General features: G+C 38.0%; 2 protein-coding genes across 4 annotated transcripts in view; both read left to right on the top strand.

Annotated features, from left to right (window-relative positions):
- Positions 1-15,825: 15,825 nt before the first annotated feature.
- On the top strand, positions 15,826-46,029 carry LOC127650204 (uncharacterized protein KIAA0232-like). The gene is made up of 8 exons (XM_052135470.1): positions 15,826-16,011; positions 24,836-25,375; positions 32,359-32,499; positions 36,953-37,022; positions 37,121-37,208; positions 38,652-41,967; positions 42,896-43,004; positions 43,193-46,029. The coding sequence occupies exons 2-8, from the start codon at positions 25,145-25,147 to the stop codon at positions 43,207-43,209; spliced, it is 3,972 nt and encodes a 1,323-aa protein (XP_051991430.1). The 5' UTR covers positions 15,826-16,011; positions 24,836-25,144; the 3' UTR covers positions 43,210-46,029.
- A 4,789-nt stretch (positions 46,030-50,818) lies between these two features.
- Positions 50,819-72,089, top strand: part of LOC127651256 (TBC1 domain family member 14-like) — a 36,670-nt gene continuing 15,399 nt past the window's right edge. For 2 of the 3 annotated variants that reach the window (XR_007971559.1, XM_052137007.1), the window contains exons 1-8: positions 50,819-51,050; positions 51,343-51,457; positions 52,107-52,128; positions 56,864-57,578; positions 58,532-58,643; positions 71,214-71,329; positions 71,525-71,607; positions 71,817-71,934. Coding sequence is in view for 2 of the 3 variants with exons in the window: in XM_052137007.1 (XP_051992967.1) it covers positions 51,368-51,457; positions 52,107-52,128; positions 56,864-57,578; positions 58,532-58,643; positions 71,214-71,329; positions 71,525-71,607; positions 71,817-71,934 (1,256 nt within the window). In the remaining variant the exon portion in view is untranslated. The remainder of the gene's footprint in view (positions 51,051-51,342; positions 51,458-52,106; positions 52,129-56,863; positions 57,579-58,531; positions 58,644-71,213; positions 71,330-71,524; positions 71,608-71,816; positions 71,935-72,089) is intronic. The other variant, XM_052137019.1, reaches the window with a different exon arrangement.

Raw genomic sequence — 72,089 nt, forward strand, 5'->3', positions numbered from 1 at the left:
GAATGTGAATGCAGAGGCCTGTGCCTCAGCTGTCTTAATATCTGACATTTCAATGCCACCCAGGTATTTGGCTTTTTTTCTCCTTCATTTAATTTTTGTTCAGAAACCATGCATAGAACAGTGTTTTAATATGTTATGCTTATTTATTGTCTTTTATTGTGATTTTGTTTTAAATGTTTAGCATCCTTCGGTCTCAAAAAAGAAAAAACTATGTTTTTGTTTAATTTGAATCCTATTCTGTAGTGAAATAGATGTAGTTTGGAAAATACAATTTGCCTCATTGCTTTTGTATTGTTCCTCTGCTTTTAAGATCCAAATAGAATGTAACATGACTAAGTTTACAATATCATGGCTTGTATTATTGGTATATGCTTTAATTTTTAAATAAAAATAACTTTCTGTTAATCAGGACTGTGGAGTGTTTGGAGATTGATTGACATGGTGACATGTGCTAAAGTCTAATAAAGATGCTTTACCAGATATTTGCCACAGTGATTGTTGTAAACAACATCAAACAATAGTAATATTTAATACTGACCCTGATTACATGTATTATTTATGAAGCAATGTATTTCCAGAAAGATAATTAAGGCAGCAATTCATTTCTCTGGAATGTTATAATTTTCCTCTCAATTCACGTTGTGTGGTTAAAAATCGTTAGATAGTAAATAATAACATACAGTGATATGAAAAAGTATTTTCCCCATTAATGATTTCTTCCATTTTTGTGTATTTTTCATACTAAATTGTTTTAGATCTTCAAACAAGATATAACATCAAACAAAGGCAATCTGAGTAAACACAAAATACAGTTTTCAAATATAAAGCAAAAAAGTTATCCAACACCTATATCACCCATGTGAAAAACGAACAGCCCCCTTAAATATAATAGCTGGTTGTGCCACCTTTAGCAGCAACAACTGCAACCAAATGCTTCCGATAACTGGAGTTCAGTCTTTCATAACACTGTGGGGGAATTTTGGCCGACTCTTCTTTGCAGAACTGCAAGTTCAGCCACATTCTAGGGTTTTTGAGCATGATCTGTCCATTTAAGTTCCTGCCACAGCATCTCAATCGGGTTCAAATTAGGACTTTGTCTCCAAAACATTAATTTAGCTTATTTTGAGCCATTCAGAAGTGGACTTACTCCTATTCTTTGGATGATTGCCTTGCTGCATAATCCAGCTGCGCTTGAGCTTCAACTCACAAACTGATGATTGGACATTCTCCTTCAGGATGTTCTACTAGAGAGCAGAATTCATGCAAGTCGCTCTGGCCCTGAAGCAGCAAAGCATCCCCACACTATCACAGTATCACCGCCATGCTTGACCTTAGTTATGACGACCTTAATATTCTTGTTGTGGAATTCTATGTTTGATTAACGTCAAATGTAACTGGACTCCTGTCTTCCAAACAGTTCCACTTTTGACTCATCAGTCCACCGAACATTCTCCCAAAGGTTTTGAGGATCATCAAGGTGTGTTTTTACAAAATTCAGATGAGACTTAATATTCTTCTGGATTAAAGTGTTTTTCACCTCACCACTCCATGGATGCCATTTTTGGCCAGTGTCTTTCTGATAGTGGAGTCATGAACAATTACCTTTTTTAATGCGGGAGAGGCCTGCAGGTCCTTGAATGTTGGCCTTGACATTTTTGTGACTTCCTGGAGTCATCACTGTGCTCTTGGAGGAATTTTGGAAGGTCAGCCACTTCTGGGAGTGTTCACTACTGTGCCAAGTTTTCTCCATTTGGTGGTAATGGCTCTCACTGTGGTTCTTTTGAGTCCCAGAGCCTTTGAAATAGCTTTGTAACCCTTCCCAGACTTATGTATTTCCATCACCTTTTTCCTAATCATTTCTTGAATTTCATTCGTCCTTGGTACAGTGTGCTACTGGGTGAGACCTTTTAGCCAACTCCGTGCTGCTGAAAATTTTCGATTTAGGTGTTGATTTTATTGAACAGGGCTGGCAGTAATCAGGCCTGGGTGTGACTAGTCCAGCTAAACCACATTATGAATGCAGTTTCATAGATTTGGAGATTTATTGATAGATAAGATGGCACCGCAGATGGCTGCTTTGGTGTGGAGCTGTCTAGTGTTTTTGTTACTTATGTTTGTTTCTCATGTTTTTTGTCACTGTCCAAATCAATTTCACCAGGGATGAACTGCTGAATACTGCTAATTTAAAAGCACTCTTCATCAACTGTAAGCCTTTCTATTCACCACAGGAGTTTTCCTTGTTCATTCTGGTGAGTGTTGATATCCCACCACAAGCATGCGTGAATGCAGCATTGCAACAGCTGGCTGATCACATCACAGACATGGAGCAACAACACCCGGACTCACTTATTATTATTATGGAAGATTTTACTAAAGCTAACCTCACCCATGAACTGCCAAATACAAACAACACATTGCATACCCCACCAGAGACAGACATATACTGGATCACTGTTACACCACTGTAAAGGATGCATATCACTCTGTCCCACATGCATCTTTAGGACTCTCTGATCACTGTCATCTTCTCTCGACCTACAAGCAAATACTAAAATCAGCAAAGCCTGTAGGAAGGACTGTAAAGAAATGGACCAATGAAGCAGAGTTGTAACGATCCTGCATCTGTGTGGAAAGGCCTGAAAAGTATCACCAAGTACAATACACCTTCCCCTCACTCTGTAGAAAGTCAAATAATGGCTGATGAACTGAATGTGTTTTACTGCAGGTTTGAAAAGCCCAGTCTCACACCCCTCCCCCGCTCTGATCTTCACTTCACACACACACACACACCAAAACCTCCTGTAACCCTCCACCTCCCCCCTCCTGCTACTCAATCTGCACTTATGATCTGTGAGGAGGATGTGTGCTGGGTCTTTCGGAAACAAAAGACTAGGAAATATTCAGGCCCAGATGGTGTTTGACCTGCCTATCTGAAAGTCTGCGCTGACCAACTGACCCCCATCTTCACACAGATCTTCAATGGAGCAGTGTGAATTTCCCTGCTGCTTCAAACACTCCACCATCGTTCCAGTCCCCCCAAAAAAAAAATCACAGGACTTTAGAACTACAGACCTGTCGCTCTCACATCTGTGGCCATAAAGTCTTTTGAGACAGTGGTTTTGGCCTACCTGAATTACATCACTGGACCCTTGCTGGGCCCCCTTCAGTTTGCTTACTGAGCAAGCAGTTCTGTGGATGATGCGGTCAATATGGGACTGCATTACATCCTGCAACACCTCGACAGACCTGGGACTTATGCAAGGATCCAATTTGTGGACTTTAGTTCAGCCTTTAATACCATCATGCCTGATCTTCTCTCAACCAAACTGACCCAGGTCTCCGTGCCCACCCCAATCTGTCCATGGATCACCAGCTTTCTGACAGATAGGCAGCAGCTAGTGAGATTGGGGAAACTCACATCCGGGACCCTCACTATTAGCACTGGTGCTCCGCAGGGATGCGTTCTCTCTCCATTGCTCTTCTCCCTGTACCCAATTGATTGCACTGCAAAAGACCCCACTGTCAAGCTCCTGAAGTTAGCAGATGGCACCATGGTCATCGGCCTCATCCACGCGGGGAGGCATCTGTAAACAGATGGGAGGATGATCACACTGACCTGAACATGCTCAAAACAGTGGAGATGATAGTGGACTTCAGGAGAAATCCCCCTGCACCCCCCACCATCCTAAACAGCACTATGGCAGCAGTGGAGTCATTCAGGTTCTTAGGCTCTACATGTCTCTCAGGACATGAAGTAGGACACACACATAGACAACACTGTGAAGAAGGCTCAGCAGAGGTTGTACTTCCTTTGCCAGCTGAGGAAGTTCAACATGCTTCAGGAGCTACTGACACAGTTCTACTCGGCCATCACTGAGTCTGTCCTGTGTAAATCTATTACTGTCCGGTTTGGTTCAGCCATCAAATCAGACAGAAGGAAACTACAACGGACAGTCAGGACTGCTGAGAGGATTATTGGTGCCTCCCTGCCCACCTTCCTAGATCTGTTCATCTCCAGAGTGAAGAAACGTGCAGGTTGAATCACTCTGGACCCCACACACCCTGCCCACTCCCTCTTTGAACTGTTGCCCTCTGGCTAACGCTACAGAGCACTGAGCGCCAGGACATCCAGGCACAAGTACAGTTTTTACCCTCAGGCCATTTTACTTCTTCACAGCCCTGTATCTGCATAATTAGCACATCAGTGCAATCACAATTCTAAACATTCTAATACTGGAAAAGCGCTCTTTGGAGATTTTAGTATAATCCTCTGAGCAAGATTTTTCCTGATAGTGTATAACAAGTGTAGAACAGGGCAAGCATTACTACTTAATCATAAGGCAAAAAATTCTGGTGATTTTGAGGGGGGAATATTTCTGATTGAATAGCAGCCAGGTAAATTTAAGACCATAATTTTTTTGAGCATGTGGTGTTAATAACAGATGAGCACAACAATTCACCTGAACACTGAATATGATCATGAATACCTTGTTCGAATTATATTAAATTCTTGATAGAATTATATTAAATGTACGCTTAACTACACTGTTAATGCACTGTTTAATATATTGTCTCATTTAACCCCCTAATGTTTTTTATACCATACTGCCACATGCCTCTTTTCACCTCTGAATAATGTTTTTTCTTGAATGGTTATTTGTCTGTAAAATATTTGATTAGAAATGTGTCAGGTGACATTGTCAGAAATGGTTGGAGAAACAGGAATAGGCAAATGTTATCCTGACAAATATGATGCAACAATAATGCGACTCTCAGCTCTCTGCTGCCAGATACTCGTCTATTTCTGTAATAGCATCCCCCAACCAGAAAGAGGGGCTAGGGCCACATCACAGACCTTCTAATTATACCCATTAACAAGTTTCACAAGTACTCAGATCCCATTTCAAATGCAAAGTGTTTCCAGACTTAGCAACACTTATGTTTTGACAGGCACTAGATGATACACATTCCTTGTTTTATGTGACCATAATGTGCATAATATTTTTCTACCCAAAAACAGAAGCCAGTCAGATGTAGAGAGAAACAGAATGTAAAATCTGTTTAGCTGTCAGTCAAATGTATGCAGGTCCACAATGATAATGGCTAGGCCTATTTATTTATTTTTTACTTTATAATTTCATTTAATATTTTGGTGAAAGGCAAGTGGAATGTAAACATTTCTGTGGCAAACAGTCTTATAAGTCTTCCATTACCGACACTAAAGAAAGAGATGCACACAGATGTCCTTAGAGGACGCAAATAAACACTGAATACTATTTTCATGTATTTTGTTATCAATTTTATTTGTCTTCATGTCTGTGACAAGTGCATGACAAAGCCAATAGTTTTTGTTAGAATAACAAATTTCTGAGACAACCATGCTAGTGAGAAATCATCACTAGGGGGATCTTGTCATTCTTATCAAAGTCTGACTCATGTCATGCCGTTAAAAACGTACAGCCCAATGAAAAGTGCTGCTTTGTACAGCTTTTGGGCTGTTTGGAGATACTTACTGGGTAAGTCAGTAGGACCCATAGTTTTGTATATTAATGAAACGTTGGATCTCAACATAAAAGTCCAGAGAATCGTGGAAACCAAGCCCATCTCGCACATTTTAATATTAACAGATTTAAAACTTCCCTTGCCCAGAAATTTTCACGAGTCTTTAATCTGAAGTCTGAGTCAAGTTTGGAGTCTTTCGCAATTTTTAAATGACTTTTCAAGAGTGGGGATTATGTGGTAAGATTGTTTGAATTCTATCTTCATATAGGATAACAATTTACACTAAGTTACAACACAAGTAGCTTAAAGAGGATAGTTCTGATGGTGGCACCTGCTTGAGCAAAACATGCTTTAAAGTAGCCTAACACTAGACATTTTTAAATTATTAGATAAACGATTTGCTTTGTTAGTTTTTAGAATTTATTTTAAAATTGAGCTATTTATGATTATTATTTATTCCTTAAATTTTTTGGCATAATCAAACAAAATCTTTAAATCTTTGATGCATTCCTTATAAGAATATCACTGGTTCATATGGAATTACGATTGTGTCAATAATAATGAATGTAACTTTCAATACAAGTTAAGATCAATCGACAGCGTTTGTGGCGTAATGTTGACTCCCACAAAAAGATTATTTTGATTCGTCCCTTCTTTTCTACAAATAGCGAAGCTATTAGTTTAACTACATTTAAGCGAGGTGGTAGCTTCGCTAGTTTTAAAATCAAGTAGCTTTTCAGTAGCAAAGCTATATTTTTGATTAGGTAGCTGTGTAATTTTGAAAAACGCTACACCATACATAACAATTGTGTTTACCACAGCCAGTTTTGAATCAGAAATAAAGATGTCAGACTCACAAATGTATCGCTCATTTTAGTCGTTTCTTTACAATGAATTTGTCACAAGCTTTTTGAATCGGTTCGCGACTATATGTGAATGACTCACACGCGTGTTGCTGAATTGTTTGGTTCACGCTCTCAGTTGCCAACATTTTAAAATACGGAAAATAAAGTAACACTGGTTGCATTGGATATACAATCAATGGAAACTAAACCTGCACATGCGTCCTATCATTTGCTAGTGATGAAGAAGGTCTTTATTAAGTTCAACACGCGTACAGCTTGAATGGCACTGCAGGTAAAGATTTTACCACCAAAAGAGTATCAAAACATTTTAGGGCACATTAAAAAGTACCATGGCATTACCACGTGTTTTGGAATTTTACCATTACCTGGGAGCACCATGTATATACAGTGGTATACAAATAAAGTAGTCATTTATTGAAGTAACATGGTATTCTTTGAAGTACTTTGAAGCACCATATCAATACATAATAGTACATAAATATGGTAATTGTAAGTACCATGTTACATCTGATACCATCAGAAATCAAATTGTTATTGCCCAGATGTGCTTAAACACACAAGAAATTTGGCCTCTGATCAGAAGCCTCAGATATACAACTATAGAATTACAGGATATGATGAATAGTATATGTACAGAGTTTTATACAGGAATGTGCCATATGAAATTTAAAAATAGTGATTTTTCATTTTGAACACATGGGTTTGTACCGGTAGAATGCATAAAGATGAATTTACATCCATATTATTCGCACCAAAGCCATGGTAATCAGGTATATGCAGATACTGCTGTATTGGCTATACCATGGCTTTGATAAACATTATGTGAATAAGTATTTTTAGATGCATTGTCTATGACAGTATGCTCTGCGCATCTCTTGCTTTGTTATTGAATGATAATATTAAATCACATTAATTCACCTCTGTAAATTCGTGAAATTGAGCCGCAAAGCTCCACCATCCAGTAGGTGGCGGAAATGCACCTTACGTTGAAAAAGAAGAATGACAGTACTTCTGACCTTACAGGATTGAAAGGTCTCCACCTTGGAAATGGAAGCGTTATCGGTGGTCAGTGGAGTCAGAAGAAAGATTTCATCTATCAAACGAAATTTTCTTCGTGGAAACTGTACAATTTATGATTTGAGGGTGGTTGATTCATAGCATTTCTAGTTTTACAAAAGTTCTTTCCTCCCAAAAAAACAAAAAAAAATCCAGAATTTTTATGTAAAATAATGCAGTTTATATAATACACTAGAAAAATCATTACAGTGTTTTTAAAGTTCATGGCTTTTAAAGGTGCTATATGTAATATATTTACTGTACTAAAGCATACAATTATCATAATATGTAATCAGAGATTTAGGAAACATGCTAAATTGAAATAATGGCTTCTCCGAAAACAATGCTACAGCCTGAATATTCCAGATTTTAAACAAGTTAGTGGACAAATGCAGCATGTTGCAGCCATGGAAGCCAGCAATACATCTACACCCATGGCCAAAAGTATTGGTAGTGACATACATTTTGTGTTTCGCAAAGTTTTCTGCTTCAGTTGTTGTGGTGTTGATTCACATTCACATGCATTTGATTTGAGTGATCAAATGCATTTTAAATAATTGCAAAAAAGCTTAATTGGCCAAAAAAATAACTATATCACAAAAACCCAAATTTCACTGTTTTTTTGGCCCTGACACAAATTTACCAGTTAACATTATTTCACTAATCCTATCAGCAGCACCTGGGAAAGTGTGAATGAGTACCAGTCACTCACTATCATTCTGATTGGATTATAAGAGCAGACTGATTGTTATAAAAGGAGGGAAGTGCTTCCAATCATTGTGTTTTTGTTAGCAATGTTACCTCTAAAGAAAGACGTGCAGCCATCATCGCTTTGCATCAAAATGCACACTGAGGCGAAGACTTTTGGACAATGGCCAGGTGTCAAGAATGGCAGCAAAGAATCCACTTCTCTCCAAGAGACTGCAAGGCAACCCACTGACCTCTGCCTGCATTATCTTGGTCACAGGATGGTCTGCTCTCTTAAAACAATAAGCCAATGCCAAATAAAACCTTCACCAGCCTTATAACAAAAGACACTGCATCTATTTGCACTTCCACAATTAATAATTGACTTCAAAAACACTTAATCATTAATCTTACAGTTCATACAAAATCATACAAAAAGTTTCAATGTTGCCCACAAATATTACTCAGTTTACTAATTTAAACCATGAATTGTATTACACATAGATAACTAAACTTGACATTACATCCATGCTGTTGTCCACTCAGTCCACTGCTGTTCACTCTGCTGACTTACGACTGTGCAGCAATGCACAGCTCGAACCACATCATTAAGTTCACCGATGACACGACCGTGGTGGGTCTCATCAGCAAGAACGACGAGTCAGCATACAGAGAGGATGTGCAGCGGCTAACGGACTGGGTAGAGCCAACAACCTGTCTCTGAATGTCGACAAAACAAAAGAGATGTTTTTTGACTTTAGGAGAGCACAGAGTGACCACTCTCCGCTGAACATCGACAGCTCCTCTGTGGAGAACGTCAAGAGCACCAAATTCCTTGGTGTTCTTATAAGAGTCAGATCATCATCAAAGGGAGATAGATAGAGGGGTGGTGGTGTAGTGGTCTGAGCACATAACTGGTAATCTGGTAATCAGAAGGATGCTGGTTCGAGCCCCACAGCCACCACCATTGTGTCCTTGAGCAAGGCACTTAACTCCAGGTTGCTCCAGGGGGATTGTCCCTGTAATAAGTAACTCGCTTTGGATAAAAGCGTCTGCCAAATGCATAAATATAAATATAAATAGATACAACCAAGCAGATGTTTCTCCATGATGGAATGACATGTCCACTGAACAAGCCAAAAAAGCCTTGATGGATTTGATGAACTGAACATGTGTGCTAACCTCAACCAGACACAGGCAGGGACAAACCCAATTATCCACTTGCTACATGTATCTGGTGATACTAGGTGTTCTGCAGATGCATACAAAGCGACAAATGGACTTGGCACCGTGAACACCTAATAGTGACCACGCAGAAACTATGAGTCACCACTTGTAAAAAGGCAGGAAAACTGCAAAAAATAGATAGATTTGGCCCTTGAAGGTCTCTGCATATTTCTGTCTTTTCTGAGCACTGAAGTAAAGCAATTATTGTTAATAATTTGCACTTTATGAATTCATCCTGTTATTAATTTAATCTGACTCCAATTATATATGAATCTGACTCCAATTTTATAATGAACTCTAATTTAGATTAAGGCTCTAATTACTTACTGATCATTCTTTTATTTTTAATCTTTTAAGTTGTTGATTACTCTGAATCCTCTTCTGTTCATTTACCTTTTGATCAATTTCTAATAAGATTCAAACTTATATTCTTTAAGTGGCTTCCTCCTACATTAAAGCTTCAGTTATGATATAAATGATTCTTAAAATGGTATTCTCCTGCTCGGTTCCTCCAGAGCGGTTTCTCCTATTTTACAGACCCAGTATTGATATAAATGATTTTGAAGGAATACAGAATAAATCTGTATTTAAAACACAAGTTACAGAAACAAGTCAAAGAACATACCTGGCAGTTGAGAACACTACATGCAATTGCAAAGCATGGGAAATCTGAATGCAGATTCCTATTATTAAAGTTACACATTGAGGTGTGAGATCATCTGAGCTCTGGGCCAGCTTTCCTTAAATATCCAGACAGAATACACATTGTGTACCAAATGGTATTATCCTTTGAACAATGAGAATTTGGGGGTGAATGGGTTCTTGGCTTCCTGGTGTTAAACGTTCAAGTATTGACCTCCAGTATTATTCAGTATTTGGCAAAGACCTTATAACTTTGTTGTCATTACGTTTTACAAACCTGGAAAAAATTTGTATACATCAGATATGGTCTTTTGTTACATACAGATCTTAGGTGAGTTTGAGGTGATTCTGAGCTGAAAGGGAATGGATGAGAAGGAGAGGGGAGAGAATGGGACAGATGTGGAAGGGCATCAATGAGGTGTGAATAGGCAATCTTCGCTCAGTGGGGTGTGGTGCCTCTGGAAGAGATGCTAATTGTGAGAAAGTTCATATGTTGATTTTCTCAAAGATCATACATTTGCTCTTTGCCTTTGAAATGCAAACACATTGCATAACTTCTTAAGAGATGTAAAAACCCCATCTCCTAGACTCTGTAAGGCTGCCTTACAGAGTCTAGGAGATGGGGTTTTTACATCTCTTAAGAAGTTATGGGAGAGAGACTTGAATTTAGTACTTGAGGATGAAGAATGAGGTAGGATTTAAAAAAAAAAAAATGCCAAGTCTATGTCTAGGGTTGCAAGGGTGCACTTAATTCAATTTAAGATACTGCATAATTTTATTGGACTCCCACTAGATAGCATAGGCTTGGTCTTAAAGACACACACACTTGCTGGCGATGCCAATCAGAGGATGGGGACATAGCCCACATTTTTTGGTATTGAATAAAGATTCAAGAGTTTTGGTCGAGGGTTCAGAGTTATGTCTGTGAGATCCTGAGCACTCAGATTTCACTCTGCCACAGACTTTGTATTTTGGGTATTGGGGTGGATGTTAATGTAGGCAATAAACACTTTAAAAACTGTGTCCTTACCAGTGTGATTATCGGCAGGAAAGTGATCCTTGGGGGATGGAAGTCGGCTGGTGCACACTCATTTCATGAGTGGTGCACCGAATTGGGAAGAGTTGCAGCCTTTGAAAATATTTTGATGAAAGTTGTTTCTGTGTTTTCATGTGCTGATTGTGATGATTTGAGTTTGGAATCAATAAAAATGGTTAATGACAAAAAAGAAACAAGTTATTCATTAACTATAACTCATTATTACTGTGACTATTATATTTTACTACACATAGTTCACTCCAAAAGGGTTGTTTAGTTAACTATATAATTGTTACACATTTAGCTTTATGCTAATACATTGATAGACATATATAGGAAGCAATTTTTGTGCAGAGATCCACATGAGCATATTTTCGTGTCTTTAATTCTTTACGTTTATTTATTTAATGCACCACTGCTGCAACCATCAAAGCTCTGCATGTTCACTGTCGGACCTCAAATCATATGCTGAGATCAATGTTCCTGTTATAATGCATAATCCATAGGTTTATTTTTGAGTTGATGTGGAGGGTATTGTCAGGATTCATTCTGCAGAAACTGACACTACTTTAATAAATAGTTAAGCTGTAAAAAGTTTCATCAAACTGTTGGATAATTTTTTTCCCAAATGTCAAATTCGTGTGCAAGCATTCAAAAGCAGTTGTGTGTCAGACAGTACATGAATATAGATTTTTCAGTACCGGTACTGCAGAAAGAATCATTACTTTTTTTCTTCCTTTTAAAGAATCAACTTGGTACAGACGTACTGGCACTATTGACAATCATCAGTCTGTTATTAATAATTGTATATTATGTTATAATAGTCTGTAAAAATAATAAGCATATGCAATCCATAATTGACCAGTTAAAAATGATCAAGAGCACGCAAGGCCATTTCTAGGCTTAGCTAGGGAGAGATTGCTATGGCAGAGAGGAGCGCAACTCAACGTGCAAGCCACCCTAAGTGTCCGATGATGAAATCGCTCAAGGACACAGGAGAGGCAATAACTTGGCCAGGCCAAAATAATCTGATACATGCATCATACTGAATGTTTCTACACTGAATATAAATGTTATGGCCCTTAATCATTTGTGTACAAATCAACACATTAGTAGGGGTACAATAAATCCAATGCAGTGTCAATGCAGCATGTGTTCGAACATCACTATAAAAATCCAAGTCAGACTGGGCCAAGGAATCACTTTATTGCAAGGATGTTACCAATCAAAGGGCTGCCATGATGCTCAGGCAGTCTTCTGCCTCAATTATGGCATTGTTTGCCTCTCTGCCTCCTTTATCTAAAACAAGAATTCACAACAAAAACATAGGAGCACCAACTGATTTTTTTGTTGAACGTTTTAACAAATGCTGTAAATCACAACAGATTACCTTTTTATAAAAAAATTTGCGCTCTAAGTCCTCATGGTGGAGTAGTCAAGTGCTGAAAACACACACACACACACACACACAAATTACATTTGCATGGTATTGTTTATAGAATCAATTAGTCCTCGATTTTAATTCGAGGACGTTTTAAAAACTTACCATGTGTATTAAGGGTCAAATGTCTACTTTGTTCAGGCCCTTCAAAGATTTTAGAATGCTGTATGGCTTTCATCAGTAACCTGAAGTATTCTGTGGAAGGTCATCCATCTACAGCCCCCTCAGGTGCACCCTCGTTCTCAACAAAGACTATATCTAATTTTGCACCAAGGTCGAATCTGTGACATTTGAAGCCTTGAATACTCCCCTGAAAAATTCTGTCCCTGCACACATTTATTTGATTGCTGGTGGGACAGCTAGTGAAATCCACTTTGTTAACAAGCTTCCTCAAAATGGCCTGCTACCGAATTCTGCCATATTCAGCCATAATTTTTTGTAAATGTGTTGTGGCAGTGTTACGAAAGCAAATATGTTATAAACCTACACTGAAGAATCATTGTCCTCAAGTTCTACAGTGGGAATAGACAAAGAAGACTGGTTGGGAGGTCTTATAATTCAATCAGAATGATAGAGTGATTTCACCTGACTAGTACTCGTTCACACTTTCCCAGGTGCTGCTGATATGATTCGTGAAATAGTGTTAGCTGGTAAATTTGTGTCAGGGCCAAAAAAACAGTGAAATTTGGGTTTTTGTGATAAATGTAATTTTTTTGGCCAATGAAGCTTTTTGCAATTATTTTAAATGCATTTGATCACTCTGCACAGTAATCTAGAATCAATGTGAATCAACACCACAACAACTGAAGCAGAAAACTTAGCGAAACACAAAATGTATGTCACTGCCAATACTTTTGGCCACGGCTGTAGGTTAGTGAGGGGAGGTGAGGGAGCAGACGTGTGTGTAAGTGAAAGAGCATTTGAGTGTGGGGGTGAGGGTGCAGACCTGTGTGGAGGTGAGGGAGAATAGGACTGTGGGGTGAGAGAGCAGATGTGCATGGAGGTGAGGGAGCAGCAAAGTTGGTCATCTGCAGCTGAGATGGTACCTGAGGGATGGGTGATGGAAGGTAAATGCTGGTTTATAATGCCCAAACAAACTTTAACAATTGTTGGGTTTATTCATATCCGTGTTAGCATTTCTGGTTTTATTTTTCAGACTGTACATGTTGAATCATTTTTGGGGGGTTGTGGAATGTTTGAACACTCTGGTAAGATTTATGTTACTGACCAAATCCAACAAACCATGGTGTAATCTGATTTGATTACAAGTCTTTGCCATGACGATGTGGTAAACAACCCTACAAACTGTATTGAAATTACTGCACAGATATAACTGCCTTGCCTTGGGAACCTAAAAGGGGCTGTCAAACTATCTATTTTTTGGGGGGGATGAGTGAATGTTAAAAGTACATATCTGTATTTGATCCATGTATCTATTTATCTATCTGATTTGTTCGTGAAAGTTTGTACGCAGATCACAAGCACAAATATGTGCATACTGAGGTCCACTGTTTTCACATCCCACTCAGGTGGCCAAAGTGTCCACCCAACAGAAATACGTTTAGCTCTGGAAGAATATTCTTGCAAAAGAAAAGAAGAAAAAAAAAGAGAAAAACCTTAGAAGTTTTCAAAACACTGTACCTATTCCTCAGGTGGGGCAGTCCACTGAATATAAAGAGTTGAGAAACCCATTATCTAATGGTCCTCGACATGTTATGGTCCTGACAGAGTGCTGACTCTTAACATAGCAAGAGGTAAAGGTCAAACTGATTGCTACAGATATCTACTTTTTATACAACCAAACAACAGACACCAAGTAATACTTTTTTTTTTTAACTGCCTAATTCATTTTGCACATTCACTGGCTGAAGGAAGTCTGGACTCATCAGGTGCTGGAAGCACAAAAACACTGACTTGCCATATTGGCCTCTCACATTTCCAGGCTAACCTAGAACAACATAAATTTAACATACTAAATACAGGTTAAAATCATTGCCAACATTGGACAGGTCTTGGAAGCAGCCCAAAAATCCCTTGTTTGATGCTTTATAAAAAGAACATGTAGAACATGTACAGTACCACAGTTAATACTATGTTTAAGGATATTTGTGACAAAAAACAAAGGATGTTAGTTTTTTATTGTGAAAACTATTGGAACATGGCATCAGCCAAATGTTAATACCTGCCCTGCAGTTTAAGCAGCTGGGTGGGTTGAATATACTATCTAGTTTTGTAACATCAAAGTTTACCTTCACTTCGGGATCGGCAAAATAAATGCATTGTGGACAACAAAATGTTGGTGTATCCTGACTGCTGCAACTCTTGCCGCACATGCGAAATGGCACTTAAAATGCCATCAAATGTAAATAATGCCTGCTGATCTCCGTCTCCACCTTGTCCATTTTGACAGGTCAGATGAATATGCATAATGTGCGCTTATCATAATAAGAAGGCACTGAATAGAGCTCTACAATTAAGTTTTTACTAGTAAGAATTGCTATTGTAGAGCTCAGCAATTGCATTCTTACTCGTAAAAATGTTGTTAGAGAGCTCTGTAATTGGAATTAATTCTTGTAAGAATGTAATTTAACTAAAGAGCTCTGCAATTAAACATGTCTTTAATTTGATTTTTACTCATACAAATTCAATTAGAGAGCTCTGAAATTGGAATTCTATCTAATTAAAATGCAATGATGAGTAACGTTGGGAACATTAAAAGATCATTTGGCTTTCCATACGAGTAACGCTGGGAATATTTAAAGATAGATATTCGGCTTGCCATAGTTACCATGATGTTACACCGTAAACTCTAAAAGGACCGTAAAAATGGCTATATATAAAACAGCTGTACAGCTCAAATAATATTCAAGTTTTAAAAGATTACTTAATGTAAGTGCTTTTGTAAAAGTATAAGCTTCACATTTCTACTTTTAAATCCTTCAAAGATTGGCCCCACTAACTTCCATTGTAAGTGCCTCAAGATATTTGCTTCTTTTTTATTTAGAGAGAGAGAAGGATATCAAGAGTGGTAATCAACATTATGCCACAAATGCTGTCGATTGAGCTAAAATTGTTTTAAACCCTGAATAGTCCTTTTAATATCTTTACGTTTCCTTCAAAGGTCCACAGAGATCAGTACATTTCTAATGACTATAACTGTATTAGCTCTATTGGATCAGCAAGAACTTCCTTGATATGATGCAAGCTTGCGCGGAGGGATATCAGCCATTGTAACACATTTGTAATATGTCTTGTTGCCTGGAGACAAGTAAAATGGTGTCGGTAGTCGACTTAAAATTCGTTCCCTGCCGGCCATGTTGGCTCAAACCGAGCTATCATTATTATGTTAGAAGGCAGATGACGAAGGCCCACCTTGATCCAAAATGTCGTCAGGCGCGTCCTAACAGAAGTTAAGGACGTAACACACTTTACCCCGCGCCTGATATCTGTGACGCTGTTGTGGCGGACCTCAGAGCTCGAGCTCAGAACGGCAGCGGGAGAGAAGTCATCGCTTCTCCTGCTGCATTTAATCACACTGCGTAGGTTTACAGCAGGTAAGATTATGCATGTACAACTGCGTTTCAATATGTTGAGTGCTGTTAATGTTAGCAATGCTCCCCCGTTCGGAATTGCACTGGAAGCTGATGTTTTTGGTCGTCTTGTCAAACCTGACAAGCGTCTGTAGCGAGGCAAATCAGCCGCGCCTCCTCTCCGACGTAGCTACAACTGTGCACTAGCCTAACGCTACCTATTACTATTTTGGTTAACTAACGTCACTTTTCCCATTTTACGCATAATTGCTGTTGAATCGAAAGGACGAAACAAGGGCCTTGGACCGTTTCACAACGGTTGATGGAAAGCAGAAACACTTTAGTTGCCTGTAGTGTTCGAGGAAGTGAAAAACCGGGACTAGTGTTTCATTCTCTATGGCTTAAAATGGTGTCCGTGTGAGTGGTCATCATCTGTTTACACCGCATCTGCGTCAGATTGACAATAATGACATTTATTTTTTCAGAACATAACTCGTTGCTGAATATTAAATGGTAGGTTATTGTGCATTTGCAAGGAAGTAGCTTGCCAATTATCATTGTGCAACTTAGACTGGTTGTTGTTATGGAGCTGAGCAGCCGCTTAGTTAAACGGCGGCTTGCACATGGTTATATGCTGGACTTTTATAAGTAACGTTGAGTTGAACAACACATTCATGATGGCTGATTCATGCTGAGTAAGAGGAAAGCGGTTTGTTCACTGCGTTCAGTTTTTATAAGGTGGCCTGTAGACGGTCTGTATTAATCCAAAATATCTATATTAATCATTCATTTGCCCGTTAAACCTACCCTCAAACGGTATACAATTAAAAACGTGACAACTGGTTGTTTCTTGAAAAGTAACAGAAACCCGAAGGTTTCTGGTCACTTGCTTGTCAGGTGATAGTTAGCCATTAGCTTATCAGCTGGCCTCCTGTCATTCCGCAATTCTCCTGTCATTGTTGAACAATAATTGCATTGCATGGTATTTTTTACGCTGTTTTATTATATTATTTTATTTTAATTTTTTATTTAATTGAGTACATGGCTCTATCTAATTACAAGGTTGTTCTTGTAGCATTATTCTGAAAGTGATTTAACTTGAGTTATATGAAGGGGCAAGCGTCAAGGGCATTGAATATCACACTTACCTACTGTAGATATAATTTTGCATGCGCGTATGCACTTTGATCTATTACAGTAATACAAAAGAGTCTGATTTGAAATCATTTAATTTGTAGGTAGCCAATCTAATCAGCTACAACCCCTTAAAAGAAGCAGTCCCTCATGTAATAACTTTTGCAGCAGGAAGCTTAAATTATCATTATATTAATGTAAAAATTCGTAACTTTGTGCGTAGTTGTATTTTATTTTTTTAAATCTAACCAAAAATGTACTTCTGACAAGTGACAGTCCTTCAATGAAAGCATTGTTCAGTGCATGGTGACACTCAGGACTCACTGTACAATAATGTATTGTACTGGTAACCTATTAAGTGTGACGATCTGAGTTTTCATTTCAGTTTCACTTAAAATAGGAGTTGTGTCCTCTCTAACACAACAAATGTATTATTTTAGACTGTTTGTTTGTTAATGCTAATCTTCATTTGCATTTTTATAACAAGCCTTACATTTTTACAACAAGCCTTACATTTTTGAATGACTAGAAAAGTACCTTTTGGACAGAGTTTTTAGAAATATCTCCATTTTGTTTTGGGAGGTGGCTTTTTATTGTTGTTTCTTATTAAAATGTCCACTTTCACTCACGGCTAGAATAACCAAGCCTTCTTTTCAGGCCTATTGGTAAAATTAAATCATGAAGTTCCTCTGCGGTCTTGTCTTGGGCACTGATTAATCTTAGTCCTTGGTCAGGTTGCATTGAAATTGATGGTACATTTGTATTTTTTTTTTTTTTTTTAATTTGTCTTGTAGATTTTGCCTTATTCTGGGTCTTTGGAAGTTGCCCTTAGAGATTAGTTTACATTGGCCAGCTGTGCTGTGCTTTATGAACCTTGTTTTAAAGTCATTTGTGTGGCATATCACCATTCAGCATTGCCTGCAAGTGTCAAGTAGTGCCTGTTTTTGAAACATCTTGTGCAGGGGTCACCAAACTATGGCCCGTGGGCCCTACAAAATGTTTTGACCGGCCCTCAGAACCATGTGTGAATGAACCAATATAAGAACTGGATGGTAGCCTAGATTTGTTCGGCAATGAAATGCATGAATCAAACAAGAGGAGGCCAGTCTTTTGTTCAATTCCACCATCTCGTTCAACATGAGAATAGGCCTGATGAGTTATGAATTAAATTATATAAACAACTTATTACAATAGCATACTGACTTTATTGAAACTCATAATAATTTTTTAGGCTACTCTGCAGTGCCGAAGTCTCTTAGTAGAATTGTAGATGCAAATTTTAATAAATGAGTGTTAGCCTGAATAATTCTGAATTTCCTCATTCAAAGCATAAAAATGGCACCATCAATTACGCAAAAGCGTAATTTTCAGAAACGGTCCATGCACGAACCAATGAAAGACTTGAGTCACTGAGATTAATCAAATCATCACCAATACTGAATAGTAGTGATGTCACGGTACCAAAATTTCAGTATTCGGTACCAATACCATTGAAATTTCACAGTACTCGATACCATTTTCGGTACCAAACACAAAAACAGGTTACTAAACAACACTCTTTTATTAACAAAGTTAACAAAACATTAGCAGCAGAACTAAGAACAAAAATATGCCATTGAGCAACACTTCAATTTAAATATATTATTTTTTAATTATAACAAAACTGAACAATGTATGCTTAAATAGGGCCCTATAAAATCTGTTTTATTTTTTCCCAAATTCCGTTTTTTCCGTTTTAATTTTTGAAAATTCCGTTTTTTCCGTTTTAATTTTTGCGAATTCAGTTTTTTTACCCTTTACTGTTATTTCAGTCGTAAAAAGTGTGCTTTTAATGTTAATGATTAAAATGTACACAAATAAAACAGGAATGACCTTAAATTTATTGAGGTAACAAACATCACATTTACTCAGTACTTTTACTGCATGATGCAACATAACACTGCACTCTAAGTACTAACACAATATTAATGGTTATGAACCAATGGTTATAAATAAAAGTGCTCCATTAGCTTTTTCTTTCAAGTAAAAAAAATAGAACCTCTCAATTTCAGAATTATAAAGTATTTCATAAAGAATCATCTTTTCCATACAGTACATTAAAGTGCATCAAAAACAAGGCAAAATACAGCAAGTACTCCCTGAGTTATACAATTAAAGTTGACTTTGTCATCATGTAACAGACAAAAACTTTTGATGAAAAGTAAAGTTGTAGGACTAGTTAATCCTTGTGAGCTAACTTTCTTCATTTAAGCTTCCCACCTATCAGAAACATCACCATTGAAATACATGTTGACAAAACTTGCAAAACAATAGTTCACCTGACATGTAAAAGTCACGAGGGAACTGCTCGGCTCTGTACTCAGGGCTTAGCGTCGTGTTTCTCAACTTTTTCGCCGAAAGCGGAGCTGTGGAGAGCCGCTTCGCCATTTTTTCATTGTTTTGATGGGGGAGGGTGAGAGGGAGGGGGAGCTGAAATGACGGAGTGGGAGGGGTTGTGTCGCCCAGATTTGCGTCCCCCGGTGTGCATTTCCCCCAGACGTACGTTCTTCTCCCACACAAAACAGAATTTCATTTCAAATGTAGAAATTCCGCGTTTACACCAGATTCCGCGTTAATTTGCCAATTCCGCGATTCCGTCCGCGATTCCGTGATCGCGGAAATTATAGGGCCCTACTTAAAGTATTTTTGAACACTTATATAAGATTTGCTTCAACTTTTAATTTAAGTTTTTACCAAGTACAAAAAAAAGCCTAAATAAACAAGCATACAATAGAATTAATAAAAAACAATTTCCAAACTAATGTGCAAAATGTTCTCATATTAATAAAGCTGCATATTGCCAATTTTCTTCACGATAATAAATGCACAGTGACGTATATTATGATTAAATAAGTCGTGAGCCATCGCGTTCTAATTTAGCTGCATTAAGCGTCTGCGCTCGAGGGATGAGCGTCCCCGAGGCAGAGACTCTCTCAGCCAGGTGCAGTTTCAATCTCTCCCACTTTAGATCGGGACATTCGCGCAACTCATTGAAGAGGTGCTTCCCACACAGAGAAATGCCAGTTTTTGAATTTATAGTTAATAACATGAGCTGATTCTGTATTATTTGAACTTTAATAAAGCTATAACACATTAAAATAACTGCATTTAAGATGTAACGCATGTTTCCTTTAAAGAGCTCCGGCTCCGTTTACTCCACGACGAGAGTGCTTCTGAATTTATTATAATTCATATTTTTTTATAATTCCCTAATACTTTGGGATCTACATAAAATGAAGATGTGAAAGTTTAGAGTGAATCTGGACCGTGATCTGTGTAATTCTTCTCCTCCATCAGGTGTGAACTGCAGCGCTGCTCTGGGGCTTCATCGTTACAGTTTAATATGATTTCATGTTACGTTAAATGAGATCAAATGACTATTCAACAATGAAACTTTTTCTCATAATTTATTTTATTTTTGACATTGTCGATAATGTCGACTAACCGTTTCAGCCCTAAAGCAAATGATAATATGCTTTTAAACTCACCTGCTATATTTGCTTGAATAAATCCAGGTGTCTGTCTTTCAGATGCTTTGTTAAGTTTGATGTGTTTCCTCCTTTCTTCAGAAAATTGTGAAAGCAGCGTTTTCAAATAGGTTTTTGCTGGTTTCCCTTTTCACTAGCCTCAAATCCAAAGAATTTCCAAACCTGGCTTTGTCCACTTTTTCTTTTCGACAAGATTCAGTTGAGACTCCTCAGCAGCTTTGCTTGTCGCCATCTTTTGCTTGGTTTTTGCATCTTTTGCATTTTTGCTTGTTGTGAGCGTTCGAAAGTTCCTGACTCTGCATGGGAACCGGGTAGACTCTGTATTTTTCACAACACTACTGGACTAGAGTACTTAAATGTTCTTTGAGCCAATGGATGGATGCACTGATGTAAGAGATGTAATGCACATTTCACACAGATGTAAAGTTCTTTTCTTGTTAGACTACAATAGAAAAATTTAACAGTAAACAGGTGGTACTACAAGCTTGCATTTCTCAGGAATCTTCCTTTATTATATTAAGTGGGCATGCGATTAATTGCGTAAATGTTTTTAACGCGTTAAATCGACAGCCCTAATTAAAACACAATAATAAAAGGAAACAAAAAGTGCAATTACAATAATTGTAACAAAATTAAGACAGATTTGTGTCTTTTGCTTTCCAGCTCACCACTTGTACTTGTCACTCAATTTACAATTACAGCGACAATTACAGCGTGTGCTTGTTTAGAGCGGACACTACAGAATTGCTGAAATGCATTCTTGTAGGAACTTTATAATGGGGCTGAAGCATGTTAATCAGATGCTTAAACCCTTTTTTCTTGATGACTGAGTATGGTTACATATTTGCAGTCGGGCTGGGCGATGTAGCCAAAATTGTTATCATGATAATCTTTTTCATATTGTTCGATATTTATCACGATATACATTTACACATTGCACTTTCTTTTTTTTTTTTATTTCAAAGTTGACTGTTTAGAATAGTTTTTTTCTTGTTTTCTTCAGTCAAAATAGTCTCTACGAAACTGCACAAGGGGTCCAGAGACAGCCAAAGCAGTGGGGTCTGTGGGATCTTTTACTAATTTGACCATCTTTTACCGTTTATCAATTGAAAATGAATGTTAAAAGATCATCTGTTTGTTCTGAAGCATAGTGACATCAGTCCAGTATTTGTTGGAATATTTTTAAATAAAAATTAAATCTTTTTTATATTTCTTTAGATTCAGATACCCAAGTATGGGGGCATAGAAGCCCTTGTGACTGTGGAATGATGCAGAATGTGGGTTCAGGGGTGTCCCGAGAGAAAATGTAGAAAATGTTTTCTTTTTTATTTAAAAAACATTTGTATATTTTCATTAAAAAGAGAGACTAATCTACCAAATAGTAATTTTAGTCTTTCTTATCCATTCCAGACATCTAATTAATTTTCACAAAATTAGAACAGAAATCGATTTGTTTATTATTAAAGGCTCGTAACATGCTGATTAATAAAGATACATTTAGAAGGGAAAAACGTTATGGTCTAAAAGGTGCTTTGAAACCACGTTAACTCATGCGGCGCTTCATGTTTACACACATGCAGGGAAAAGAGGCAACGCATGCGGAGCGGGACAGGGTAGAATTGAAGCATGTGTGGTGTTAGAGAACAATATTCAAGATTACAGCGCAGAAAATTAGAGCTGTTGTCCACATCACTGTTGTTCTGTCGCACTCTTTACTAGAGACGATGAGAGGGCGCAACCATTGCCATGAAGTCTTGCAGTGCGGATGGAATCAATCTGGTGTCCAACATAATTGTTAGCAAGGCAGCTAGCATTAGCAAGTTCATCCAATCTGACCCTACATTACCACTGGCACATTGTGAGCAAAGCTGAGAGCGTTTTCAATTCATTCCTATGAAAGCCGAGCATCATGCTCGCAAGCTGGATCGTAGGATTGGCAGCGGTGCGGAGCAAGCTCTCTCCTAGCGCTGTGAGTGCCTTTGAGCGGGTTTTGTCCGGCCCAGTGGAAACACAGCTTGAGAAAGCCGAACTGCTTGTGTTATAGCGACATGCATTAAATATCGAAAATTCCTCAAAAGCTTATTGCCGATATCATGGATTTTCATTATTTTGATAAATAATTATATTGTTTTATCGCCCAGCCCTAATTTGCAGCCATAAATACTCCTATGGCATTTGTAATTGCTTTAGCTCTGTCGGAGCTTGCAGCAAGAGGCTGCTTGAATGCAGTTGCGAGACTAACTTGCACAGGCTGTTTATGCTTTGCTTCGCTAAGCTCAAGAGACACATGTGGATGATGTTGCCGCAAATGAGTCGTCATGTTAGATGTGCTTCTTGAGACCTATCTGTCTTAAGTGAAACCAACAGCCGATACACAGCCTTTTTGTTTCAGTAACAATGCACATTATGCAATGTAGAGATTATGCAATTTTGTGTTGAAACATGCCATTTTTCAAATTGAATTAATTGCTTTAAAGTATTTGACAAAAGGATGATAGTCAATTTATAAGGTTATCATTTAAAATGCCCTTTGTAAAGGTAAAAAAAATGCCCCCTGTAAATCAGTTCCAGGGGCAAATATTACCCTTTAATGGAAAAGTTAATTTCGGACCCTGATTCTATCTGACCTGTACAGGAATTAATAAAAAGTAGCCCCCCATTAGATTTAAGTGAGTTTGTTGAAAAATTCCAGATATTTTAGTGTTACAAGGTTTATTTTCCTCCAAAGTGCATAAATCCCCCCCCTGCAACTTCTTATGAATGTGCTGTTTTTGTTTATATCATTGGTGCATGACAGGGAATGGACTACATAATAGCACACTGAGGGTGCAATAACAAGAGAAGTTTGCCCTTGACCCAGCCCATTAGTGCTTTTTTTCTGTGCAATTTAGTAAAGACCGATTTTAGAGGGGAAAATTCATCGATTACCGATATGTTGGCTGATATAGATCTTTTTTGAACTGGAATGAAAACAGACATTTTCTATGTGGATTGTTCACCGATTTTGCACCACTATGACTATGCAAAGGTACTCCGAAGGCTGCTTTCTTAAACAAATATTTTTATCAAAGAATATTTGACATTATTATTATTATTATTATTATTATTATTATTATTATACATTGTCAACAAATTCTAGAAATGAACAGAAAATATAGAATAAATAAAAATACAATAAATAGCTAAATAAACATCAGTACTGTTTATTATCAGTCAAATGCTGACCAATAAAATAAAGAATAAATCAAATAAATATCTAAATAAACATCAGTACTAGGGTTGCAACAGTATGAGATTTTCACGGTATGATTACCGTCTCAGAAAATATCACGGTTTCACGGTATACAGTATTACACAATTAGTATTATCAGTGAAAACAGAAGGGTTATTTAATTATCTATTTTTGAGCAATCACTTTATTATAATTGGAACTTGAAACCATTTATTTTATTGAAGTATGTGTAAAAAAAAAAAAAAAAAAATAAGAAATCTAACAGAATTATAATAAACAGAATTATAAACATAATAAAAAAATAGCATGTAAATATAACGTTATATAACTAAAGCATGTAAGTTTACATGTTAAGTTAACTACTAAATGAAAAATTACATCAGCTGTGTGAGCTTTTGAAGTAATGTCCTATGATTATTAATATTTATCATATATTGTAAGTGCACGGCAGTTAGACTGCTCCTGTCTGTCCCTTTATCTCAGTGCTTCTCAACTGGTTTTGCTTCAGGACAGATTTGACATTGGAAATCAAGTGTCGATAGATTCATAGATCAAACATAACCTGTATTTAATGTATCCTGGGTTGCATTTCCTTTTATGTTGCATAGTTTTGTTCATGGTTTTCCAGTACAAGGACATGCATCAAGTGACAATATTTGTGTTGTTGATGTCAAAATCTACAGGAAGTTTTCTCTCCCCCTTTTAAAAATTGAAGAGCATATTTACTTATATGAGCCCATTATTATCCCGTTTGTTATCTAATATTACGTATTTATACACATATTACACAGAAGGAAAGGCTCCTCATTCCCATGGTTAAGTCAATGGTTTTTGCTAGAATTATATCTAGGAAGGCAATGGAAAATTAACAAGACTTTTTTTTAATTTTTCTATTGTCTGTGGGAGTAGGAATCACATTTTGTATGAGACTAAATGTTTTTTCTCTGACTTTCAGGTTAAGCCTGGAACCAGCTGTCATCCAAGATGAACCCTTATGAGTGAAATTGAGCCCATTCAGAAAGCTGTTAGCTTCCAGTGGACAAAGCCATGCCTGAAGATTAGAGACTCCTCTTGCTTACAGCAATACATATATACAGAAGATTCCTCATGAGTCTTCAAGTAGACCTCCATGTGTTCGTCCTTCTGGGTTGAATCCCCCCTTCCTTCTATAATATAAGATATATCCCTTTCATACCACTCCTTGTGCTCTCATGTCCACCTGGGAACATGCAACTGCATCTGAGAATGTCTCCAACCTAGTCTCATGCGTCCAGTGAGTAGAGAGTCAGACGGCCCTGCCCCTGATAGAGTATTGCTGGCCTTCCCTGTGTCAAGGCCCATGTCCTCTGAGATGTCCTCACTGCAGTCACTTGGGCCAGTACAGAGCTGGCTGGGTCAAGAGCTGGAGAAATGTGGCATAGATGCAATGATCTACACCCGCTATGTCCTTAGCCTGCTACTGCATGACAGCTATGATTATGACCTGCAGGACCAGGTATGGTGAAAATGTATTACATTGGATGTTCCAAAACTTAGTGAGCTGCCTCGTTGCTTCTATGGCATTATCCTACCTGAAATGCAGCCTCATAAGGGGCCAAATCGGAATTCTCTACATTGGTGACTGCCAATTAATGAAATTAATTTCTGCATTACAGTCAAAATGACTATAGAAAAGGTCTTATGTAGACATACTCTAGCTTTACGCTGTGGAGCTAACTGAAATTTCAGTTGTGTTCACCTACAATTTCATCCAAGGATGCTGGAAAATAGGGATGGGAATTGCCACAGACCTCACAATTCGATATTACAACGATATTTAGATGTCGATTCTAAATGTATTAGCCAATTATTATTATTATTATTATTATTTTTTTATATATATATATTTAGCTTTAACACCTTTTTTTATTGGAAATGTTTATTGAACAGTTGTGTCTGACTTAACATTTGTTTTACTCTGTTGTACAGAATTTGCAGGTAAAAGGTAGGAATATGCAAACCCACTAATTTATATAATCGACTAGTTGTTGCATTGCCTGAGCCTATAGTCAACTAGTTGGTGTGAAGGAATTACTGCTTAGTTTTTTCCAAATTCTGTTTTAACCCTCTGGGGTTGACGAACGCGCCGATGCTTCCTGCTGGATATTTTCGTCATTACAGCAGAAACAACTTAAAATACACCATCATTTTTGGGTATACAGATAAGTGTAAGACATCATTAGAGACTCTACTTTTATTTGTGTACACTCACAATAACAACAAAACCTTGTGCTTTTGTAAAATAAAGAAAATAAAAAGGGTGAGCTTTCAGCAGTCTCTGTGTTCACAAGCATATTTCTGAAACACGTCACAAAAATGAACTGAAACTCCACAAATACTTATCACACAAACATGAAACATATGTCTAAAGAAAGCTTAAGATTTCTACTTTTAAATACAACTATTCAAATTTAAAACAAATATTCTCCTGCAATGTAATCTGTTTGAAACAAAGTGATACAGTTTTTACCTGGATATCTAATTATCTGTAATGTGATCACACCCACCAGCCGAGTGCTCCATTCATATGCTAATGTGCTGAGACTATCAATGCAAATGGGGCACGCCCCAGACAGTGAGGTTTGATATAAACCCATTTCAGTCATTTCTCTGCTCATTTGCAACGATACACAGGCAAGAAAGCTCCAGGATATTAAGGAAGAGTTAAAATTTTCCTCAGAAGAAGAGCAGGACTCCGATGAACATTTGTATTTTGAAGAGATACTTGATCCAGCCGAGGATACAATTTCAGAAAAGTAAGTCATTTAGTTTTCTTTATTAGACATGCTATTTTATATAAACATGTAGATATTTTACTAGTGGGACTGTTTCCAGACTTGCCAGCCAGCATTCAGAGTATTGACATTTGAAATATGTCCTAATAAGCAAGTTTTAGTTATATTTAAATGCTGTTTTTGCTAAAGCATTTAAATTGTATGCTGTATAATATAAATATAATATGTAATATGATATAAAAATAATTTGAATGTTTAGATTATATTTTATCTAGTTTATAATGCCACCTCATCATCAACAAAGCTTGTGCTTGCAAATATGTGTTAGGGTTAAATGAGTAAAATGCACTTTAAATATGCCCATATTAGAAAATCAGCATATTATAATGATTTCTGAAGGATCATGTGACACTGAAGACTGCTGTAATAATGCTGAAAATTCAGCTTTGATCACAAATAGCATTTTACAATATATTTAAATAGAAAACTGTTCTTTTAAATTAAATAGTTCAGAATATCAATGTTGTTTCTGTATTTTGGATCAAATAAATGCAGCCTTGGTGAGCAGAAGAGACTTCTTTTAAACTGTAGTGTAGGTCTAAAATAAGTAAAGTCTTTATGTAAAGAAAATGTATAGTCTGATTACTTCTTTTAACTTAAAACTTGATTTGGATCATTAAGTCTCCTCACATTCATTCTCTCTGTCACATTCCTCATTGATAGGCCCAGAGGAGGGGTCTTTGTCTCTCATGTGTGAATTACAATGAATATTCATGATCGTTCACACCTTGTGATGTGATTGTGATGCAAGGATATTTCAACACTAAAATTGTCTTACAAAAGCTAAATTACTATATTGTTTTGTATGAATGAGTGATCAGGATGGTTTTCACATCATTTTGTAGCAAAATCTCTAGGCTACAAGATCCAGTTCTCAAAAGTCATGTGGACAAATATTTAGTATGTGTTATATGGCCTTATTTCAGTGACTTACAATTTTTTCAAAAACCACGCATAAACGTTATTTTCTCAAAAATAAAAACCTGTACATACATGTTGCTCACATATTATTGTAGCCCAGTTTGTGCTGAATACGGTGTTATTAGACTTTAGCCATTCATATGTTTTTAAGCAACTGAAAAAAGCACAAATGTCGAGGCATGTCAAAACTTCTCTAGGGCCCAAAATACCCTCACACCCCAGAGGGTTAAAGTTTCATAAAATGTTGTCATTTAATAAAAAGTGAATTCATAGAACTTGAATCAAATGAAAACGGAACAATTACTTTTCAACATAATATTTCACATACCAAGTGCTTCTATACAGATTGTCAAATACAGTGCTTGCACTGCAGAGCACCACAGTAAATTAATAAAACCACTGATGAAAACTTGTACTCCGTATAACAGCACTCCTGCTTGTTAGATATTATTTAAATAAAATTATTGAATTATTATTACTACATTGAACATTACATTTATGGTAAAATTGTAATATATTTAGGTTACCATTTTAAGAATGTTTCAATTTTACGCATCTAGTTAAATTGAACATGTTCGTCTGGTGGAAAACCGAACAAAGAACTTTCAGTTTTAATGTTTTTATGACAGCTGCTCACTTCAAAATAAGCAGTTTGCTATATGACAGAAAAGGCTGTGATTTTAATATTATAAATATATAGTCTTCTTGTGCTGTGGGCTTCATTGTTAATGAGTGCTCTGCTCTCTCTTTACGCACACAAGTATGTGGTGTCATCAGTGTATGCGTGTCCGGCTTCATACATTCACTTTAATACGCAAGCCTGTTCTAGGAGTCAGCCTGTTTTGTTTAATAATCACACTAGGACATATCACAATATTATTTGATTAATTGTGCATTCATACATACATTTTCAGATCAAATTCTGTGACATTCCCAATTTTATATATTTAATTATGTTTTTATGACTGGATTCCACAATTGTGGCAGTCATACAGCCCCCTACTCTTATCGCTGTAGATCTTTAACCCTAAGGGATCAACGGTGTGTCCTGCTGGATTTTGTTCCTCATAGCAGAAAAAACTGAAAATACGCCGTCGTTTTTGGGCATAGAGATAAATAAAATAGACCCTTTATAGTTTATAATGATGTCTTACATTTGTGTACACTCACAATAACAACAAAACCTTGTGCTTTTGTAAAATAAAGAAAATAAACAGGGTGCACTTTCAGCTGTCTCTGTCTCCGCAATCTCTCTGAAACACGTCTAAAAAAAGAACCAAAACTCAGAGAATACTTATCACACAAACATGAAAAAATATGTTCTGCAATGTAATCTGTATGAAACAAAGATGTTGAAAACTGTTGTGTACAGTTTTTTATGAATAGAATGTTCAAAATAACAGCATTTATCAGAAATAGAAAGCTTTTGTAACATTATACACTACTGTTCAAAAGTTTGGGTTCTCTAAGATTTGTTTGGATAGAAATTAATACTTTTTTTCAGCAAGGATGCATTGTATTGGTCACAAGTGACCGTAAATACATATATAATGTTACAAATGCTTTCTATTTCAGATACATTTTGTTATTTTGAACTTTCTATTCAACAAAGAATCCTGATTTATATATATATATGCACTATATCAGATGGGAGGGTCTTTGTCTCCTCAGGTATGAATCACAACAGTATTCATGATCATTCACACCTCTGATATTATATTTCTAACACTAAATGTATCTTACAAAAGTGAAATAACTACATTGTTTTGTATGAATTAGTTATATGGCCTTATTTCAGTGCTATTTTATTTTGTTCAAAAACCACGCATAAACTTTATTTTCTCAAAAATATAAAAATTTTGTGCTGAATACAGTGTTATTAGACTTTAGCCATTCATATGTTTTTAAGCAACTGAAAAAAGCACAAATGTCAAGGCATGTCAAAACTTCTCCAGGGCCCAAAAACACCCTCAGACCACAGAGGGTTAAATAAATATTCTGGGTTAATTATAATTCAAGCTCAATCGATGGCATTCATGGCATAATGTTGATTACCACAAAAACTAATTTTGACTTGTTCCTCTTCTTTAAAAAAAACTGTTGTTACAGTGAGGCACTTATAATAGAAGTGAATGTGGCCAATTTTGGAGGGCTTAAGCACATATAATTTTACAGTTGTTTTAGGGTTTTTGACATAGCTTCATCATGGTAAGTGAACAAAGTTGTAAAATTGGCTGTATAACTTAACACGATTTTATCACACTGAAATCATGTTTACACTTATTGTTTATGTCTTTTGAAAAGGTGAGAATTTTACGAGTCAAAATACATTTTTGTGGTACTTGATGCCACAAATGCTTTCGATTGAGCTTAACTTGTACTGAACCCTGAACATTCCGTTAGAGCAGGGGTGACCAACCCTGCTCCTGGAGAGCTACCTTCCTGCAGAGTTTAGCTCCAACACACCTGCCTGTCATTTTCAAGTAACCATAAAGACCTTGATTAGCTGGTTCAGGTGTGTTTGATTAGGGTTGGATCTAAACTCAAGGTAAGGTAGCTCTCGAGTAGCAGTGTTGGTCACCCCTGCTTTAGAGTATCTCTTGGTTGAAACCTAGGAGCTTTTGGACTTGTTTTTGCAGATAGTGACAATAAAGAAGATTGAAGCAACAGGTTTTGAGTGTCGTAGTAGTGTCTGTTACAAAACCTAGTGAGGTGTACCTAGCTGTATACTGCCTACATAGGCAGCTGCCTATTAAGGTAGTGTCCTTGCAGAGATGAAACCTCACAAGTAACTGATTTGAAATGTTCTACATCGCAATAAACTCTTTGGCACTAAATAGTCACAATTGCTTCCAATAGTGTTTGATAATTGTATGTTGCAAAGTTAAATATCAGCCTGTCAGTTACCAGTCCATTTTACTGGAATGGGTGTGACACTTAAAAAAAAAACTACACACAAACATTGAGCAAAATGGTACATTTTAAATTGGATTTAAAGCTGTACTATGGAACCTGAAAATAATATGCAGAAATGTCTGCAATCACAATAATAAAAGCTTAGTTAATTGTTTCTTTGGAAGTTATAGTAAAGAGACAGTTTAGCATGGTTACATGCTAAACTAATAAATTACAATAAAAGGCATTCATGGGGAACTACCATGTATCTTTAGTGGCTTTTAAATTGTTCAGACTATCAGTCCAAATCTCATTTTTGTGCATATCTTTGGCAAGTTTGAATGGCAAAAAACCCCCCACATGATTTTTACAAATCCTATTCAAATCCCATTTCTGGAAATCTGTTTCAGTCTGACCATTCTGATAAAAAATCTCAAGTGGCTTTTTGCCATATGTCCTTTCCTCATGCTAGTTAAAGTTCTATCTCTTCCACTTATATCGGGACATTAATGCAACTCCTAGAAGAGGCACTGGCCGCACAGAGAAATGCCAGTTTCGGAGTTTGTAGTTATTTACATGACCTGTTTCCTTATTATTTGAACTTTAATAAAGCGGTAACTCATTCAATATAACTGTATTAAAGATGTAACCCTGGGGTGTTTCCTTTAAAATGCTCAACACATAAGTTTTGTTTTAGCGGAGCGGCAGCTTCACTTATTCCACAACGACAGTGCTTCTGTATTTACTTATTTTGTATTTTTATGTAATTCCCTCATACTTTGCAATCTACATCACCTGAAGCTGTTTGGAAAGTTTAGAGTGCAACTGGACTGTGAGCTTTGTAATTCTTCCTTTCTTCAGTCAGGCACGAACCGCAGTGCAGCTCTTGCGTGCCATTATTAGAGTTTCTTGTGATCTCATGTTATGCTAAATTACATCAAATGAATATTCTTCAATTAAAATGTTTATTGTCGATATAAAGTTGATTCCGATCGGATACACAAAATCTGATTTGCACTGACAGCCTTAAACAGGCCATCTGCTAAAAGGATACAGACACACTTTGGGAACCTCGAAACTGCAGCAATTTTATAAGATACTCAGAAATCGTGAATATTAGTAAACTTGTTACATTAACTTCACTGGAAAAAATTTAACTTATAAACGCATTGCAATCTGTAAAAACATGAATAATGTTCTATTCATTAAAGCATGACAAGCAATAAAAGCTTCGACAACCCCACATAAAAAAATATCCAAGCATTTATAGCAGGTAAACAACTTTGCCAAACAGATTCAAACTGTTAAAAATAAATAAGGTGAGTAATTTCACATTGGTGTCCTGACTGAACCGCTGTCGCACTCTCTTCCCTTTTAAGACAGGGATTTGAACTCATGTAATGTACTCATTCAATTAACTTTTGTAAATTGTAACCAAAACATTTTACATATTGCAGCTTTAGCTATTTTATTCAGATACATTTGTGTATTGAATGAAATATATTTCTCACTTTGTTTGTCATCTTGGATTTATATTTCCAGAAAGCCTTAGAATTTGGCTGAAACAAGGAATTTTAGGAGGCAGCATAAAGTTGTGCCTACTGTTCGGAAAGCATGTTGAGGGCTCATTTATTGCCTTAAAATGCTACCTCCCATAGGCAGCACACTAAGTTTTGAAACATTGCAGTAGTGCTCTGTAAATGTTTTCCCTGTTACTTGAGAATGGCTTGATTTGCAACAGTTGCATCTTGGCAAAACTTTGTATGGTGTAATTTCATTGCACAGATAATAAGCAATCAATACGACTCATGATTTCCCTTTTGCACAGGAAAATGACATCTTCCTGGGATGGGAAAAAGGAGCAGGGAAGAAATGGGGGAAGAGCAAGAGGAAGGGAGGAACTGATCTAAGTCTGGAAGAGATGAAGAAACAAGCTGCGGTGCAGTGTTTGCGTTCAGCATCTGATGAGGTTAGAACTTTGCTTTAAGGAATTTTTCACTACATGTATTACAACTCTTGTGTTGACATAAACGGCATCCTCAATTTAGCCTATTAGCCTTTTTTTTTTTAAGCAAATCATCAACCATCAAGTGTAAACAATTAAATCCAGAGTAAAAAAAAATCGGGATTTTTAATTGGTCTGCAATGTTGCAAATAATGTAATAATAAATTCTTTATCTATTTGTCTCTAAAACATTCAGTGCTTTCTCAAAGATTTAACGCTATAGCCCCTTCAGCCTAAATCTAGTGACGCTCCTGCCTACAAACATTTGCACTGCTTAATTGAAATTCTTAACCCTAATTCACAAGTACCAGTGACAACTAGAACAAAATGGGCAGACATGATAGTTGGTCACAACAGTTGTATGATGTAGTATTGGTAGAGCAGAGAAACAGAAACAGCTTCCTGGATTGCCCTCGTCATTAAGATTGAAATATGCTACCCAGGACAAATGCCGTTTGAGCTTCAACCTACTTTTGTGAAAAACATTTACAGTACATGTTCTGCCTCAGCCTTTACAGTAAATATGCTTATTTGCATCCAGTTCACAGGTTTTCAGCAAATTTAACACATATAAATACACATCTCATGTTATTTTGCCATTTGTTTTTATACATTATGTACACCAATGCTGGATTGTAAATACTAAAGCTACTGGATCCTATTTGGGTATTGTTTTCCATGTGTATATTTGCAGCTTTTTAAAAAAAATCTAACACTTTATTATGTACAGGTGAAACTAGAAAAATTAGAATATCGTGCAAAAGTTCATTAATTTCAGTAATTCAACTTAAAAGGTGAAACTAATATATTATATAGACTCATTACAAGCAAAGTAAGATATTTCAAGCCTTTATTTGATATAATTTTTATGATTATGGCTTACAGCTTATGAAAACCCCAAATTCAGAATCTCAGAAAATTAGAATATTACATGAAATCAATAAAAAAAAGGATTTTAAATACAGAAATGTCGGCCCTCTGAAAAGTATAATCATGCATATGTACTCAGTACTTGGTTTGGGCCCCTTTTGCATTAATTACTGCCTCAATTCAGCGTGGCATGGATGCTATCAGCCTGTGGCACTGCTGAGGTGTTATGGAAGACCAAGATGCTTCAATAGCGGCCTTCAGCTCTTCTGCATTGTTTGGTCTCATGTCTCTCATCTTTCTCTTGGCAATGCCCCATAGATTCTCTATGGGGTTCATGTCAGGCGAGTTTGCTGGCCAATCAAGCACAGTAATACCATGGTCATTGAACCAGGTTTTGGTACTTTTGGCAGTGTGGGCAGGTGCCAAGTCCTGCTGGAAAATGAAGTCAGCATCTCCATAAAGCTTGTCTGCTGAAGGAAGCATGAAGTGCTCTAAAATGTCCCTGTAGATGGCTGCGTTGACTCTGGACTTAATAAAGCACAGTGGACCAACACCAGCCGATGACATGGCTCCCCAAACCAACACAGACTGTGGAAACTTCACACTGGACTTCAAGCATCTTGGATTGTGTGCCTCTCCATTCTTCCTCCAGACTCTGGGACCTTGGTTTCCAAATGAGATGCAAAATTTGCTCTCATCAGAAAAGAGGACTTTGGACCACTGAGCAACAGACCAGTTCTTTTTTTCTTTAGCCCAGGTAAGACGTTTGACATTTGAAGCCCATGTCCAGGACCCGTCTGTGTGTGGTGGCTCTTGATGCAGTAACTCCAGCCTCAGTCCACTCCTTGTGAAGCTCCCCACACATTTGAATGGCCTTTTCCTGACAATCCTCTCCAGGCTACGGTCATCCCTGCTGCTTGTGCACCTTTTTCTTCCACACTTTTCCCTTCCACTTAACTTTCTATTAATGTGCTTTGATACAGCACTTTGAGAACATCCAACTTCTTTTGCAATTACCTTTTGAGGCTTTCCCTCCTTGTGGAGGGAGTCAATGATGGTTTTCTGCACAACTGTCAGGTCAGCAGTCTTCCCCATGATTGTGAATTCAACTGAACCAGACTGAGAGACCATTTAAAGGCTCAGGAACCCTTTGCAGGTGTTTAGCTGATTAGAGTGTGACACTTTGAGCCTACAATACTGAACCTTTTCACAATATTCTAATTTTCTGAGATTCTGAATTTGGGGTTTTCATAAGCTGTAAGCCATAATCATAAAAATTATATCAAATAAAGGCTTGATTTATCTTACTTTGCTTGTAATGAGTCTATATAATATATTAGTTTCACCTTTTAAGTGGAGTTACTGAAATAAATGAACTTTTGCACGATATTCTAATTTTTCGAGTTTCACCTGTATATCTGACTAAGAGTTCATATTTCACTTGGATGAAAGTTTGTCGAGGGACTTGATACTTTTGTAAAGAAAAAAAGACCACTACATACAGACCAATGTTTCCTCTAAGCTGCATGTCTGTATTAATAGTTACGTATCTTATGTCTATTAAAACAGGTGCAACATATCATATATTTGTCAAAATATCGGATCTGTGCACAAGACTTTGCAGTGTAAAAGCACTAATGCAGCCTAGATCTGCCACTGTCTATTATGTTGTTAATATTGATCAAATAACAATATTGAAAAGAAAGCCACTGACTGCTCTTTTATATATTTGTTATCATTAGCCTATGTTCTTAGTTTAGGTTCTTAAAGGAAAATTTAAATCTTTTTGTTAAATAATCTCATTTACTCACCGTCATGCCATCCCAAATGTGTATGACTTTCTTTCTTCTGCAGAACACAAAGATTTTTAGAAGAACATTTCAGTTCTGTTGGTCCTTACAATGCAAGTTAATGGTGGTCCAAAAAGGGCATAAGGGCAGCATGAAAGTAATACATAAGACTCCAGTGGTTAAATGCATATCTTCTGAAGCAATATGATAGGTGTGGTTGATAAACTGATCAATATTTAAGTCCTTTTTCTATTATAAATCTACACTTTCACATTCAGCCACCTACTGGTTGGAGCTGGTCAGATGTGGATATTTATAGTAAAAACAAAAAAAAGGACTGAAATCTGTTTCTCTCCCACACCTATCATATTGCTTCTGAACACATGGATTTTATCTCCTTTTTGGACCTTCTGCATTGTGAGGACCAACAGAACTGAAATGTTTCTAAATTAAAAATATATTTTAAATCTGTATGTAGTGTCTAATAATGCATTGGTAATGTACACTCAGGTTTTATCTTGACAGTAAAGATTGATATTAATGGAATCTGCCCATTTGATCCTATTATTTAAATAATATTTTGCCCAACTTTTAATTACTACATGTTTATTTTATATGCATATACTTGCATCAAAGATTTATCCCTGTAAAAATGTGTCTAACTATATCCACAAAACACTGGATATTTTAACATGTCTGTATTTAAATTTACAAAGATTAAACTAGTTTCTTGCAAGTTCTTTGAGACAAAGTATAAATTAAACATATATATGATTATATTAATGTTTTTTTTAATTTTAATGAAGATTAATTGTGATTAATTACAAAAAATATATATTATGTTTAATGACATTTAATATCAAACTTTTTAAAATATAGGAGTGTGTTCAATAACATAATAGCATATTATCCATTTTTACTGTGGTATTGAATTTCAAACATCAACTTATATATTAGGGCTGTCGATTTAAAGGCATTCATTAATTTGATAAAAAAATCGCAATGACCCCGGACCATAATATGGATGATTCATGAGAAATGCAAGCTTGTAGTACCACCTGTTTACTTGTGAGGGCAGTAATTGAAATTTCAGCTGTATGACAATGCGCAGTTTATACAGTGAAGAAAACACTAAGTTCTTGCATTCAAAACACTTGGAGCGCAAATTCGAACTAAGAGATCTAAAGATGTGTTCTAAGTATTAAACTATATTTAACTTAACACAGTGACTTAAAAATTTTATGTTTATGACACAACGCGCCCGAGACGCTACACAAGCATCTGACGCAGGTGTACATTGACGGTCCTTAAACAAGCCCTCATAATAAATCTCAAACTGATTGACAAATTCACTTGCAAATTGCTGGATTGCTGTGAACTGTATGCCAATGGTTGACTTATGTTCAATAAAATGGTAGTAAACAATACATTGATAAAATAATACAAAAAGCGGCTTTAGAATACAATGATTGACTCTTCTGCCACAAGAATGTCATGTATTTTGATTAACTGAACATGTGTATATATATATTATTTCATCATTATATATTTAATTATTGTTATATCAGCAAATATTTGTATATGCGATTAAAAATTATCGGTTGACAGCCGTCATATATATATATATATATAATGGCTGAAGGTTCTATCCAATAGAAAATAGGATTTGCTCAGCAAGAACAAAAGTTATAGGGAACATTGATACAGACTAAGTTTTAGTCAAAATATTGAAAACTAAATTTTTTCTTGCTCTTCAGAATTCTGGAATTGAACGCTTGGTTGAGGAGCTTTGCTCCAAACTCAAGGATATTCAAAACAAACAAAAAGGTTGGTTGGCATATTCTCTTTTTAATGCAGGTTGAACCAAAATATGACATTGTTCTCTAGTAGTTGTTTATGAATATTGCTTTTGTATTTTCTTAAAGAAAAAGAAATGCAAGGAAACAAAAAATCAGATACATCGCCGTCTCCTGAACTGGAGGAATCACCTTCTTCAAAGGACCAGGTTGAGATGTAAGTAATTGAATTCAGAATGCTGTACAAATGAAGTCATGATCTCTGTGCAATTCATTATTGCAATTGAATACCAAATGAATAGTTCACTTTTGCAAGAAGTTTAGAGTGATGCAAGTATGGTAGTACAGATTTCTCCTGTCCTTATTGCCTCATTGTGTGTCCTTTAGTGAGTGTCTGGGTAGCCAACAATCAGTTTAACCATCTGATGCATGTTAGGGCTGTCAACAAGGCTGAGAAATTTAAATTAGAATTTTTCACTGAAATAATACCAAGATATGCAAAGAACATATTTGTCTATTAACAAACTTGCGTAAAATGATAAAGTCAAAAGGATTAGCCAGTTCATCATCTCAGATATTAAATAGAAAAGTAAAAAAAAGAAAAGAAACGTTGCTCAGCCTATACTGAAACCACAGTACTACCACAGACTCAAGCTTACTAATACTGGCGGTACGACAGCGTGTTTCATTAAATACAGTTGTACGTATGCACCTAATGCTTATGGAGTGCATCGCTGATAAGAAAACATGGCATAGTTAAGACACAACTGCCAAAGTCTTCCAGCTCTCTGGGATGTTTACTCTGAACCATCTTTTCCTAAGTAAGCATGCACTGTGCACAAGCGCCATTGAGCTGTATCTTGCTGATTTTTCAGTGTCTTGTGCAGCAACTATGCATTTTTTTTAGACGTTGTCAATTAGGGAAATTCAACCTTTAAATGCATTTGAGACATATGCTGTTAAGTTCATTCCACTTCGTCTGTTTCAGCCCAAGAATGTAAGTCATCATCAGTTCTTTGCACACATCCAAAATTCAAATGCTCATTTTAGCATTGGAATGTGCATTTTTATCTTAAATTCATGGAATATTTGAATTTTGAATTTTTATTTGACAGCCTTAATGCATATAGCAAACAAAACTGGAAAACACTTCTAGTATGTTCTAGTCTGATTGTCTGGTTTTAAGGAACTTCTGTGATTTAAGGGCACATAGGGTGCTTCTTAATCAGTCTGCCTGGAAACAGAACCTTGAATAGGTAGGGTGTTTTAAGGGCGAAATAATCACTGGATTTGAAAAGATATTCAGTTTAGTTTGAAGCATCCAGGAGAAAATAAACTTGATAACCATGACCAGAAAGGTGTATTCTGCTGTTTTCTTAGTGATGTCTGTGAAATAGTCTGCACTTTAATTTTTCTGTAATTTAGGAAGAATCTCTACTCATTTTCAACAATTTTCTGTGTATTTTATGTATATTGGCAGAGACTGTATTTATGTATATTGGTATGGACAGAGAAAATACTTACATTAATATTTTTTTATGCCAGTCTTTTATTGTAGTAGAATCTATCATAATTGCTCTTAAATGGCACTTTAAAATAATACAAGCCTATTCGCATTAAAAGAAGCTACTAAGATATTTCTTTATTTACTTTCCCTAAGGTACTACGAAGCCTTTCCACCTCTGTCAGAAAAACCTGTTTGTCTCCATGAAATTATGACCGTGTGGAACAAAGCTAAAGCCTGCACATATTCCAGCTCATCATCATCTGCTGTCCCTCATACAAGTACAGACACATCCTCTCCAAAAGATTGCACCAGCGAGAGTGAGGCCTTTAAGGACCGAACACTTGATACACCCATCTCTACCACCACCACTACCAGTGAGAAGATCCAGCAGCGACGCACTAAGAGGGAGAAGGAGAACAGATTCCATGGAAGCGAAACAGTAGTTTCTGATGATCAGGTTGCTCGTCATAGTAAGAGGCAGGCCAGACACCGGTCTGAGGGAAGGTTCCGTCCCAGATCATGGTCCTCTGGCTCCAGTGAGGCTGGCTCAAGCTCCAGTGGTAACCAGGGTGACCAGACCTCTAGTTGCAAAGCTGTCCGTATCAGACAAAAGTCTCGAGAGGTCAGCAGCAGAAACAAAAGAGTGCGCAATAATGGACAGGTCAAACTGGCCCTAAAAGTTGTTGATAAAGAGGGGCGGAAAAATGCACGTGGCAGCATCAGTACCACTGGACGCCCATGTAAGCAACAGCAGAACTACAGTAAAAAATGCAAGAGACCTCTGAGGGAGATTCGCAAAGATGCTAATCTAGTTGAAGCACAGGAGTCAGGAGGAGATGCCAATAAAAAGGAATATATGGAGGAACCTCTTTGGTACACAGAGCCCATCTCTGAGTACTTTATCCCCCTCAGTAGAAGTAAATTGGAGACAAAGTATCGGAGTAAAGAAGCCTCTCCTAATGAATTGGCCATTGATGTGGACTGTCTGTCAGAGAGAATTCAAGGAATTTGTCTTGCAAATTCTTGTTTTCAACAGACATACCTTACAGCAGGCACTTTTGTGGATGGGCACTTTATTGAAGTGCCTGGTGAAGGTGACGAAGAGGCTACTGAACTAAATGGGATTCCAAGCTACCCTCCTCCAGAAGATGGTCAAGATTTAGATGACAAGCATCTGTCTGAATTCACTCACTTCTATGAAGTTGATCTTTTTCAATCCATATTGGATCCTAGTGCCTCAGATGCGGTACAAGAAAGTCGAATCTTGAACATGATTCGCCAGAAGAGCATTGAGAGAAAACACTTTGAACCTGGGTGTGTAGTTTTAGATGGCTTAGAGCTGCAAGGGGAAAGTGCAATAAGAGTTGATTCTCTGGGAGCCTCAGAAGCTGATGTTTCTCTCACACAGGATATGGAAAACATTGCACAAGTGTGGGAATGTTGTTCATCTTCTAGTTTGGAAGATTTAGAGGGAGAAAGTTGTGCTGGTGACTCTCCACTTAGGCTCTCCCCAGTGTTGGACAGTGTTCCATTTAACTTTAGCAAGTTGTCTGGAGCTTTTGTAGGTCCTCATCTCCAAGAAGCCAGCAGTAGCATCTCTGCCCTAAATTCCAGCTTTTCACTTTTTGAGTTGCATTATGATAGCCCCACATTTACTTTTCCCTATGATTCACTCACAGGGGGTCAGGACAATGTAGATTCAAGTAGCTGTTTAGATCCACAAGGAAACAAACAATCTCGTTTGCTTATTTGGACCAAAAACAGTGCCTTTGATGAAACGGAACACTGCTCTAACTTATCAACAAGGACTTGCAGTCCATGGTCCCACTCAGAGGAGACACGGTCAGATAGTGAGCAGATCAATGCTTTAGCAGATGAATCTGCTCCGTTTGGAAATGAAGAGGTCAGTTGTATCCCCCTCATCCCACATTCATACCTGGAGGAAGAGCTTCTGGATTTCTTGCAAGAGAACTCAAGTCACCAACAGGATGAAACAAGTTTAGGCACCGATACTAACCAGCCCTTCAATAAGAAATCAAAATTGGAGTCAGTTTGTGGAATCGCATTAGAGCAAGATGAGAGTAAACTGTATAATGCTGTTGTGTTTTCAGATGTCCCAAATCAACAATGTGATGAATACACCTCAGGGATAATAAAAGATATTTGGATGGCTATTGGAGACCGAGACTGTGTCTTAACACTTGGGGTAAAGAATACAGGGGAGCAACTGTTTACAGAGGAGGCTACATTCGATCAATGCAGTTGTCTTGACAAGGATACAAAAGGTGAAATTATTCAAAGGAAAGCTGTGCAACGTTCTGAGTACCATCTTTGGGATGGGCAGAAAAAGGACGAGGGACTTCCTAAAAGCAAGCTCTCTAAAATAAATGATGGTGACTATACAACACCAGCCAAGCCCTGGAATTGCAATGCACAGGATAGCACGTCATTTATCCTTGGGGGGGTTTATGGAGAACTGAAGACGCTAAGTGGTGACAGGGAATGGGCTATGATTCCACCTGGTGATGCTTGTGGCAGTTTGTTGCAGTGTGCCACAGCCACATCTTCTGATATGGTAACCATTGCAGGAGCGGATGTGTTCATGAACACAAGCAGCTGCTTTGCTCCTGGCCACAGGCCATTGTGGAGACCTCTTGTGTCCCTTGGTCAAAATGAGCAAACTACCAGGGGACCAGGGGATGGTTTGAATAAGGGATTTTCTGTTGTCTTCCATGAAGATTTACTTGGATCATGTGGAGGCTTCCATGGAGAAGAGGTGGGACTAGATTACCCGTTTTCATCTTTTGATCTAAACAACCCTTTTTCCCAGGTCCTGCATGTGGAGTGTTCCTTTGAGCCAGAGGATATGGCCTCTTTCAGCCCTGGTTTTAAGCCAAAATCCATATTATGCTCAGACTCCGACAATGAGCCCTTTTGCCCTTGGTTGTATGGCATTAACCGAACTCAGTATCGGGCCATTAGAATTTCTCCAAGGACTCATTTCCGGCCAATATCTGCATCTGAACTGTCTCCAGGTGGATGCAGTGAGTCAGATGTTGAGTCTGAGAAAGAAGTGAGTCTTCCAGTTGGTCCAACAGACCTTTTTGATGACCCACAGGCTGACCTCAAGCCTCTGGAGGAGGACGCAGAGTGTGAGGGCCCTTATTATGGAAAATCTGAATTGGAGTCTGGGAAGTTCCTACCCAGATTAAAGAAGTCTGGCATGGAGAAGAGTGCCCAGACGTCACTTGATTCGCAAGAGGGTGGGAGCACCCTTCTGCCAATTGCTGAACAAGAGATATGTGTATACTGTGAGACGGCAGCAGTGTCAGAATTGTGTTCTCATGTGCATTCCTCAGTTCTTCAACAAAAGGAATCTTGCAGAGAAACAGAGTCTTGCCATTGTGTTGCAACTGATCAGATTCCAAAATGTGGGAAGTCACTTGATGTGGTTCAAGATAAGCATGAAGTAAGTGAGATGTGCTGCAGAACCAAAGTAGTTAAATTTGTCCAAACTGCTGAGACACATTAGATTAGCAAGTCTGTTGATATTAACATTAAGCGTGTTTATATGTACGGTCTTACACCAATTATGCTTAATAAACCTATAATGTTTGTGGTCAAGTAAACGCCTTAAAAAGTTTTCATTTTGAGTGTAAGGTCAGAAAATGGCCTAAGAATAAACAGATAGACTCTGGTACATTTTTGCCCATTACCCCAATTTTGAGTTGCATGTAAATACCTTTACTGGCATTCTTACCTGCTTATTTAATGTACGCAAATGTTTTGCACATGCCTCTTCACAGTATGACTTCAGTAGCAGAGAATAACTCTATTTTAATTCTCATGTAAACACATTTTTCTTGCTTTGATTTTTTTAAATAAGCTGATTTTTGGGAGTTATGGTAAATGGTCTGCACTTATATAGCACTTTCTTTAACCTTAGAGGTTACCAAAGCACTTTACACTGTGTTCCATTCACTCATACACCAGTGGTGGCAGAGCTGCCATGCAAGGCGCTAGCCTGCAATTGGGAGCAACTTGGGGTTCATTGGGGTTGTATTCAGTTTTTTATAATTTTTTATTATCTGACTTGTTGCTGGTTTGTTGTGCACTGGAAGCTGTTGTCACCAAAACAAATCCCTTGTATGTGTAAGCATACTTGGGAATAAAGCTTATTCTGATATAGAGCAATCATCACAACACTTGATATTGATTGGTTACATTAAGTGGTTTTGCATACCAAAGACTTTCAAAAGTGAAAATATAATCCTTAGAGAAGTAAAATACAAACTGTTACAACTAGTATTATAAACAATACATGTCCTTATATATTTGAATACATTCCTAATACTTGCTGTTTCTTTTCTCATTCTTTCTGTGTCTTTTTTTCACAGTTTCCTTCGTTGAATTTTGGAGAACAGTGCTTAACTACTATTCAGCAAGAAGAGTGCTGGTGGCAAAGTACTCTCTGTTCTCCATTATTTCCAGGTTCTCAGTGCAGAGGTAAGAAAAACACAAATCTCCACTACTAGATAGTAGGGCATCAATTGTACACTGCTTTGTTGACAGTTGATTAGCCCATAAATAAGGACGAAATCATGATGAATTGAAAAAACTAAAACTATAGACTACATTGGATAGGAGTTTGTGTTGACTTGCATAACAATTTGTGTACCCTCCTTTAATTCTAGGAAGCAGTAATGTATGAATCTTCTGCTGAACACAGATGCATACCAATGCAATTTTACTCCTGTCACCTTCAACCATAACCCAAAGGAGGGATGGGAAGATACTCACAAGAACAGAAGTGCAGGGCCAACAGTGGGCTTTTACCTAACCACACTGTCCTAAACCCTATTAATCTGGTCACCTGTAACAGCACATAAGCAAGAAAATTCAGAGAGAGGAAAGACATGGCAACAGGTTGAACATACAGTTAGATGATTCTGTTCAACGGCATTTATTATTGACTTGTTTTCTGTCTGTTTATTCCAAGGTTGATTAAAAAAAATAATAAAGGATTAGTTTAACATTTAAGAATGTGTTTTTCTTTTTTTTTACCCCCTATAGATTTTAGCTTCTCTTTTACAGTTGATCTAGGATACAGGCTAGCTGTGGTCCTTCTGATTGTGCTTGTGAACCTAGTTTCAGTCCTTCTAATAGTATAAGTTTCTGTGACCAAACTATGAATACTCAGAAGGTTGAAAGCACTATGATTGCCCCCTTCTTTTTCCCATTAAATGTGTGACAACTGGGGATTCTTTAATAATATGGCTTTACTAATTTGGTAAACAAGAAAATAACTTATGAGTGTTTCCAGTAACGGGTGTTCGATTTTATGGTCATTTTCTCCTAACATTTCTACTGGAAATCCGTGGCTGGTACAGTGTTTACAGATACATACTACTAACAGCATGGGCAGTACCTAGCAAGATTTAAAGGAAGAGGGGTGATTAAAAGCAATATAATATTTTTTTTTTTTGCACACCAGAACTTCAACATTATAATATTGTTGTATTTGATATATTTTGTGTGTTAAATGCTAAGAGGGACATACAGAGGTTTTATTTCTGGGGTGTGTTTTTTTTTGTTGTTGTTTTTGTTGGTTTATTTCCTTTGTTTTTTTAACCCCCAGTGAATGAGGCCTAAACTACTTTGTACTTAGTATGAAAGGTTGCAGGCCTATATATATATATATAAAATTTTTTTTTTTTTTTTTTTTTTTTTGTGGGTGTGGAATGGAAGGTGGTAGATTTGTGAAACCTTTTTATGTTTGCGTAAAGAATTTGGTTTAAAAGTTCTAGATTCTTCATTGTTACTTTTCCCATACTGCAGATTCTAGTCCTTCACATTTTGATCTCCCATTTTGAATTCCATCTTTTACTTTATCAATTCTTCTTTTTCTGCTTCGGTTTAGTGTAGATAACCTTCATTTATAGACAACTTGGATTCAATGTATCATGTCTAGCCTGCCATCTGCTTGATTTACTGTAGGCTGAACTGCTCTTTCCCAATAATTCAGTTTTTGTGTTTTTTATGCATGTATCTACATGAAATGTGTACTACACAAGCAGATTATAAAGGGTATGGAGTAGCAAAAGGAACTTTTGGACTTGGGAACCCTGAATTATTTTAAGAGCACGTTCATCACTTTACATTGCCTGCATTAAAAATATGTTGGTATGCAGACTTTTATATACCAAAGTGTAAAATGTGGTCTCAAAGTATCAAAATATTTTAATATATTTATATAAAGATGCTTCTCTTTGTTTTTGTTTTTTAACACTCACATGTGTTTCTGCATTGGTAGCATTTGTTGCCTAATATTTTCATATAAAGGGGGATTGGAATTCAACTAAGAAATTATAAATCTTCAACCACTCAGCATTTTGACAAACAAATTCCTTTGAAATACTAGGCAGGAGGATTACGTTTTTGCACTTTGTGCTAATGCCCGTTTGCATGTTGTTTTGTTGTCTTTTTTTGAGATACACAAAGACCTTTGGATTAAATTGCAAAAAAAAATTAAAATTTGTGTACATTTGTGCTACCATTCATACACTACATCTAAGACGTAATGTACAAATTTGGTATGGCTTAACAAATGGTGCACTCTTTGTTTTTTTGGGGGAGAATCTAGAAACAGGTTAGGCCATGTTCTTCAGACTAGGTCAAGTTCTAGGGTTTGTTCAAGTATATGGTTGAATAGACTGTATGGAAAGGGCTGTGATTGTAACCTTGCAGAGAATTTATTTGGTGTGGCTCAGTTTTATAGTTTGAATCTGCTTGTTTGTTTTTCTTTATTTGCTCCATCTTGTGGCTATGGAATTGTGATTAAAGTTTTACAAAGATTATATAACATTCAGTTCTAACAAATGTATAGCGGTAGAAGCCCAGTGTAATGGGTTACAATTAACATGTTACGTTGCAGTTCCATTCTTCTAATTTGAAATCCTGTCAACAATTCTAAAATGCTGTTAGACATAGTTGGTATTGCATTTTTTTATTCGATACCTACTTCATTCTTGTCCTCTTGAGCACTTTGAAAAGTTCCATCCTTCATAGGCATTCTTTTAAGACATTTGTATTAGATGGGCTTATATTAATTAAGAAGTTTGTTTTAGGGTGTCAGAGGACAATATTTTAATTTTAAACATTTTGAGAAAAGACAGAAATATTACGTTAGTAAATGTGTATGACAGTCAAGTATCACAGAAAAGCATATAGGCAGATGATTGCAAGCTACGGACATTTGTTATACAGTTCCTCATTTTGTTTGAACTGAGTATTTCATAATGTTTGAACAAATAAAAAAAGAAGTGAAATACAAAGTTTTATTTGATCATCTTTCAAAGCTGTATTTTGTGTGTATGTGTGTTAGTTTGGGTGCTGTAGAGAGACTTAAGTCAGTATATGTGGAAGACTGAAAACTGATTAATTTGCCATCTTGTATTTTTTTTCTCCTCAAGGTTTTAGTTTGGTTCTGTATTTTGGAAGGTGTTGCCACACAAATTTGTGCATTTTAAAGGGGGAGGGGGGGGGGGGGGGGGCTATAAAGTCTGCACTTACAGGTTTACGTTTCGATTGCATTGTCGTAAAGCTTTTAGTGCTGAATTGTCTCCATTTCCTCTCCGTAAGAGCTTCCTAAATGAAGCCAAACCTTGTATCTTTCCTCTAAATACTTGATTAAAGTCATCAAACCCCAGCACAGACACAAGATTGTTTGCTTTGTTCTAATGCCATGTACATTTCCATACATTTTGTTTCATTGTGAAATTTCTTAACCTTTAATAAAGATTTTAAAAAGTTTGTAATTGCTCTTTCTTTGCAACAGCAAGAGAGCTATTATTAGATTATTAGTATAATATGTTGAATAGGTCACAGTTAAAAATGCTGGTCTAATTTATTTATTTATAGAAGCATTGACCCGTACTCAACATTGATATAATACAATTGGACACAGTGCGGTGCTTAATCTGTAAATGGAAACCTGGCCATTAGTGATTTTCTAAAACAAGGAATAATTAGGAAATAAGAATGTCCTTTGAAAATGCATTATGTTAATTATTGTGTACTCTATTTTATTTACATGCTGTACCCTGTTCAGGTCACAATACAACAACAAAATTGCATTGCTCCAAATATAAAATCATTATTAACACTTGTCACCAAGTGGATATGAAAAACTATCACATTGTGTACAAGAAAATTGCTTAACTGACTCCTAGAAAAGTGCACTGGATATTCTCTTTTATGGGAATGGTTCACCCAAAAATTTAATTTCTCTCATCATTTACTCACCCTCATGCCACCCCAGATGTGTATGATTTTTCTTCTATTTCTGCAGAACACAAATTATGATTTTTAGAAGAATATTTCTGCTCTGTAGGTCCATACAACACAAGTGAAAGATGGCCAGAAATGTGCAGGTCCAAAAAGTAAATAAATGCATCATAAAAGTAATCCAGAATACTCCAGTGGTTTAATCCATGTCTACAGAAGCAATATGATCAGCGTGGGTGAGAAGAAGATCAATATTAAGTCCTTTTTCAAAAAGCCCTTTTATATTAGTATAAATCTCCATCTTTGAGCAACCCAAATAGAAAGTGGGTGAACGTGGAAGTGAAAGTGTAGATTTACAGTAAAGAAAGAACTTAAATGTTGATCTGTTTCTCTCTGAGATATTCTTTTAAAAATACTCTCCAGCCTTCGCTGAGGACTTTACAGAACTGTTATCAACAATTACCTCAGAGTTTGACTGTTTTGCCATTGCTGGAGATTTTAACATTCACATAGATAATGCAGAACCAATACGGCAAAAGAAATCAAAACTGTTTTAAAAACTTTTGATCTGACTTAGCATGTACATGGACCCACTCTAGATTTACTTATCAGTAAGGGTTTAAACATTTCATCGACTGTTATTAAGGATGTAGCACTGTCTGATCATTTCTGTATTTTCTTTGATATATTGATCTCTCCTGCCATTGAAGCTGGATCTGTGTCTGTCAAGAAGAGATGCTTAAATAACAACAACAACAATTTACATAGCACTTTTCTAGGCACTCTACATAGTATAGAGGGAATCTCCTCAACCACCACCAGTGTGCAGCATCCACCTGGATGATGCGACAGCAGCCATAGTGCACCAGAACGCCCACCACACACCAGCTATTGGTGGAGAGGAGATGGTAGAGTGATGTAGCCAATTCAGGGATGGAGATTATTAGGAGGCCATGATAGATAGGGGCCAATGGGGGGAATTTGGCTAGGACACCGGGGTTAAACTCCTACTCTTTACGAGAAGTGCCCTAGGGATTTTTAATGACCACAGAGAGTCAGGACCTCTGTTTAACGTCCCATCCGAAAGACGGTGCTTTTTTTACAGTATGGTGTCCCCGTCACTATACTGGGGCATTAGGACCCACACAGACCGTAGGGTGAGCACCCCCTGCTTAGTGGGCAACCAGGCAATAGCTACAGGGTGATATGGCTATCAATAAATGAGAACACCAAGTATATCTGCTGACCCTGTTGATTTTCTCCTTTATTCTTTTAACTCAAAAGTTAAAAGTGTAATTGATGATATTGCTCCTGTGAAAGCCAGGAAGAAGAGTGGCAGACAAAAAGCACCTTGGAGAAACTCAACAGCAGCGCAAAATATGAAAATACAATGCAGAAAAACAGAGGGCATGTGGCGGAAGACAAAACTTGTAGTCCATTATAACATCTACAAAGACAGCATCCATGCTTTTAATATGGAACTAGGCAAAGCTAGACAGACTTTCTTCTCGAATATTATAAACAGCAACTTAAACAACACACGCACTCTTTTTGTGACTGTAGAGAGACTGACAAACCCCCCAAGCCAGATTCCCAGTGAAATGCTCTCAGACAGCAAGTGCAGCGAGTTTGCTTCTTTCTTCTCTGAAAAAATCAATAATATCAGAAAGGTGATCAGCACATCCTTGAGTTGTGATGGGGTCAGACAAATCAAACCACAACCTGAGAAAGTAGTTACTATGTCTGATTTCAAAGAAATTGATGGCAACATTTTGGAAGAAACCACACAGCACCTTAAAACATCAACCTGCGCCCTTGATGCACTTCCCACATCTTTTTTCAAAAGTGTGTTCAACTGTTTAGAAGCAGATCTCCAAGAAGTGATAAACTCTTCACTTCTCTCTGGGAGTTTTCCAAACTCCCTGAAAACTGCAGTTGTCAAGCCCCTCTTGAAAAAGAGCAATCTTGATAAGACCATATTAAGCAACTATAGACCGATCTCAAATCTTCCTTTCATAGGCAATATAATTAAAAAAGTTGTCTTCAATCAGCTGAACAAATTCTTGAACTCAAATGGATACTTTGACAATTTTCAATCTGGTTTCCGATCGCATCACAGCACAGAGACAGCGCTCATAAAGATAATAAACGAAATTAGCTTAAATACTGATACAGGCAAATTATCAGTACTGGTACTACTCGAACTCAGTGCTGCATTTGACACTGTTGATCACAACATACTTCTTGACAGGCTGGAAAACTGGGTGGGGCTTTCTGGGATGGTCCTAAAATGGTTCAGGTCATACTTAGAAGGGAGAGGTTATTATGTGAGTATAGGAGACCATAAGTCTGAGTGGACATCCATGACATGCGGAGTCCCTCAAGGCTCAATTCTTGCGCCACTCCTGTTCAACCTGTATATGCTCCCAGTGAGCCAAATAATGAGAAAGAACCAAATTGCTTACCACAGCTATGCAGACGACACACAGATCTACTTAGCCCTATCACCTAACGATTACAGCCCCATTGACTCCCCGTGCCAATGCATTGATGAAGTTAACAGTTGGATGTGCCAAAACTTTCTTCAGTTAAACAAAGACAAAACTGAAGTCATTGCGTTTGGAAACAAAGATGAAGTTCTCAAGGTGAATGCATACCTTGACGCTAGGGGTCAAACAACTAAAAATCAAGTCAGGAATCTTGGTGTGTCTCTACAGTCAGACCTTAGTTTCAGTAGTCATGTCAAAGCAATAACTATAAATCAGCATACTATCATCTGAAAAATATTGCAAGAATTAGATGCTTTGTTTCCAGTCAAGACCTAGAGAAACTTGTGCATGCTTTCATCAACAGCAGGGTGGATTATTGTAACGGACTCCTCACTGGCCTTCCCAAAAAGACCATAAGACAGTTGCAGCTCATACAGAACGCTGCTGCCAGGATTCTGAGCAGAACCAGAAAATATGAACATATCACACCAGTCCTCAGGTCTTTACACTGGCTCCCAGTTACATTTAGGATTGATTTTAAAGTATTATTACTGGTATATAAATCACTCAGTGGGCTAGGACCTCAATATATTGCAGATATGCTCACTGAATATAAACCCAACAGATCACTCAGATCATTAGGATCACATCAGCTAGAAATACCAAGGGTTCACTCTAAGCAAGGAGAGTCTGCTTTTAGCTTTTATGCCAGCCGCAGCTGGAACCAGCTTCCAGAAGAGATCAGATGTGCTCCTACATTAGTCACATTCAAATCCAGACTCAAAACACATCTGTTTAGCTGTGCAGTTACTGAATGAGCACTGTGCCACTGTGTGTCTGACTGTTTGTACTGCATTTAATTTAATTTTAGTTTCTAAACTGTTTAAATTATTCTTATTTTTTTTTTTATTCTTATTTTAATCTCTTCTATGTAAAGCACTTTGAATTACCATTGTGTATGAAATGTGCTATATAAATAAACTTGCCTTGCCTTAAAAATCGTTTGTGTTCCACAGAAAAATAAAGTCATACACATCTGGGATTTCATGTAGGTGAGTAAATGATGAGAGAAATTACATTTTTGGGTGAACTATCAATACCTCTAAACTGTATCTAGCTTTTCATATTGATATTTATTTTACATATCTAGACAGTATATTTGATGAAATACGTGATTTTCCTGGCAAAGATGCTGTAAGGAATGAGTGAAGTTCACTTTATACATCCTGGAACAGGTGGGGTTTGCATTCGTTACTATGATAACGGCATGCCTATTGGTTACTTATATAATACCGCCTTCAGTTGGAATATTTTTATCACTAAAAGCTATTTTAAAAAAGAACAATAAACAGTATCAACGCATTAATAAACTTCCTGGTCGTATTCACCTGCACATGTCTACACGCGAGCAAAGCAAGCGCGACGTGCGTGCGTTTATTATAATGCAAGCGTGTATTTGCGTCGCGTCGCGAGCGGTGTACAGTGTCTACAACAGGGCACTGGAGGTCACTTCCTGATTTACTGACAGTCGGCAGTATGTACAAACACTTTCAAACAGCTCTGCTGCTCTTCCTGTCTTTACATATCAAGGTATTGGGCGAATAAAACGCCACCTGAACGCTACTGGTGGAAATACTAACAGTTTTTCACGTTATATAAAGAAAGATGAGCACTGAGCGCGGTCTCGAGGCAGGTGAATTAATCGTTGCTCATGTTGTCCTGGCACGTTTATATCGGTTGATGATGTTTTAAAATGGCGCTGGCAGCATCAGGACAGGTAAGATACTTTCCAGCTATTAGCTTTAATCGTCCGCAAAAGTTCCGATATATTTTGAGCCCTTATTACAGCCACTTACCGTAATGTATTGCACCAGTTGGAGAAGGTCTTTCCTAAATTTAGTGGGTTTCCTAAAGATTGGGTGAAGCGCACCAGCAAAACGAAAAGTTGTTGATTATAAAATAAGATTATTGTACAGATGATAAAACTAATGCAGAAGTGTTGTCATCGTCGTATAGGTTGATATAATAGTGATGGCTTTGACTGGTGTGTGGTGTTTTGTGTACTGAAGGGTCGGCAGTGATGATGAAGAGGTGATGGCACACGTCACTTTACCTGCAGCAGGATCATGGCAGAAGCAGAACGCACGTCCAATGGCAGCAACACAAACTGTCACAACAAAGATGGTAAGTTGAATAGAGCAAGTATACATGCAACAGCTTCCACCTCATTTATTATGATCACTTAGACTATGAAGATTAAAATACAGGTCCAACTGTCTATTTGTGGTCTTTCATGTTGAAATGCCAACAACAATAATAGTAACAAAATAGCATTACGATTTAGATTTACATTTATGTTGTTGGCAAATATTATTAGTGGGAACTATCATACTGTGTTTGAACAGATCACTTCAACTGGTGGCAGTTATAATAAGGCAAAAGCACAAGTGGCAGATTATACACATGACCATTTAAAGGACTATATGTTGGCATAAGGAAGTGAAGTCTTTGTCCCTTAAACATTTCCGGCTAGGTGTCAAACTCATTATGAATGAAGCCTCCTAGAGCCCTTCAACCAAGATGGGCCTACAAGGTTAGCAACAAAATGCAAAAACACTGGCATGGAGATCAGAGGCCAGAGAGTTTTTTTTTTATGGATGTCTATCGTAGAGATGCAGTGTGTTGAATAAACAGTTTTTGTCAGGAACCAGCTCATCACTTAATGAACTGACTGCCTGTCTGCTAATCTTCAACATATTTTACACTGAACAATTAATTCACTGAACTATGTGTGGAGTTTACAATGATAGAATGTTTTTTTTTTTTTTAATAGAACACCGCTTGTTTCATGACAGGTAGGTGTCAGTTTATGGCTCTTCCCATTCATTTCTATGGTATCTGCAAATGGAGAATTATTGTTGTAACATGCTAGATGACCATTACACTCTCTCCTATGGTAAAAATGCAGAAGTGGTTATATCAGTATAAAATATCTCTTGTAGAATGAGAGATACTAGATGTTGTAAGTTGGAGGTGTTGTTGGCAAAATAAGGTCTGAATTTGGATTGTGGTTGTGATGTATTAAAATTATGTCTATAGGGTATCACCAGAGTTGCCGCTAATAGTCAAGGGGCGTGGTAGACATTTTTATTGTTAGGCCCCCTTTCCCCAGGTCTTATGAGAAGGCTTTACCATAGAGGAACTTAGTTGGTCCCCCTCAAGAACCCGACGATAGCCCTAGGTGTCACTGTACGATTTAGAATCAGAGGTGCATTAAGAACAAGGACTTATTTGATTGTAGTTTCATTGAAAGAATGGAAGACTTTATATTTAGTTTATGTAAGCAGGAATGCAGGGGTGAGGGGAATTTAACTTATTTATCCTTGCCTTGTCCTTCTTATTATTAATGATTACATGCAAATAATACTTAATACAATTTTAATTTAGTCTTTAGTCTAATTTTAGGATCAGTTGAGGCCACAACTGTTGTGAACATGTAATCATTGTCATGCTATCTCAATTCATTAATCTTCAAACTGTTTGTCCTTGATATGTCTGATGTTGAAGTCGATCACTTCACTTCTGGTGATGGGGTCTTTAATGTGAAACTAGGGCAAACAAATAAATGAATTGCAATATCATATGCTTTTTTTTTTAATGCTTCTATAAGATTCAGTGATGTTTTTTGTTTGTATTTTGCACTGTTATGCTCATTTAAATTCTCTGTGAGAAACTCGTCACACACACCGATCACTTAATGATTATCTAATCAAAATGACAAAAATGCGTATTACTGTGAGAATTTTTTTTTAAATTAAAATCAGATGCATTTCTAATTTGTTTTATATGTTCTCTTGACTGCATGAAGATATTTTTCTCAAATCTCTCACTACCTTTAAATATACAACTTAGCTGGCTAAAGCATAAATGTGACAGCATATAAACAAATGCAAATAGATGGTAATCATTTTATTTAAACCTTTGGTTAGGACTTGTGTGTTTTTTGTCACATTGTTCTAACCGCTTGAGGTTAGCTTTAATGTTAGCATCTTCTCAGCCTTGTCTGCAAACATACTGCTGTTCTCTATTAATGCAGCAACTATTCAAGATATTAATTACTTTATAATGATATGACAACATGTACTGTATACATACCTTTTAGTTGTTGGTGTTTTAAATCTGCGTTGTCCAGCTCCGTGCAGCGTTCCGCTGCATTAAACGTGCAGTCACACGTGTCAAAACAACCACCACGAGGCATCAGTGATAGTTTTTATTTTGCCTCCAAAGGCCGCACTCATACTGTATTTAGACAGCGTGCCATTCCCAGCCACTCCAGCACCGGAAACAATTTTTGCCAATAACCGATAATTCCAGAAATAGTTATCGGTACCGATTAATCGGCGAAACTGATATATCGGTCAACATCTAAAAAATAAAACATCTTATTCATGTATAATGAATGCTGGATTAAATATCTGGCAACGGCACTGCATGCCATTGTCTTAAGTGGTCATCATGACGTGATCTATTTTTTTTATATATATTTATAATTTTATTATCTTCCCATAGGGAAGAATAACTTATAATGTTAGTAAAGTTTTCTTTTTGCACCAAAACGGTCACAATTTAGTAATATATAATAATTTTCCACCCTGTCTCTGGCACTCTGTCTAGAACGCTCGGTTACAAGCTCTCTGGCCATTTAAGACTTCAGTGTAAACACCCACTGTTATGATTTGCTAACATCTTGCAGCCCCTCGAATACAGCCATATTTAAAACACAATCAAAAGAGAATAAACAAACTCCACACGACCACAACATTTATAAAACAAAATTTCTGGATTAACAACCCACATCCTACTCATTTCATTTGAGTGTATTAATCTGTTTAGTTTTAATACAAAAGTGGCACGAGATGCATGATAACGGTTAAAGCCATTCGTCTACTGCATGTTTAGAAAACATTTAAATCCAGAATGGCACATGAAGATGTCCTGTGTAAGTCACCTTTGGATGAATCTCCCATGACAGGCCCTCTTTTTACCTGTGTGACTGACCACCAGTGGGTGGAGCTAAGGGGCAATGGTGAAAAATAGGTGTTTATGTCTTGCTGATGAGGCAGTCATAGGCAGATGTATTTGGTCTTTGTGACATCACAAGTACATTTATATTATTATGTTATATTACCCTGGAATAAGTTAAAAAATTAAAAAATTGCCACATCTGCGAGTGGTTGACAGTAAATTTGGCATCTTCTCCTGTCTTAATCCACCACTCTCTATTTGTTCCCTCTTCTGGAAAGTCATTCAAACGTAATAGTGGATTTTTTCTTTTGGTCTTGGACCAAATGGATAAGTGAAAATAATATTTCCTGTGATCTCATATTCACCGCTGTCGTATTTTACCCTGCAATCATTTACTTCCATGTTCCAAAACCCTTAGTAAGGAGGACCCTTAGGAAACACTTAGTTTTGTAAAAGTGGAGGTGTAGCACTTCAGATAAGATAATAATGACATACACTTAATTCCACCAATTGTGCCTTGCATTTATTAATATGTATTCTAAAAGTATTCTGAATACATTACTTATTATTTGATCTATTCAGAATACTTTACTCATTACATTGTAGAAAGAGGATTTAGTATTCATCCCAGTAATCTGGCCAAATTCTGCACAAACTACATCATGCCCCTGATGTGGGCTGCACTGAGACCAAAACTACTGTTTAACTAGAATTGGGAATGCACCCTGACCCTGAGAGAACGTACTGATAATTTTAGTCCCATTTATATTTCTTTCTTCTAAATATAGAAGGTATGTATGGGCTGGGTCACCTTTGAAATTGTGAAAGTGCTGTTATTGTTTAAAGGAATGCTTGCGGTATTAAAGTATTACTGACTTTTCAAATGCAGCAGCAACTGATTGCAATTCTTCAATAGAAAATGTCATGGCTTTGTTGATTAGTGTTCTATTCGTATATATTATTAGCAGAGGCAGCAGGTGAACATACTGTGCGAATTTATTTTAACATGGGAGAAGATGAACCTGTAGAGCTCCTATTGGTTGCTACCTCTCCTAATATGTGCTTTGCATTTTTATCAGGCACGACATGAACATCTTGCTTGTCATAGTGAGCTAACATTGATTGATATATTTTTCCACTTTGTCTTTAATGTCGCAGACCATCTATAAATATTGTGCTGTTCCCAATCACTCTATCCCCATTAGGAAAAAAAGAGTGTAACAGTGTAAATAGCAAAGAGCTATCTTGTCTAATTTTGGTGGGAGATATTGTCCACAATGTTATCAAATCAGGACTCTGATCTCATAATTGAGCTGGAGGGAGTGTTTGGCTTGATATTTTCTCAGGCCTTTGGGTCACATTTTTTGTAAGGTTCAGGTTGCTTCCTCTACTCCTCGACACTTGATTTTTCATGTCCCTCTGTGAGTAAAGAAAAGATGACCAACAGTATAGAATGAAGTGGGTATGAAAACTAAAGCAAGTTAGAGAATGTGCTTTTGTTGTAGTGATGGGAGAGTAAGAGAGGTATTTATGCAGCCACACACATTGAGTTTTATCAATCACCAAGTAGGATGTAATCTATACAGAATCGATTGGAGATGTTTACCTGGAAAATTAATGTAGGGAATATAGTGAAGGTGATCTAGGGTGTGATGTCTAGAGGGATACATTTACATTTTTCATGATGATAGTTGCTTGGATGTAATTAAATTATTTCTTTCTAAAGTGACCTTGAGAGATACTGTGTATAATTACTCCTAATGTAATAATCAGAGGAAATGGTATGTATTGCAAAAATGCACAATGCTGTTTGGCCTGTCAAAATATATAAAAGTATTTAGGCAATTGTTTAGGCATTGTCTTGTTTTAAAGGTGCTGTAAGTGATTTTAGCTGTTCTGGAACCCCCCCTTTCGAAAAGCCAGCACCCTAAAGATAGACCAGACACACTAGAGATCTTTGTGATGGAGTAGATGGAGGCCGATGGGTCTTCCTGAGTATTTCACCATCTGATCCTGAGCATTTCAGGGGAGCAGGACACTGTACCGGCACAATACAGCATACATGGGATGCCCTGTAAACGTGTACAATGATTGACAAGCAGAAATATGTCTGATTAGCTAAACAAACAATATGCTTTTTACCCAGCCTAGGGCTGTTACAGAGACAGGTGTGATATTTCATGGCACCTATTTCTGTCATAATTGACAGGTAACAGGCGTTAACAGCATGTTATTTCATAAAAATTAAAAAAATCACTTACAGCACCTGTAATGGTGTAAAACAGCAAAATTAGAAACACGATTCTCCTGTTGTTTTGATGCCATCATGCAGTCCCTCACAAAATTAGAATTCTAAATCAAAATTAATAATTAGAGATAAAAAATTCATGATTTCAATATCAAGGGAAAAAATCAACTATTGCATTATAATCAGAGCCCTAAAACTATTATGTAAATCATAATAAATATCAGGAGGAAATCCGTTTTTACACATGACTGAATGCTCATAGATTTGAGCTTTTTCCTTCATCAGGACTAATCTAAATTTGTAATACACCTTTCTAGATTCACAAGTCTCATCGTTCAGTCACTCCTCATTCAACCAGTGTTTGCAGATTGCCCCAAAGCCTCTCATTCAAAAACATCTCAACCATTGCAAGACCTCAGTCTCTCAGCCACAACAGGTCTCCCTTAGCTATAGGCCATTCACTTTCTTTAATGGCTCATGTGATGATGATTGCAGTAGCTTGGCCTCTCAGGACTCTGGTATCCCCACCCTTGAGATCAACCCTCCTGAGCATATACATGCTCGAGACACAACTGCTGAGCTGGTGGTTCCACATCCACAAGATGATAATCCTGCTACACTAAACTTGGATGTCTCAGATAGCTCCTTACTTAAGTCTTCCACCTTCCCCCATTGTGACTTTGGCTCAGTGCATCTCTATGGTACAAGCAGGCAGAAAAGTGGGGCAGAAAAGAGCACTTTGTACCGTAGTGATGATATTTCAGTCTGCAGCATGTCCAGTTTAAGTACTGAATTTTCTGCCACATTGTTAGTCAGCAATGAAGACTTCCTAGACTTCATGATTACATCAGAGTCCAGCGCCATTGTTACATTTGAGAATGAAGATGTCCTGCACCGTTCGGACATTTCGCTGTCACCCCCCGCCGACCTACACGGCAAGCTGAGCAGCCCACAATGGCAACCTGTGGGGCTGTCAACAGCACATGAGGCTAGGATGAAAAGACTGGGACCACTTGCCAGCTTCCTCCACAGGTATTGTAGCATTTGCATTCGTAATGTATTTAAAGTCACACCAAGAAGCCACTGATTTGTTCAATTGTATGGTTTGCTTATGATTGTGTAAATGTACCATGTTTCTCGTTGTTTCGAAATACCTTTCAAGTAATGCACTGCTCGAATTTCAAGTAGTTTGATTACTCACCTTAAAGATTGACACGGCAAGGAATATGACTAATTTGTTAAAGCTAAAGTGGAGACTGCTTCACGTAAATCAGGACAACCTTCATCATTTAAAATTCAGTTCATTTGAGTTAAGAGCATTATAAATTTTGAGAGATCTTACAAATTTAATGTGAGCCTAACAAGAGACACTTCAGAATTCCGTTAATGTGAGTTAAGAATGTTAATGCGAGTCAGTCAATAATTAGCTTTTTTGTTTCAGTGTTTTGTATATTTCTGAAACATGAAAGACATTTAGAGAGAATACATTTATAAAGTATAAAAAAATAAAGTTGTGTAATACATTTTCTGTGATTTTAAACAAGGTAGCATAAAAAGCAGAACCACCAAATCTTTATAGCATAAATCGATATCAGCACAAACATTTTGTATTGGTGCATTCCTAGTTGCATCAGTACTTAAAAGTAGCTTGTGTGTTTTCTAAATTCTGGCTTTTTTTAAACACCATTTCTATTCCTTTTTTTTATTTTTTTAGGATTGCTTTTTTATTTTACATGTGTGCATCATTTGTGGGTAATTCTAAAATATGCTACAGTCATTTTACTCCTTCTTCTGAGTTCTGGATAATATCAATTGCGCTTGGCTAACTTTGGAAGTCTTTACACATCTTAGTGCATGTTTTTTTTAAAGGTGCACTCATTGCTTCAAAAATAAGTAGAACCATGTAAAATCTGATGGTTTATTTATTTCAACACAAGCAGCCCTTTGTTGACTCCATTCTTATATATTATTTCTATTTATATAAGGAGTAAAAATGACACTGGTGCACCTGAAGGTCAGAGAGAGCCTGGATGGAAGCTGTTTGGTAAAGTTCCACCTAAAGAAGTTTCACCCAAAGACCCCAGGAAAATACAAAAGGTAAATTTACATACAAGGCCTTAAGAGGCCAAAGTGGGAAATACTAATGGTTTTGCATGTTAAGAGGTTGAGCCAAATTGAAATTCAGTTCTGTCCTATTTTCTTTAGGGTTTCTTTGATCTTTTGGCAAAGTTTGACAGCATTATAATTATAATAACATTTACATTTATGCATTTGGCAGACGCTTTTATCCAAAGCGACTTACAGTGCACTTATTACAGGGACAATCCCCCTGGAGCAACCTGGAGTTAAGTGCCTTGCTCAAGGGCCCAACAGTGGCATCTTGGTTGTGCTGGGGCTTGAACCTCCGACCTTCTGGTCAGTAAACCTGAGCCTCAACCACTGAGCCACCTCTGCCCCAATAACGCCAGTCATTTGGGTTAGCATCCTACAAATTTGATTGTCACACAAATGGAATGTTAGTTCTTTTTTAACAAGGACCGTGATTGAGTTATGCCTAGTGTCCCTATCCCTAGCAGGTTGTATGATGTACTGTTAAGATCATGTTTAATCTGGAATAGGAAATCAAGCATGATTTAGGCTATTTCTAACTCTTGAATTAAGTTATTTACCTGCATTCTCTGTATGAATATCCACTGGTTGCTCTTCGTTATTTCAATTAAGATTTCATAGCAAGTGAATGAAGTTGTGGCCTTGCACATTGTAGAGAACAGGATTTAGTTCAAGATGTATACGTTGCTTTTAAAGTGTATTCCTTTTAAAGAGGTATGATCAGTATTGGCAAGATAAACTGTGGTTCATACAGTATTTAAAAAAAGACATACTGAGGAACAAATCACAGTTTCATTTTCATCTTTTCCTCCCATTGACATCAGCACATTGTGTATTCCTGCCGGTTTACAATACACTGGTAGGACTCCCAACACTAGCTTGTGCTAAACAATTAATCTTTCAGAACCTAAGAAATTAAATGCTCATCACTGTAGTTCAGTTTCAAATATTTTATGTCATATTGTCCTTTCAGATGACATTACTTGCATTAAAAATGTGCAGTGTAGCACATGCCTTCTACTACTTTGTAGTTAAATTTTAACCAGAAAACACCACTTTCAGGTGAAATGGGAAGCCTATGAAGCAATTATTATCTGTCAGGGTTTCCTTTGGATTATGTGACATTATGCCACTTTACTGTAAATAATAGAATGGGCTATTAAATCTGGAATTAACATTTTTTTAAGTAGTGAGAGGAAAGTGTATAATAATTTCCTGATGAAATTTTACATTGATGCATATCAGGTCTAACAAATCGATCAACCGGCTTTACATTTAGTTGTTCCAGTGTTGTTCCGAAATTGTTGTGAATGGGGAATTGTTTGCAATGTACAGCATGACAACAGGCCAGCAAGGTGCTTTAGGTAATTTTAACTCCACTGGTTCAGCCTATCTGTGTCCATATAGATTTCACCAACATCCAGCTCCTGCCTTTATCTCTATTTTTGTTCTCCTCAGCTGTAATGGAAGATTCAGTGATTGGGTGACAGGTTTAGAGTTGCTGCCTTTTTTTTTTACTCTCAGTAGCTCGTTATTTTGTAGCAATTGCTCATAGGAAAGAGATGCATTAAAGTGAATGTAATATTATGTAGGCTAATTTTGTCATTGCTTTTGACATTAAACATTGGAATATTCTATCTACTGTCATTACTGCACAATTGTAATTGTAGCAAATATTTGAGGAGTTGTCTGGCAGTGTGTTTAGGATGTGTTTTATTGTATTTCATTTTAATCCATGTAAGCCCATGAGATCTGTTAATGCCTGATTGCACACAGGCCAAGTCAAACAGCCCTTTTCATTACTTCTCTTCTTTGTACATTTCTCAGACATACACAGCTTAGCACAGAGTGCACTGATCACATAAGACCATTGCTGGTAGCCTTGCGCTCCTTGTAACTGGAATTGATTAATATGGCTGGCTGGAAATCAAGGAACCTCTCTGCACTGTGATGACGAATAACGTTAGCATGCACACACAAATGGACACAGCAGGAGCAAAGGAATAGGTTCAGTGCTTGTTTGCATGCAGGAAGAAAGCAAAAGTAAACAAGGAGAAAAAGTGTCAAACAACTTATTGGGGTGAGCAAGCAATAACTGTTGAGAGGAGAGCAGCAGAGAAGGAGCCCGGTATTTTCATGCTACTGTTACTCTGGGTGTGTCCCAACCTTGGACCATAATCTTTGTGGTCTTCATCTGCTGCTGTGCCTTGTATTTATGTCTATAAATACTTAGGCTTATGGTTGTAGGGATACAACAATGATCGATTGTGGTGTCTGAAACACTGGATTCTGAATGTCTCAACAGCACTGCAGCGTTCATGGTGAGTTAGTGTTTTTAAATGATTTTTACTCTTGTTTCCTCACCTGTCAGATAAATAAGAAAATGTGATAGGAAAGGGTGACGATGAGAAGAAAGAGGGGAAAATTAGATTTTGTGAAAAGGAAATGATGTGGAGAGGCTATGACTCTGTTCAGTGTTCCATCTTATCGAGTGTACTTGCTGTGTTTTATGTGTGAGCACATTTGTGTGTGGCAAATTACATTGTCGTCCCTTAGCATTGTTGGTCAGTGATTGGCTTGCTGTCCTTTCACTCTTTAAATCAGTCACTTAAGTCACTTCATTAGTATTTTGTACATTGGACTTATTGCTGAAATATGGGTCATTTTGTCTAGCTTTATCTCTTACAGAGGGCAGTGTGGGGGCAAATTAAATATTTATATTCACTCTGCTCAGTGAGGTATTGCATGTGCATTCTAGATACATAAGTAAAGCAAAACATAATCCTCTACCTTTTATTTTGTTTGGATATACAGATCTGATATATTACTTAAGAATCAGTGTTTTGCATGACTGATGGAGAGCTGTGTTTCCCAAACATTTTCTGTTACAGCTCACTTACGATTAAAAAAAATTCCAGGCACACCACTATCCCACATAATCATCGTCGATCCTAACTTCTCCATGGGTGGTGCCATTAAGGCAAGAGACTTCCTCTCAAGTCAAGTCAAGTCAAGTCAAGTGGTTTTTATTGTCGTTTCAACCATATACAGTTAGTACGGTACACAGCAAAACGAGACAACGTTCCTCCAGGACCATGGTGCTACATAAAAACAACAAAGGACCAACATAGGACCACATGAGACTACACAACGAAATAAAATACCTATATAAACTACCTATATATACCTATATAAAGTGCACGTGCAAATATGTGCAAAAAGTACAGGACAGTACAACGAATCACTGACAATGAACAGGACAATAGACAGTGCAGCGCCGACCAGTACTCAGTAGTGCAAAAAGATGACAGTTTCTAAAAATGTAAACATAACATACTATGAGATAATGTTCTATGCACATAGCAGTTATTGAGGTAGCAGACAGTTATAAAGTGACAGTAATTAAAGTGCAACTCAGGACACGTGTGTGTCAAACCAGTCTCTGAGTATTGAGGAGTCTGATGGCTTGGGGAAGAAGCTGTTACACAGTCTGGCCGTGAGGGCCCGAATGCTTCGGTACCTCTTGCCAGACGGGAGGAGGGTAAAGAGTTTGTGTGAGGGGTGTGTGGGGTCGTCCACAATGCTGGTTGCTTTATGGATACAGTGTTTTTTGTAAATGTCTTTGATGGAGGGAAGAGAGACCCCAATGATCTTCTCAGCTGTCCTCACTATCCTCTGCAGGGCTTTGCGGTCCAAACGGTGCAAGTCCCAAACCAGGCAGTGATGCAGATGCTCAGGATGCTCTCAATAGTCCCTCTATAGAATGTAGTGAGGATGGGGGTTGGGAGATGTGCTTTCCTCAGCCTTCGAAGAAAGTAGAGACGCTGCTGGGCTTTCTTGGTGATAGAGCTGGTGTTGAGGGACCAGGTGAGGTTCTCCGCCAAGTGAACACCAAGGAATTTGGTGCTTTTGACGATCTCCACAGAGGAGCCGTCGATGTTCAGCGGAGTGTGTTCACCTTGTGCTCTCCTAAAGTCAACAACCATCTCTTTTGTTTTGTCGACATTCAGGGACAGGTTGTTGGCTCTACACCAGTTCGTCAGCCGCTGCACCTCCTCTCTGTATGCTGACTCGTTGTTCTTGCTGATGAGACCCACCACGGTCGTGTCATCGGCGAACTTGATGATGTGATTCGAGCTGTGCATTGCTGCACAGTCGTGAGTCAGCAGAGTGAACAGCAGTGGACTGAGCACACAGCCCTGGGGGCCCCAGTGCTCAGTGTGGTGGTGGTGGAGATGCTGTTCCCGATCCGGACTGACTGAGGTCTCCCAGTCAGGAAGTCCAGGATCCAGCTGCAGAGGGAGGTGTCCAGGCCCAGCAGGTTCAGCTTTCCAATCAGGTGCTGGGGAATGATTGTGTTGAATGCTGAGCTGAAATCTATGAACAGCATTCGAACGTATGAGTCCTTATTGTCTAGGTGGGTGAGGGCCAGATGGAGGGTTGTGGTGATGGCATCGTCCGTTGAACGGTTTGAACGATCACGCAAACTGCAGTGGGTCTAGTGAGGGGGCAGCTGGGTCTTAATCTGCCTCATGACGAGCCTCTCGAAGCACTTCATGATGATGGGTGTAAGTGCGACGGGACGGTAGTCGTTGAGGCAGGACACTGAAGACTTCTTTGGCATGGGGATGATGGTGGTGGCCTTGAAGCACGTTGGAACAACGGCGCTGCTCAGAGAGATGTTGAAGATGTCGGTAAGAACATCTGCTAGCTGATCTGCACATCCTCTGAGCACTCTGCTAGGAATGTTGTCTGGTCCAGCAGCCTTCCGTGGGTTGACTCTACGTAGAGTTTTCCTCACATCTGCCGTGGTAAGACAGAGCACCTGGTCGTTGGGAGGAGGGGTGGACTTCCTCGCCATCATGTCGTTCTGCACTTCAAACCGAGCGTAGAAGTCGTTCAGCGCATCTGGAAGGGAGGCATCTTTGTCACAGGCAACTGATGTTGTCCTGTAGTTGGTGATGGCCTGGATGCCCTGCCACATGCGCCGCGTGTCACCGCTGTCCTGGAAGTGACTGTGGATTCTCTGGGCGTGTGCGCGCTTTGCCTCTCTGATTGCCCGTGACAGTTTGGCCCTAGCTGTCCTTAGGGCTGCCTTATCGCCTGCTCTGAAGGCGGAGTCTCGGACCTCAGCAGCGTGCACACCTCCGCAGTCATCCACGGCTTCTGGTTGGAGCGTGTGGTGATGGTCTTGGAGAAAGTGACATCATCAATGCACTTGCTGATGTAGCTGGTCACTGATGCTGTGTATTCCTCCAAGTTGGTAGAATCGCCATATGTTGCAGCCTCCTGAACATGTGCCAGTCAGTACACTCAAAACAGTCCTGAAGAGCAGAGATGGCTCCTGCTGGCCAGGTTTTCACCTGCTTCTGAAGCGGTTTTGTGCGTCTGACGAGCGGTCTGTATGCTGGAATTAACATAACAGAGATGTGGTCTGAGTAGCCGAGGTGGGGCGGGGCTCCGCCGGTCACGCGCCTGGGATGTTTGTGTAAACAAGATCAAGCGCGTTCGCCCTCTCGTTGCAAAGTCCACATACTGATGGAATTTAGGGAGCACTGTCTTGAGATTTGCATGGTTGAAATCTCCGGCGACAATAAACAGTCCGTCGGGGTGAGCGTTCTGCAGTTCGCTCATAGCCCCATACAGTTCACAGAGCGCTTCCTTAGCGTTAGCTGGGGGAATGTAAACTCGGTTATGCAAACAGTGGTGAATTCCGTGGTAGATAAAAAGGTCTGCATCTAACAGTCACAAGCTCCAACAGCGATGAACAGTAACTAGAGACTAGCATAGAGTTCTTGCACCATTCCGTGTTGATGTAAACACACAAGCCACCACCGCGAGTCTTACCGCAGAGAGCTGTATTTCTGTCGGCACGAAACGAGGCAAGCCCGTCTAGCTGAATGGCGGCATCCGGAACTCTGTCTCAGAGCCACGTCTCCATGAAAACAAAGATGCAGCAGTCTCTAAACTCACGCTGCGTAGCCTGCTGGAATCGGATATAGTCCAGTTTATTGTCCAGGGAGCAAACATTTGAGAGCAGGATAGACGGGAGAGCCGGCCGGCTAGGGTTTGTTTTTAGCCTAGCATGGACCCCGCCCTCTTTCCGGCTTCCGCTTTCGCACACCGCTACGACGTCCTCTCCCCGGCCACCGGCATCAGGCGACGCCGAGGGCTGGAGGCCTGGTCTCCGCAGCAAGCCGAGTACGCGTAGCGCCTCCTGCAGGTCATCATGCAGCTTGGTTTTTGCATGAGTCTTATATTTCAGTAGTGTCTGGCGATGGTAGACACGAATACGGTTGCTCCGATGTCCATGTGTTGCAAAAGTCGGGCTTTTTTAACAAAAATAGCACCATTGTGGATCCGGAGTGGCCGCTGCGTGCTACCGCGCCGCCATCTTGGACCTCGGATGCTCCACTCTTCCGCTTAGTCGTTGTTATCAGCTAGACTAATGTTGCTGGTGATTACAAGCAGCGGGGGCTCTGGATGAATATGCACTATTATAGGGTGTTATAACAACTACAGGTGGCTTAAAGGGGACTTATTAGGCAAAAAGTGTTGGCAGTGTGTGTACACAACCACCCTACAATGTTAAAAGTCCACCCCCACTCCTCTTTCTTATATTTCTATTAATCAAAAACAGTGTGTCAAAATGAATGGTTTTCGTTTCTGCTCCAGCGTGAAGTCTCGTTAGAGCAGGCCTCGCCCATGACTGGTGACGGACTCCACCCTATTATCATAGATCCTCCCCTGAGTGATCTACACACAGTCTGCCATTGTTTTCTGCGCTGGGGCTGATACAGTGAGAAGAATAATGTCTCAGCTTCGTAAGAGTCATAAGTGTTCTTTTGTTGGCTGTAAATGTGTCTTCATGTACTCGCAGCATCAGAGCCACTGAAGACGCAGTGGACAAGTTTTGTTTTTGAAGGAAATGTGCCCCAAAACATACAAAAATGTATGTATGTTTGTGCATATCATTTACACTGGATTGCTGTGTGAATGAGTGTCAATATAAAGCAGGATTTTCAAAAAATTTGATTCTCAAGCATGGATCAGTACCAACTGTTCGTGTTCCAGCTTTATATCCTTAAGCTGTAAGTATCGCACTTTATATTTTGTGAATGTTTGCGAATCGCCTTTCCGAATGTGCTTGTTAGCTGATTCCATGGCTAATACAGCTAAAGTTACCATTGTGTCTGATTTTATTCATGGATACCAGAACTATGTCAGGGGCAGGGAGCAGGTCTGTAGACGATGCAGTCAACTTGGCCCTCCACTACATCCTCCAGCACCTGGACTCCACAGGAACCTACGCCAGGATTCTGTTTGTTGATTTCAGCTCTGCCTTTAACACCATCATCCCGACTCTGCTCCAGGAGAAGCTCTCCCAGCTAAGTGTGCCTGACTCCACCTGCAGGTGGATCACTGACTTCCTGTCTGACAGGAAGCAGCACATGAGGCTGGGGAAACACATCTCCGACTCACAGTCCATTAGCACTGGATCCCCCCCAGGGCTGCGTTCTTTCTCCTCTGCTCTTCTCCCTGTAAACTAACAGTTGCACCTCCAGTCACCAGTCCGTCAAGCTTCTGAAGTTTGCGGACGACACCTCCCTCATCGGACTCATCTCTGATGGTGACGAGTCCGCTTACAGGTGGGAGGTCGACCACCTGGTGACCTGGTGCAACCAAAACAACCTAGATGGTTGTGGACTTCAGGAAGAACTCAGCCTCACCTGCACCTGCCCCCATCACCCTCTGCGACTCCACAATTGACACTGTGGAGTCTTTCCGCTTCCTGGGAACTATCATCTCCCAGGACCTCAAGTGGGAGCTGAACATTAGCGCTCTCATCAAGAAAGCACAACAGAGGAAGAAATTCAACCTGCCAAAGTCAATGATGGTGCACTTCTACACAGCCATCATCGAGTCCATCCTCACTTCCTCCATCACTATCTGGTACGCTGCTACTACTGCCAAGGACAAGGGAAGACTGCAGCGTGTCATCCGGTCTGCAGAGAAGGTGATTGGCTGCAATCTGCCGCCGCTCCAGGACCTGTACGTCTCCAGGACCCTGAAGCATGCTGGAAAGATTGTGGCTGATCTCTCCCACCCCGGCCACAATCTCTTTGAATCACTCCCCTCCGGCAGAAGGCTGAGGTCCATCAGGACAAAAACCTCACGTCACAAGAACAGTTTCTTCCCATCCACCACTTGCCTTATCAACAATGCTCGGTACCCACCCTGACACTCTCCACACTCCACCTCTGGCTCTACATTTCACTGCACTACTCTGCTCTCTTTTATTTTATACTTACTTTTAATTGATACTGCGGGGACATATTTATATTTATATTGCTTTATTTTTATTCTTGTTCATATATTTAGAAACTGTGTGAACGAACCTACAGCACCACAACAAATTCCTTGTATGCGTAAAAAAACGTACTTGGCAATAAAGCTTTTTCTGATTCTGATTCTGATTCTGAAATGAATGTCACAACCATAAGCCCCAGAAAAGTTGCCCATGCTGAAACATTTAGAGTAAAACCAGATTTAATTATCAGAGTTTGCATTAAACTAATTCTCTGTCACTTGCCTATTTTTTTTAAAACATTGACAGATAATTCCAAATGATGTCCATCATTTTGAAATATAACAAAGACTAAGTAACTTTACCATGCAAATGGATGTTTGATTGTGTTCTCATCTATTCGGGAGTGCCGTCGAAACCTTATGTTCTTATGCAGACATTAGTGAGAAAGTGATTTACGTTAAGTAAACGGACTGTTCTTCTGTTTTTGACTGTTGTTGGTGATATTATAGTGCTTTGTAATGGGAATAAGTAGCGAAGCAGAAGCCTGTTGCATCTGCATTGGAAGAACCTGCTAAGCATAACGGGTCATTTAGCTGCCTGTGAAAAGGTGGATAAATCGCACTGACAGAGGTTGGATACTGCAGGCACTAGGACCCGAGATCAGCCGCCAGACTTTCTTTCAGCAGTTCTGATGTAAAATTCACTCCATGAAGATTACAGTACCACAGACTCTACACATCGTATTACAGTGTTTTTGGACTGGTCTTAAAGAATTTGCTTTTAGTTACCGTGTGTAACACTTTCTCATATTCTTTTTATGTTTCATGAGAGAAACGCGACAAGTAAGCTACATCTGTTCATAACATCTGTAATTCTATGCTGTGCACAAACAAACAAACAGCTTTTATTCTGTAAGTAAAACAATACACCTGTTATATTCTATTCATTCATTAGCTGCAGTGGATATTTCTGATATTTGCCACCCTCTTTGCAATGTATTTATTATCTGGTTCACTGACTGAATGTTTTTACTACAAGTGTGATGATGAAGCATCACTTTATGGGCATGTGAGGAGTTGTGTTTGAAAGCGGACTAGAGTTTGTTAGAACAATAATTATGATGGACAAAATATTCAAACTGGTTGCTTACATACTTTCTCCCAAGGTCATTTTTCTCCATTAACCAACATCTTAGGGAGTTTTGTGTTCCTTGACACAGTCGCCTTCGGCATGCTCTCTGGGTTTCTAAATACAATTATTATTTAATTTCTATACACATTTTACAATCGTATTTAATCACACAGTGATCACTGCAAGACATTATAGATATTATAGTTTCATTTTGTATTTATTAATGCATGATTTTCATGGAATGTTTTTGTTTTTATTAATGCATGATTTTCATGGAATGTTTTATGTTTTAATACAAGTTAAACTATATAGAGAGCATTTGTGGCATCATTTTGATTACCACAGAAAAAACATTTGATAGTGTTCAGTAAGGCACATACTATAATGAAAGTAAACGGGTACAATAAACAAACCATTACTTACACTCTGGTTCAAAATTATAGGCACGATACTTAAACATAATATATATATATATATTTTTTTACATGACTCTAGTGTGATAAAATCGTGTAATTGCATCGTCTGTGTAAAGTTATCCATTATTGCAACTTTGGTGTCTTAACAACTGAACGCCAGTAAACTTTTTAGGCCTAAATCCCGGTATCTTTTATAAAGGATACCAAAAAGAGAGTTAACATGACTTTAAGTTTTCATCATTGTCTTCTGTTTTTAAACAGGCTGTCGTGTTATACTGTCCTTGATTGAATGTACGGAGAAGGCACAATAAAATAAGTGCTTCTATACAAACAGCTGTTTCTTGTTTGACATGCTAGATTTACAAAACTGCAGCCAAGAAATGCTTGCGTGGTCCCGTTATGGACTGTGGTCTATTCTGATGAGTGATTTTCAATCTAACCATAATGTTTAGTTCAGAAGCCCCTTTCATGTCTGTTTCACGAGTCCTGTTGAACTTGTGCCGGCCAGGAACCACTGTCATGTCCGTGAGTGATTTTGAATTCTCTGCTGTAATGCATTCTCATGCATGAGGCAGCACAGTGATTTGATAGAAGCATACCTTCTCATGAATAATATGAAGAAACGCTCAATCTAATGTAGACACCCACTTTCTAACCAATTGCATCTCAGACTTTACATACAACCCCAATTACGAAAAATTTGGGACAGTGTGAAAAATGCTAAAAAAACAAAAAGGAGTGATTTGGAAATTATATTCACCCTTTGGTAAATTGAAAACACTACACATAATGATGTTTTACCTTGTGAATTTCATCGTTACTTTTTTTATGTACAGTAATTTCAAATCAGATGATTGTAACATGTTCCAATAAAGTTGAGACTGGGGCAATTTAAGACTAATAACAGTGTGACAAGTTAAAATAACAAGGCAATGTGAAACAGGAGATGTTAAACAGGTGAGGCATTTGTGTCCTAGTAATGTATACTGTATAAGGAGCCTCCAAAAAAAGCTAATAATCCAGCACTTTGAGAACAATGTTCCCCAAAGACAATATTGAAAGGATTTTGGGCATTTCACCCTCTACAGTGCACAATATAGTTAAAAGATTGATGGAATCTGGTCAAATCTGGGTGTGTGTGAAGGTCAAGACAAAAATAATTTCTGAATGCATGTGATTTCTGATACCTCAGACATCACTGTCTTGAAAAACATCATTCATCTGTAATGATGTCATGATCATTGGTCTGGGATAACTTTAGTAAACATTTGTTAGTCAACTACATTCACTGCTGCATTCACAGCAAGTTAAGACTTTACTATGCAAAGCAGAAGCCCTACATCAACACTGTCCAGAAGTGCTGCTGACTTCTGGCTCGGTCTCATCTTATATGGAAAGTAGAACAGTGGAACCAGATTTTTTGGTATGATGAGTCCATATTTCAAATAGTTTGTTCTCTGAACCAAAGAGGAAAAGGACCTCCCAAGCTGTTATCAGCGTCAGGTCCAAAAGCCAGTGTCTGTATAGGCCAGGGGTGTTTCAGTGCCCATGGATTTGGTAACTCACACATCTTTGAGGGCACCATTAATGCAGATTTTTGAGCAGCATATACTGCCATCCAGCAACATCTTTTCCAGGGATGTCACGGCATTTTCAGAAGGACAACTTCAAACCATATACTGACCGAATAACCAGAGTGCGCATGTGCTAGATTGGCCTGCCTGCAGTCCTGACCATCTCCAATTGAGAATGTGTGGTGCAGTATGAAGCGCACAATATGGCAATGAAGACCCCGTACAATTGTGCAGCTGAAGACCTGGATGGATGGATGGATGAATGGGGGAAAATTCCACTTTTTAAACTTAGAAAAGTGTTATTAGGAGAAATGATGATGTTTCACAATGGTAAAAACTCAGACTGTCCCAACTTTTTTGGAGTGTGTTTCAATCATCTGATTTGAAATTACTGTACATAAAAAAAAAAATGGAATTCACAAGTTGAAACATCATATATTGTGTAGTTGTTGTGCTTTCAATATAGCAAAGTGTGAATATCATATACAAATAACTCCTTTTTGCTTTTTATTAGCATTTTTCATGCTGCCTCAACTTTTTTGGAATGGGGGTTGTATATACCACATATTTTGTTATGTTGCTTCAACTTTAGTTTTTAAACCGGAAGAATGACATGGCTCAAAATTTTTTAAATGAACCACTTTTAAATTTGTGGGGGAAACTAACTTAGTCTAATTGACATGAAAATAATGTCACCTTGCAAAATATCGTAATAGTCCAAAAAAATGTGACTTGGACTTAAGATTCCCCCAATTAGTCTTTACCATTTTTTTTGAAGAAGATTATTCTAGAATATATTGTGTGTTGTTTTTCTGTGGACAGTTTAGTGGTGTATAAATGTCAGATTCAGTTAAAGTGATCATTTTTGCTTATCCTAATTGAAATGTGTTAAAAGATGTCTTTGATTTCAGGTTTATTTTAAGATATGAGAAATATCATTATTTTCACTTCAGTAAGCAATTTATTGAACTATATATATATATATATATATATATATATATATATATATATATATATATATATATTATTATTATTATTATTATTATTATTTTTTTTTTTTTTTTTTTTCAATTTTCTTTTAGATGTTTAGAGATTTTTATGTCTTTTTTTTTTTTTTTTTTTTAAGGAATATGAAAGGAGTGGACACACAGGCAATCCCACATCTCCCAAGAAGAATGTAAGAAAGAACCTGGACTTTGAGCCACTTTCAACCACAGCACTTATACTGGAGAACCGCCCTGCGTGAGTGTTTTTGTGTGTGTGTGTGTGTGTGTGTGTGTGTGTGTGTGTGTGTGTGTGTGTGTTTATGTCTTTAACATTTGTCCCCTCCTTTGAAACTATTCCTGTATCATAAGTAGGGGAAAATACTAGTATGTGTTTTCAAATCATGAAATGCATATTATGAAATCCCTTCCATCTTTCATGGTATTTGTGCAGAAATCTTCCAGCAAAGCCAGAAGAAGAGGCTCAGAAACACAGAGAAGAATATGAGGAGATGGTGACTCAGGCCAAGAGGAGAGGTTATTTTCTTTTTGTTCTTGTATATATAAACATGACAGTTCAAATGTTGATATGTAAATTTTTGGTGCTATAGAGGGTGCTGTTGTAAAAGCTGTAATTTAATCCTGTTACAATGGATTTTAATTTCACGGTCTCTCTCTCATATACTCTCTCTCTTTCTCTCATATACACTCTCTCTCACTGTGTGTTTGATTCTCCTTATGTGCAGAGCTGAAAGAGGCCCAGAAACGGAAGAAGCTGCTGGAGGACAGGTGTAAATTAGAGGAAAGCATTGGCAATGCGGCTTTCACCTGGAGTCAAGAAATACTGCCCAACTGGCATAGCATGTGAGTCAGTACACAAAAAAATCATATAGACAATATTTATCACATGTATAGCTACAGAAACAAATATGGCACATCTTGGCATTTAAAATAATACAATAAAAGTCAACAAAGGTAGCCAAAAATGTTAGTACTTCATAATGTGCTCTAGCCAGAGT

Source organism: Xyrauchen texanus, chromosome 1, assembly GCF_025860055.1.
Source record: "Xyrauchen texanus isolate HMW12.3.18 chromosome 1, RBS_HiC_50CHRs, whole genome shotgun sequence".
Classification (NCBI taxonomy): domain Eukaryota; kingdom Metazoa; phylum Chordata; class Actinopteri; order Cypriniformes; family Catostomidae; genus Xyrauchen; species Xyrauchen texanus.

Coding starts and splice junctions, on each gene's coding strand:
- LOC127650204 (XM_052135470.1), top strand. CDS start 25,145: ATGCGTCCAGTGAGTAGAGAGTCAGACGGCCCTGCCCCTGATAGAGTA. Junction 32,500..36,952: donor TGCGTTCAGCATCTGATGAG/GTTAGAACTTTG, acceptor CTTGCTCTTCAG/AATTCTGGAATTGAACGCTT. Junction 41,968..42,895: donor TGGTTCAAGATAAGCATGAA/GTAAGTGAGATG, acceptor TTTTTTTCACAG/TTTCCTTCGTTGAATTTTGG.